The 72,089-nt window shown below is 42.0% G+C and overlaps 1 protein-coding gene and 1 pseudogene across 2 annotated transcripts; both read right to left on the bottom strand.

The window, feature by feature from the left end:
- Positions 1-18,015: 18,015 nt before the first annotated feature.
- On the bottom strand, positions 18,016-21,158 carry LOC147892116 (putative pentatricopeptide repeat-containing protein At3g01580 pseudogene; annotated as a pseudogene). Its single transcript, XR_015542466.1, has 2 exons — positions 18,465-21,158; positions 18,016-18,367 (listed from the first exon to the last, which is right to left on the bottom strand). The product of XR_015542466.1 is annotated as a putative pentatricopeptide repeat-containing protein At3g01580 pseudogene (transcript).
- A 12,057-nt stretch (positions 21,159-33,215) lies between these two features.
- On the bottom strand, positions 33,216-62,796 carry LOC147892115 (uncharacterized). The gene is made up of 7 exons (XM_087388840.1): positions 61,871-62,796; positions 37,595-37,705; positions 37,369-37,506; positions 37,231-37,278; positions 36,997-37,077; positions 33,645-33,804; positions 33,216-33,554 (listed from the first exon to the last, which is right to left on the bottom strand). The coding sequence occupies exons 1-7, from the start codon at positions 62,654-62,656 to the stop codon at positions 33,433-33,435; spliced, it is 1,446 nt and encodes a 481-aa protein (XP_087244966.1). The 5' UTR covers positions 62,657-62,796; the 3' UTR covers positions 33,216-33,432.
- Between the last annotated feature and the right edge of the window lie 9,293 nt (positions 62,797-72,089).

The raw sequence follows: 72,089 nt of genomic DNA, 5'->3' as shown, positions 1-72,089 counted from the left end.
CTCCCTCAACTAATAGCATTAAGCCCTAAGGTGAGACGTGAGTTGCAGCAAGGGCTCTCAACAAGGAGGAGCAAGAAAAAGGGAAAGGTACGAGAGGTCTCTTCTATCTCAGAAGAAATTGATCAGCACCCACATACAGTAGATGTCATCATAAATAATTGCCGTGTCAAAAGTGTGTGTGTTGATGGGGGAGCTACATGTAATATTATGGTGCCCCGGATCATGAAGAAATTGAATTTGAAATGTACAAGGTGTTCCTCCACTCGAATTAAGGTAGTAGATGGTCGACGACTCGCCACCCTGGGAGTCATTGAGGATTTGCCCATCACTGTCAATGGGTTGACCACCACCGTCAATTTCTATGTAGTGGACATTGAAGATATAGGTAGGAGTTACCCAGCCATACTCAGGAGACCATGGTTGAGAAGGAGTGATGCAGTCAGCTATTGGAAGATAGGACACATGTCTTTTGGTGCTTCTAAAGAGAAGATCCCAGTGCAACCAGGTGCCATGGAACCAGAAGAAGAAGAGGAGCAAGACAGTGATACTCTGTCATCCTCGGTGTCTGAATTAATGGAAGAATCAGACCAGGGGGAGAAGTTCTCAGAGGAGGAAGTTTACATGATGGGGGTGTCTCCGACCCCTCCACCTACAGAAAAGATAACACCTAGTCCTCAAGAGCTTAAATCTATGCTTTCCCCAGACCTCACTCCAAGTGAGAAAGATGAGTTCCTAGAAATGTTCAAAGATTTCCCTGACCTCTTCGCAACTAGCTACCGCCATCTTCACCATGTGACTGCCATAGAACACAAGATAGAGCTAAAGCTTGATGCGAAGCCTGTGGCTCAGAAGTATCAGAGATTAGGTTCCCTACAGACTGATTCTTTGTGCTCAGAGTTGCAAAAACTTGTAGAAGCTAGGTTTATTGTTCCCGTTCATAATACTGAATGGGTTTCACCAGTGGTAGTCACCCTAAAGAAAAACAACAAGTGGCGAGTCTACATCGACTATAAGAAACTCAATGCAGTCACCAAGAGGGACCATCATCCTCTTCCCTTTCAAGACCTCATTCTTGAGAAGGTAAGTGGTCATGAGATGTATACTTTCTATGATGGTTACTCCGAGTTTTATCAAATCAGAATTGCCGAAGAAGATGTGCTTAAAACCACATTTGCCACACCCTGGGGGACATTTGCATTCAAAGTAATGCCATTTGGCCTCACCAATGCTCCTGTTACCTTTCAGAGATTTATGCAGATGGTGTTTGCTCCTTATTCGGGGGATTTCTCGGAGGTGTTTTTAGATGATTTTTGTATATTCTCATCATGTAAGGAGCACGTCATGAAGGTTAGATTGGCCTTCCAAAGGGTCAATGATGCGAATGGCAGTCTCAACCCTGAGAAATGCACCATTGGAGCCACTTAAGGGAGGTTACTTGGACATATTGTCTCATCTAAGGGCATCAAGCTTGACCCCGAGAAGGTAGAAGCCATCCTCAAGCTCTCCCCACCAACAACCAGACATCAGGTACGCTCATTTGTCAATCTAGTAGGATACTATCACCGCTTCATTGATCAATATGCTGCTTTGACATGACCCATGACTATGCTATTAAAAGATGGGGTTGATTTCTCTTGGGATGAGGATTGTGATCATGCGTTTGCACAAATCAGGAATGCTCTGGCTTCAAAACCCAATCTACGCAATCCAAATTGGTCAAAGACTTTCTATATCAATCCTGGGTTTGGTGAGCACACTCTGGCAGGTATTCTTCTCTAGCAAGGGGAGGATCGGTTCATGTATCCCGTCCGATTTGCTTCTCGACAATTGCTCAACACTGAGTGATGCTATTCAGAGGCTGACAAGCATGCCTTGTCTTTAGTGCTCTGCATTGAGAAATTTAAGCATTATGTGGCTGGAAAGTCCTTCATTATACTCACTAGCACTGGTCTTGCAAAGCAGGTTCCTCAATCACCAAATCCCATGGGCCAGTTGGCCAAATGGTTGGCAATTTTACAAGAATATGATTTTTCTTTCAAAATTTTAAAAGGGGGTTGTTCCAACTTGAAGAATGCTTTGATTGATTTAGAGGAGTGCCTTGATGTAACCCTTGTAGCAGCCATAGAAGTTGGGGATCCATGGTATGGTGGTATCTATAGGTTTTTGACTACTTTCTCCTTTCCTCCAGAAAGTACTAGCTATGAGAGAAAGAAGATCCGCAGAGATAGTAGGCGCTACACCCTCTTTGATGGGGTGTTGTACCGTCAAGGCATGGATGGGGTACTAAGATGGGCCATTGATGCAGATGAAGTGCCTAAGGTATTGAAGCATTATCATGATGGATTTTGTGGAGGCCACTATGCCAATGACTATACAACTAAGAAGATTTTACATGCTAGATACTATTGGCCGACCTTGTTCAAGGATGTCACTTTGTATTGCAAAATCTGTGAACCATGCCAATTCTTTGGTAGGAAGGATTTGCATCCTGGGCAACATCACCCAGTGATGTCCATCGATCTGTTTCAGAAGTGGGGAATAGATTTTGTCGGGCCCTTGCCCATGATTGCCTGCAAAAAGAAGTATCTTTTGGTAGCCACTCAGTATGTCACTAAGTGGGCTGAAGCTATCGCCCTCCCTACTGCAAATGGTAAGGTAGTTTCAAATTTCATATTTGAACGTATCTGCACAAGGTTTGGGACACCCATAGAAATAGTCTCTGACCATGGGAGTCCATTCTTAAATGAAGCAGTGGAGTTACTCATGGATCGCATGGGTATTGATCATCGCACTTCTAGCATCTATTATTCAGCATCCATGGGTCAAACGGAGCGGACCAATGGCCTCCTTTGTAGAACCATGGGGAAAATGGCTGCAGGGAACAGGAGCCAGTGGGATCAGAAAGTCACTAAAGCCGTGTGGGCTTACAACATCACTCATAAAACGTCTACGGGTCACACTCCTTTTGAGTTGGTGTATGGTACTGAGGCAGTTTTACCACTAGAGATAGAGATTCCGGCCTTGATATTGGCACAAGAACAGAGGATGACAAAAGATGAACATGCAGAGGCCAGATTGGTACAACTTGAGAAGTTAGATGAAACCCGACGCCTTGTACCAAACAGAGATCCAAAAGAATCGACAAAAGGCCTGCTTGGATGCTAAGATTTGCAAGGGATGGGAAAGACACTTTGCTGAGGGGGATGTTGTGCTATGCTTTGATAACAGATTGGACCAACAAATGGATAAGAAGTTTCTGCCATAGTGGACCGGTCCATACAAAGTCATCAAGGAATGTAGCAATGGGTCTATACAAGTTTAGGAGCTGCATGAGCCATATGGCAAGAAGGTGATCAACAAGCGTTACCTCAAGCCCTTCTTTGTGCATGATGGACCCAGGCATGGAAATGCTGTGCATTCCTTGCCTGGGGGGGGAACTGTTATGGATAAATTTGTCTAAGGGAAAAAGGCATAAATATGAGTGTGTGTTTGTATGTGTGGCAATAGTATAACAAAATATGGTGTGCATAGGGCCCAGGGTTGAGGTGGCAAGGCATGACCATGTGCCACCCTTCCACGTAATAGGACCCATAAGGTGTGTTGTACATAATCCATGGTAGTAATATTATAAAATGTAAGGTGGCATGGCTCCTCCATGTGCCACCCCTCCACCTAGGCAGTCCCATGGCTGCATTTAGTGAGATATGGCTCAAAGTCCATGGGAGAAGTAATATAAAATAGGTGGAGATGGATATTATATTGGGTTATTCCCTCCATATAGGATAGGCCCATGTGGGGGAGGTATAGAAGGTCCAAGAATGCAAGTTAAATAATGGGGAAAGTAGGTTGAGGTGGCAAGATTCCTTCTGCCAACCCTCCACTTGTCCTCCTAGAGGTTTGAATGTATTATAAAATTGGGAAGAGACCAAGGGAGTATCATAGACTTGGGATATGGGAGTTGATATATGTGGAAAAATGTGGCCAAGCGTTATCACACAATTGAGAGTGTGTAACCGCCTAGCCCACATGGGAGACTCTTCCACACACACCATGCATGTGGGAGGATGCATTTATTAGGAGAGACCCCCTCTCTTGGCTATAAAAGGAGGGGGCTATTCCTTGATGAGACATGCTCATTCTTGTAAAGCCACCTAGCTAGTACTTTGATTTCCCCCTTCCCTTCCTTTCAAATAAAGCATGGTCCTCTTTCCTTGATGTCTCCATCTTTACATTCCTCCTCCCATCATGTACATGCTTCTCTTCTCCCTCTCCCTTTCCCCTTGTGCCATAGTCTCCCTCTTCATTCCCTCCCCTTCTAATCCCTTTTCCCCTCCCAGGATAATGTTTCGCCCTCACGTTCTCCTTTCCTCTATGGCCCTTGAGCGTCGCCATGCTTAGTGTCTAGCCTCTTGTCCTAATTTCTTTTCTGGCTAACAATACCTCTTGCAGGTAATAAGGCTGCCACCCATGGTTGAGCCATGTATATGATCATGGGCTTCAAGTTGTTGCCATGAAGAGGCAGGAAGGGCGTGATACTTACAGATGTTGAAGCCAAACCCAATATCAACGAATGCAATCAATGTATAAGGGGGTATGCCTGGTGGTTTGAGCTAGACTCATACAAGCCAATTCTTCATAGGATTTCTTATTGTTGGTGTGGGAGATGAGAAGAAATCTTGAAGGGATAATGCACCTCTAGTACGCTCAGTATAGAGTCGACATTGAGTTAAATGCTCACCAACCTTCTGATCAAGAGAATCTATAGATGTTTGGAGCTTGGTGCAGGTGTCTGTAATCATGCCCAAGTGAACTTGTAGGCCATCGATGCTAATGCCAAGACTTTCAAATTGCTCGAAGCAGGGAGGCCCTTGTGCTGTTGGTAGCCTGGACGGGAGGAGAAGAAATAGAGAGAGTGGTAACTGGAGTCTTCCAAAAGGGAGGAGGAAGAAGGCTAGGCGAGGAGTCATGTACATTATATGGTGGCCTGAAACAAAAGGACCAGAGTAGAAATCTGTAGGGGGCAATCTTCGACAGGGAGAAGAGGCAAAGGAGGAATCAAAAATCTCTTCAGATGTCTATAGATCAAAAGAGGGAAAACTGCGGTGAGAAAACCCGGGATGATGCCCTCGACCATGGCCTCTACCGTGATAGGTGCTATGGTTGAAGGTAGGAGCATAAACGTCAGGGAGAGGCGGTTCCTCAGGAGGCTCTCCATCTGAGCTATCTGATGAAATTTCAATATCAACATGGAAGGGCTGCCGAGGATGAGGGAAATTCATCATGCTATATACATTATCTTCATCAAAGGACTTGGATGCTCATAATTGACAATGGAGACATTCGGGAGAATCTGATTCAGAGCATTCCAACAGAGATTTGTCAGACTCACCTTGGGAAATAACTTCCCGTTGCTCAGGATGAGCTACCATGGCGAAGAAGCCTTTGAGTTGTTTCTACTGTGGGTTGCGAGGCTTTTTAGGACAATCTCGAGCATAATGGCCTTTCTTGCCACATATAAACCATCCAGTGGTTTTGCCCTGTCAAAAACATTGTTTGCGCAGAAAGCATTGAGGATGTCTGGAATATCTGCGTTGCCAGCGGAGATTTCTAATCTTTGGAAAACTTGAAGATCCACAGGAGCATTTTGAAGAGTGAGATTTTCATGAACGGGAGCGTCGGAGAGGTTGATCATAAGAAGAACCAGAAGGGCATAAATTTTGGTGGCCAACAAACTGTTCACATATGGCCGGAGAAACAATACCTTTTTTCTTTAGTTTGCAATAAAGAGTATACTCTGTACATTGCTGCCTGATATAAACCTGTACCATCTGAAAAATATTGGCAAAGGTATAATCTACAAGTGTCTTGTGTATCTCAGTAGGTCGATTCTCGATGTTGACAATCTTCATTTGAGCTTCTGTTACTGACATAACTACTTCTCGAAGATGGTGCGGTAAACTATACAAGTAATGATGCTTTGCGGTAGTGTTGGAGAAGATACCTGCTCGATAGACCAACTGCTACACATGTGCATTATAAGCTTCCAACTGAAAAAGATCACATAACTTACGAGCTAAAAATTCATTGGAGGCTTGCACGGTCATCAGCGAAAGTAGGAAGATACTGATTAGAGATAGTAGCGATGAGGGAGTCAGGGGCATTGGCTTGATGGTTAGCATCAACACTTGCAAAGATTTGTTCCTTGGACTCATCTGAAAGGAATTCCCACTAATTTGCAATTACTCCAGTGAAGCCTTTAGTTGTCTCTACTACTACATCGCGAGGGTTCCACCTATAAATGGTGACCAATGACATCATATACCCATAAAAAATCTTGAGAATATCCTTCATTTCTTGGGGGGAAATAACATCAATATTCAAGATATAACTAGGGAAGGATTTATGTTGGAGGCATCTGTGCAGATCAGACCTCATCCAGGTCACTGTTTGTAAAGTGAGTTTGGAACTCACCACGCATAAACTGTGAGCCTGGTGCATCGTGGAAGGCAATGTGCTTACTGTGCCATGGCTACTGAGGAGGCTGTTGTGAAGTAGATGGTTGGGCTAGAGCTTCGTCTATAAGTTCTGGTTTGACACTAGAGTTTATATAAATAACTAGACCAAAGGAGCTTATAGAAGAAGGCGGAGGAGAACCTGGAGGAGATGGGAATGGTGAATCTGGGAGTGGAGGCAAAGAAGGAGGAGGTGACAACAGAAGTGGAGGGGGAGCTTGGAGGAAGGGAGGAAGCTCTTCCTGAGCATCTTGCAATTCTTCGAGATGAAGGCGAAGAGCACGATTAACCAAATGGTCAAGATCAGCTCATTGCATCATTTCTGGAGGAGAATCAACTATCTCGTAGGGAGAATTAACCATCTCGACTGAAGAGGAGAATTGAGGCCAAAGCATGAGAGTTGGGGCCTAAGAGGGGTAACAGGGCTCGAAAAGAGGACTTGCTGAAGAAGGAGGTAAAGAGGAAGGAAACGACTTATATACAGACTGAGTAGAAGAGGATGCATGGCCCATTTGTAGTTGCTAGAGGTCTTCTAGAACTATGTGGATATTGCGATCCAGTTTGCCCACAGCAAGTTGTAAATCATAAAGGGTGGAATAGTAGACATCTAGACATACCTGAGTAGTAAGGTTGTGAGAGTTACACCAATTTAGCTGCTGCTGCTCAGCAGGCATGTTATCATGATTCATCCTTGTTCGTCAAAGCATAAGGATCGTGAATAGACTTCAATAAACCATCTTCAATCGTTGCCTGAAAACCTTTAGACTGTGGCCACTTGACGGGATGAAGCATCAACATGGGATGAATGCAATCAATTGATGCAGTAATGTTATCAAAGTTGGAATGAGACTGTATAGGAAGATTGACCACAGTAGAGCGACGGTACTACAAACTAGCATCGGAAGGATAGCATGATGATGCAGTAGATGCTACCCAATCACGAATAGAATCAATCTTCTCGAGGGGTAGTGTAGTCACTGTATCAGATGCACTGTGTGGAGCTTCATCGGGAATACCCGCAATAGAGACATGCGAGGATGATGGAAAAGATAAACGCATGACTTGCTTACCCTTGTCACTAAGAGCCCGAAGGCATATCACTAACTTGGTAGGAGTGTCCTCGATCTGGAAAGATGGCTGGCGTGAGGAGGAAGCTTCATTAAGGATCTGTTGGTAATCCATTTCCCATTCTTCCGAGATAGGAAGTGCATCAAACTTGAACCTGGTCACCTCAACGTTAGTTTTACCGTAAATGATACATTCTTCCTGATCATTGACATGACGAGGGATAGGGTTAATAGTGGACACTAAGTAGTTAACTGAGCGGACATGTATTGCATAGTGCTTAGATTTGGGCTTCATTGCTAGACCCTTAATTTGGACATATAAACATAAAGTAGTAGACAGATGAGGGTCAGCAAGGGACATCTTGAAATTAGGATACACCACTGTATATACAAGTTCTCTATTAAGACTGCCATGTACAAGACCTATGCGAGCATCATGAAGATGAAGGTGGCATGTATCAACTAATCTAGCCATGCACGTTGCATTTACGGCCATGCAAAAGAACAGCTCTATAGCTAGGATGAAGCAACCATAATGAATGTACTGGTATTCAGAATACTGCAAGGAATCAATCTCATGGGTAGTGAAAAGAGGGAGATAGACACCTGTAGAACCCTCATCAGCAATATTGATCACTACCTCGGACACCTTAACGTGCTTGAGAGCTTTGAAATGGAACACGAAGAACTTATAAATATCCTCAGGGCTAATCATTGGCATATTCCAAGTAGCCTTGCTATCCATAAGCTCAGTGGAAGAGGAAGCAAAAGAGATGGGGTGAGAAGTAGAGAAACGAGAAGAGAGGGATCAGATCACCTTGGCCATAATGGGATGTGAAGCTTTGTGATCTCGGGGTAAGGAATCCTCAAGTGGGGCAGCTCAACAACCTCAACACGGCTCTCTTGGCCTTCAACGGGGAGGTCGCAGTGCTCTCTTGGATCTACTTACACTCAGAAATATCAAGGCTCTGATACCAAAAGGGAAACAAGGTGGGCGGAGAGGACTAGAAGATGAAGAGAACATAGACCTGAAGGAAATGGCTAGACAAAATAAGCGTGGGAACCTCCTAGTGACAAGGGTAAGCACATCATATGTTTATCTTTTCCACCATCCTCGTATGTCTCTATTGCGGCTGGGCTCTAGTTCCATGATGTCGGATTTTGGGCTTGCAGGGGTTTTTTTGGCATAAAATTGATGGGCATGGTTGCTAGGGTCCCCCCTAATTGTTTACACAAATGGAGTGAGAGGGGCATGTGTCAGGGGCAAGTGGCAGGGGCAAGTGGCAGGGCAAGTGACAGTGGCAGAATGTCCTAGGTTTAAAATCATAACATTTGGTTGGGTTTTGTACCCTAAACCCTCAATCTTATTTTTCATTCCTTAAATCAAATTTGGGGGGCCACTGACACCCTAGCAACCATGTGCATCATTTTTAAGCCAAAAATCCCCTGGAAACCCTAAATCTGACATCATGCGAGCAAAGTCCTATTTTTTGCACATGGTTGCTAGGGTGTCAGTGGCCTCCCAAATTTGATTAGACCTTTTTTTTTCCTAAATTAGAAAACCATAACTCTAATTATTTCCAAAAATTTAGGGGCAAGTGTAGTGGCAAGTGGCAGTGGCACGATGTCTTGGGTTTAAAATCATAAAATTTGCTTGGGTTTTCTACTCTAAACCCTAAACCCTTTTTTTTATTCCCTACCAGTTGAAGAAAAAGCAATGAACCTAGAATTATGCTGATGATTTTGAATCACATGATGAAGCTGGCAAAGCTACATACCTTTTCTGCCTCATCGCGGAGTGCATCAATACAGTGTCCAACTGGACTCCCTTTTGTGGTTGGTCTTGAACTTCATGTTGGCGTGAGGTGCTAGCTTCTTCATCTTTATCCCCGAACAATTCCCTCTGCAAATTCACAAATGGATGTATTGGAGCAATGGAGTAAATGAGCTGCAATTAGGATGCTACACCCAATAGAGATCAGAACAATAAAAATTGGGATCCAATTTTAAACATTCCATTACAAAGAGTGCATTTCTATGTGTTACATGCAGAGATGCGGCTCATTGATAAATTGCTTTACTTGCACATTGTATATGCATGGAACATGAAACCGGAGGAGAGAGCGGCATCATGTATAGCAAGGGTCGAAGCTTTACTCTCGAGCATGGGTCTACCTGGGGGGAATGTAAAGCTAATCAAAGACGCACAATTGTCAAAAAAATCAAGAAATCTTCCAAATAAAGTTTCCATGGGAGGCTCTAAGGCACGAAGGTTTTTGTCCAATCATGGGAAACATTGATTAAATCTGCCGAAGTCTTTATCATTGAAATACTTCCCTTTGAATGAATTCGGAACATCCACAGATAATGTAGAGATTACCATAGCTGATGCTAGAGTTATTAGAAAAAGTTATGTGATTGCACCACTAATTTGGAAGCTGATCCTCATGTCAGAACCTTGAGAATACATGTTTGGAAAGAATTGGATAATTTGGTAAAGATCTTGAGGAAGCCTTCCATAGACGATGATGATGTGCAACTATATAAAGTCATCGTGAAAGAGTTCATTGAAGCCATGGTAGATGGATGGGGTGAATCACACATTACTCACTACATGGTGTGTTTGGTCTTTGCTTTTTTCAAAAGTATAACTGCAATCAATTATTCTTGTTTACCTCGTGTTTTTTCTATGTATGCAGCACATTCTTTATGCTCATGGTCCATGGTTTCTTCCCCAATATGGTTCCTTGAATGCTTGGAGTGCCCAAGGGATGGAAAAGTCTCATTGTAGAGCTCGAGGTTCTTATTTCAAGAGTACGCGACATGGAGGGGGATTAATGGAAGTAATGCTCTTCATGAGATGTTGGAGTGGTTCTATCATGGTCCTCCTATGCAAGGAATAAAGCTTTGCAAACATAGTCGAGTCCTCCTATGCAAGGAATAAAGCTTTGCAAACAGAGTTAGCCCAAGCACTTCATCGAACTCAAACGAGTAAAAGAAGGCATTCATGGATATCTTCACAAGCTTCCCAAAAACATAGAAGTTGGATAGCAACCAGAAGTCATGTTGGAAAGCGTTGGATCGCTAAACCAAATGTACTTTGATGTTAATTAAAATCACACTTCAATATTTCTTGCGGACATTTGATTAATTGGCTCTTTTTTTTAAACATGTTAAATTTTGTACTTGGGTCCAACAAGTGTTAAATTTTGTACTTGTGGATCCAACAAGGGTGAAGATGAGAAAAGGTTGGGGGAGCAACCTCACGAGAGTTCACGAGGAATTTCAAAAACCCCTTAAATACGTCTTTTTCCCCAAAACAAACACCCCTCCTTTTTACGTAATTTTTTCCTAAAGTTGAACGAAAAAACCCAATGTTTTAATGAACTAAGTAATTTTTTTGATAAATATCCCTTCTTTACAATGCACGTGGTACACTACAATTTTGTGAGGTTAACCCTCAAGGGGATGATGACAAATAGGGGGGGGGAGGAGGGGTTGAGGGGGGTAAAGGGGGAAGAGGGGGGGCTAACTAATAATGATGCACAAAATAAATATGCCCCTATATATATATGCAAATACCTTCATTTTCTTAGTACCGCTAGTACTCTTTCATACTAGTACATTCCTTCCTACCATCGCATCTCCCATAGCCCCACCATCACCGACATGGCAAGAACAAAGTAGACTAGAAGACCGATTGATTCCAAAACAAAGGCCTCTCTTCTAGGTAACCTAAGTTACTACTACTCTCCCAAGTGGAGAGTGCCCCCAGTACTTCATCTTCCCTCAATTTTTTAATATATTTAATGTCAATCAATAATAAATATTCTCTGTTTTCAATCAAATTATACGAAACGGTTTGCATCAAAACCTCATCCGTCATACCTTCTTCCTCCTCTTTTTGCTCTCCTTCCTCTTCCTCTTCTGGCTGTCGTATGGGGGATGATGTCCTGCTTGCTTTGGAAACCACAACCAACTCTATCGTCTACTCTATTTCTGTTGCATGCTTTCCCTTGTCCAAAGTTGCACCAGACTAATCTAGAGCAACAGTAGCTTCTGCAACCACATCAAGATTCTCCTCAACATCCACATCTTGCCCTGCTACTACTAGAAGAAGAGGTGGCTCTACATTAATGAATGGAGGTGCATCTGTGTCCTCCATTTCCAAAAGAATTACACAATAGGCTATTTCCAAGGATACAAAATGAGTTCCTATAGGACCCACTTGCATATCCAACTCTTTATCCTTGGAAATCCTTCTAAAATTTTTTGGACTAAGGGATTTGCAAATTCTTTGCAACCTAAACTTGAAAGTGCTATCAACCCTATGACAGTCAATGAGGAGATTCACAGGAACCCAATGTACTCTATCTATGTCTAGCCGAATCAAGAAAGGCTTGATTTTCTCTCTCATGTAATCTACCACATCTCTAAAGAGATCTAGATGCTTGTGGACTATGCCGATGACATCTATCTGACAATCAAAAATGTCATACAACTCTGCCTCTCTTCTCGAATGACAAGTAGAATCGATGAAGTCATGGTATGCCTCGCGGGGTGTGGCCATTGGAGGTTTGTGGAAGATGGCAAGAGTAGGCTGTCTAGGAGGTGAGGACAATAAAGGTTGTCATACCTAATGTCCCTTTATATAGTTGACTTCGATCTCGTTAAATACCTTAAAGGTCCAACTACAATTTAGGTAATAAAATATTCGACAATGTAATATACTAAGTAGAAAAATTCAAATTCGTGATTCAAAAATTTTGAGAAATTCAGACGAATAATTCGTTTGGGGAAAAAAAATGAGCAAAAATTCATTACCACTTCACGTTTTTTTCACAATTCGCCACATCATCCATCAATATTCGTACGAATAAAAAGTATTCATATGAATAGGTACAGGCATTATCCCTATGAATAATTTCACGAGTATGAAAGGATTGGTGAAATATGTACTCTACGTTCCGAAGCTTGGTAAGAACCTTTTATCAGTAGATCAAATGACGGAACACAACTACCGAGTCATCTTTGACAAAGATGAATGCACTATTAGAGACAAATCCAAAAACTTTTAGCTAGTAGGAAAAGGAGTCAAGGAAGGACGCTTGTATAAAATGCTAGCTACAGCACCAAAGAAGCATGCCATGTCAGCTCAACCGCAACAGATGCCACTATCTGCAAAATGGCATAAGAGATATGGTCATGTCAATTTCAAGAGCTTGCTAGATCTCATGAATCAGAATATGGCAATCGGGATTCCTAAGCTATAGTTTCTTGAAAAAGTTTGCGAAGCATGCTGCTTCGGCAAACAAAATCGAACTAACTTTGGCAGAAGCACCTCTTGAGCAAGAGGTATTCTTGATTTGATTCACACATATGTATGGGGTTATGACCAGACCCAAAGCATCAATGGTTCAATTTACTACTTGACTTTCATTTGATGACTACAGCAGATATTGTTGGGTCTACTTTTCTGAAAGAGAAATCTGAAGTGTTTTCCAGATTTCAAGAATTCAAAGCCATGGTAGAAGACCAGATAGGCAGAAAGATCAAAGTCATGAGATCAGACAGAGGAGGTGAATACATGTCTTCAGCATTCATGAACTTTTACAGAAGTCACGGCATTCGAAGACAATTCACATGTGCAGATACTCCGTCAACAGAATGCAAGAGCTAAAAGGAAGAATAATACTTTAGCAAACAGTGCTAGAGCAATGCTTAGTGAGAAGCATCTTTCGAATCAGTATTGGGCAGAAGCAATAGCCACTACAAACTATTTGCTTAATCAGCTTCCTACCAAACCGATTCAAGGTATGACACGTTATGAAGCATTTATTGGACACAAGCCACACATTGGGCATGTCCGCATATTTGGTTGCATAACATATGCCCACATACATGATGATCATCGTAGGAAATTGAATGTGAAGTCATATAAATGCATCATGGTTGGCTACAGTTAAGAAATCAAAGCATACACTTTGTATGATCCCATCAACCGCAAGGTCATTATCTCTAGAGATGTAATCTTTGATGAGGAATTAGAATGGAAAACCTCAAATACACAGGAGATAGACACACTGATCTTGCAGTCATCTATAAAAAAGGTTAATGAAGAAGAGCAAGAATTGCCAGAAACACCCCAAGCAGAGCCACAGCAGCTCAAACGGTCTACTAGGAAAAGCAAACTACCAGCCAGATTGACATATGCTCAGAAAGGCAAAGCAATTCAGGTTGAAACCACCAACTATGCTCTTATGACTACCATCATAGCTACAGAAGAGCCAGTGTACTTCGAAGATGTAGTAGACAAGCCAGGATGGCAAACTGCTATGAATGAAAAAATGGATGCTTTGTACAAGAATAATACTTGGGAATTATGCGACCTTCCACCAGTAAAGAAGGCCATAGCAAACAAATGGGTATACAAAGTGAAGTATAATCGAGATGGAAGTGTTCAAAGATACAAAGCCAGACTAGTTGCAAAAGGATTTGCACAGTAATATGGTCAAGATTATGATGAGACTGATGCTCCAGTAGCAAAGATGGATTCCATACGGTTCTTGATATCACTAGCAACACTCAACAGATGAAATGTGCATCAGCTCGATGTCAAGAATGCATTTCTCAATGGTTACCTAGACAAGGAAGTCTACATGCAACAACCAGTAGGTTATGTTGAACCAAGAAAGGAGAATAAGGTTTGCCATCTCAAGAAAAGTCTCTACGGCTTAAAGCAAGCACCCAAAAGTTGGTACAGTAGAATCGACAAGTATTTGTTGATCTGGGATACATGAAGTCCAATCCAGATCATACTTTCTACTATAGAGTTCAAGGGAAAGACATTACTATTGCACTTTTGTACGTAGATGATCTGATTGTGACCAGAAGCAAGGATAGCTTCATTAGAAATCTAAAACAAGACTTATCTGGCAGAGTTCGACATGAAAGATCTTAGACTTATGCACTATTATCTTGGTATTGAGTTCTAGAAAGATTCAAACAACACCTTCATGAGTCAGCTCAAGTATGTTGATAGTCTCTTGAAGAAGTTTGATATGGCAGATTGCAAGATTGCAGCCACTCCCATGGAACAAAGTTTGAAACTTACTAAAGATTAAGAAAAGCCTACAGTCAATGATGGGTACTACAGGCAGCTCATCAGATCTCTTATATATCTTACTATCACACAGCCAGATATTTGTTATGCAATAAGCATTAGGAAAGATTTGGAGTCTCAAAAGGGCCCCCAATTAGTGTTTCCTAATTTCAAGGGATTAGAGAGGGATTTGAGGTGTACCAATAAGAGTGCTAGAAGGTATGGGGCAATGGTATGTGGAGGTGGCATGTGGCATTTACTATGCTTAGGTCATAGGTGGTTTCAATTTGAAAAAAGTGGTTTTTATTTGAAAAAGGGAGAAGGAATACCATGCATTTGGGGAAGAAAACCACCAAGGAGAGGGAGGGAGAACCATGTGCTGCCATGTGTCCCCAAAATTCAAAATATGATGAGAGGATGCATTTATGGCTTGCCCACAAAGTCAAAAAGAGGGGGATGCAATTGGGCTTGCCTCCATGAGTGAGAAGGTGGTACAATGGACAAAGCAGGCCGCACCTCACCTGGGCTTGCCATATGGACAAGCAACCATGTAGTCGCCACCTTGGGCACCCACCAAACCCGCCACCTCTATCCAAAATTCAATGCACCTGACAAGATTTGAACCCGTGACCTCTTGTCCCCACCCTCAGGCCCTTGCCACCAAGCCAACCACCAATCATGTGTAACTATAGTCTGACTTCTTGTATATACTTATGTATACTTTAATGAGTTAAAGCCAACAACAATATACTGTGATAATCAATCGGCTCAAGCATTGGCCAAGAATCCAGTATATCACTCCAAGACAAAGCACATTGATGTCAGAGAGTACTTCATTAGAGAAAGAGTGTTACTTGGTGACATCACACTGCAGCATTGTGATAGCAAGGAGAATGTTGCAGACACCTTTACCAAACCACTCGGTAAAGAGCTTTTCGAGAAACACTGACAAGCTTTTGGTTTGATGCATAGGAAGGACATTCCCATTAAAGGGGTGTGATGAAATGTAATTTTCAGTCCTTCGATTCCCCAGAATCATCTTGAGGGAAGACCTACTTCATGATGTTGATCTTGAGGGAAGGTGTTGAGAGATCATGCTCAACATCATGTGATTTTATGTGCATAGCACTAACCCAATAGAGTGCTATAAAGGAAAGGGTTAGATGCCCTAACCCTAACCCTAAATGGGTTTGTATATATTCTACATTTTCAACTAAATCTAGTGTACACTTGGTCATTTGTGGTGTGCTTTCTAGCTGTGCCCTCTCCTCATCTCCACTCTTCTCCTCTCCTTTCTTCATATTTTGTCAACTGCTGCCACAACTGGCACTTTCAATGCTGACTGGATGATTGAATTAATTTGTATTTTGGGATTTATATAAGCTTCCATATTCCATGGAGCAACCAGGTTTTCTGGACTTACCGAGATTACTAGATCTATCGGATTTAGAAATATTTGTAAATAGAACCTGTTTATTGGATCTTTTTGCTTGTCCGGAGTGAATAAGTTCGCAACATTTGATGCTCCAAAAGTGAACTCCTAAAATGGATCCAATTCGGTACTGAGTGCTACTACGTCTTTAGGTACTGCGTATGCTTGCTTTTGTGCTAGCCTCTCCTTTTCGCCTTTGTTCGGCCCGATCCAACACTTCCCGAAGGGTGATAGTTTTGGTACCTCTTTGGGTTGACACTAGATTTGAATACCACGAAAAACTGCGGGTACTGCTAAACTGTTAATCGTTGTCGAATTCTTCTACTGCTTCTTCGGCTATGGGTTCCAATCCCTTTGCTACTAGCGTACGATCTTCCTCATCTTCAAATTCTATGGCTGGATTCTTTTGTCCACTCCCTCTGACTTGAAGTGGGTCGTACTATAATCAATGGTTGGTTTGCCACTGAGCCAATGCCATAGTTCCAATTACCAAAACCAGATCGCACTGCAAACATTCGTCCGACGAAGCCGTACCAACGTCATCTTGAGACGCCGTTGGGACGTTTCCGTCCACCCCGAAGGGTTCTGCTACTCTTACTAAGAATTTTGGTTATGTTAGGTTTGAAAACAAACTTCTAGAGATTTTCTAACTAGAATTTCCAAGACTAACTATTCTAATATGAAGCTTTTGTGTTTCAGAGTTTGAGAAACAAGTTGGTGCCCATGCAATGATTTTATAGATGTCAGCCCTGGTGTTTTGCTGAGATCAGGCTCTACTCTGCAGATTTTTGGGCCTTTGTGCACCCAAACATCTTCGAGGGCTGCTAGTGCCTACTTGACTATACTGTGGATTCTTATACCCCATTTTATTCTACTTGGTAGGGGGTGTACCTAATTCACACCCCATGGTGCCAGAGTCTTTCCTTTTTCACTTCCCTATCTCCCATGTGAAATTTTGAATTATATGTAAGTATTAAATTCTGATTAATGACAACTTGAATTGTAGTTTTATGAAGTTATTCGACAGGAAATTGCGCTTCCGCCTAAGCACGACTCTGACATGCTGACGGGTACTTTGGGTAAGTACTTAAATTGCTCCAATGGCAAGAAAAACAACGGATCAGGATATCTTTTCTCTCTTTGCATTAATGTGGGCGATCGTCACAATGTTTGTCTAGGTGGAGAGTGAAAGCCTTTCAGACTAAAAGAGGGGAATTCTCAAGGCAAAAACGTTTGGAGCTTTCTACCTGTCTTTTGAAGCTGTTGTGTTACGGACTCTATGGAGATGGTGATGCTGACAGGTGCAGGCGACAAGGAGGACTTAATCAAGGGCATGATGCTGAACAGGGAACATGAGGGATTGCAGATTATCTTGGTGAACGTGAAAAGGATGTTACGATTGGTGAAGGATGTGACTCGTCCTGTAGAAGAGGAGTGGAGAGCCTCCTTTACAACTAAAGAATACGGGGTCACTTCTTACCGTAGATTCCCACTTACGCTGTGAAGGCTTAAAGCTCTATTATAGGACTAAAGTGTAAGCTGAAAGTGCTGCGAATTGATGCTGAAAGAATGAGGGCAATGTCTCCTATTTATAGCCTGGAAGGCACCTGTAACTGCCAGTTCATAGATTAGTCTGTCCTTTACAGACTGGTCTGTACGCCATTTCCCATACTGGAGCAATTTGTAACTGCCACTCACAGCCACCAGACATTCAAGAGGAGAACAAGAACAATGAACAGACTTCCCAAGACAGCATCAACATGAGGTGACACTTTTTGGTGGCCTGTACTTCCTTCTTGGCCAATTTACAGCACTAGTTCTTACGACATACCCAAGAAAATGTTCCTTATGCTCCTGCAGATCATGAAGGACTAGCTTTGTCTCGAGCAAATACCCAGGCTAGATTTGGCATACACTTGTCTACCATTTTGTCCGTAGCTATCTGGCTCCTTGTAATTCCTAGCTGTGGCAAAAATGTTGGATAGGATAGCATCTGTGGATCCACGTTCAGCATCATACTCTCCTTGTTCCAAAACTCTGAGATTTTGCATGCACCAAGCAAAGTCATCCATCCTATGATTGTGGGAGGAGATGACAGTTTGCTGAGGAAAAAGCTTCTGCATCATCAAGCTGGCTGCTGCCCTGCCCGGCCAAGCAAGTCAATTATCCACCTGTAAGGTTCCACCATTAGTGATTTTGTAGTGAAGCTAAGAACTGAAAACCTTCCTCCACAAGACTTGCTGCATGCAGAGACCTGCCAACAAAGGTGACCTTGTCAGGACTATGAGCAAGTCAACCTCAAGCCACCACATATTCAAGAGGTGCAAAAGAATAATGAACAGAAGCCATACCTGTGCAAATGTTCAAGAGGAGCAAAAGAACAATGAACAGACTTCTGAAGACCCCTCCAACAAGAGATGGCACATTTTGGTCCATAGCTTTCCTTCTTGGCCAATCAACAAGACCCGTTCCAATGACATACCCAAGACACATCATTGAGGACTAGCTTTGTGTTGAGCAAGTACCCCACCTTCGTTTTAGTAATCGACATCTACTTCTGCATATATGTCCTCCATTTGTGGGTCTTCTCTATCTTGTACGTCCATATCATGGACCCTATTATAAATATCAGTAGAGCTTTGGCCTATCATGTATCTTACCCCCTTGTCCACCATTATTTCCCGTAGCTTATCTGCCTCCTCCCACTTCCCAACTGCAGCATAAATGTTAGATAGGACAACATAGCCTGCAGCATTTTGTGGGTCCAACTCTAGAACACGTTCAGCAGCATACTTTCCCTGTTCCACACTGCCATGGACTCTGCATGCACCAAGCAAAGTCATCCATCCTATAACAGTGGGAGAGGATGGCAGTTTGCTGAGGAAAGCTTCGGCATCATCAAGCCGCCCTGCCCGGCCAAGCAAGTCAATTATGCACCTGTAATGTTCCACCATTGGTGAAATATTGTAGTCTGCAGTCATGGAATAAAAGAACTGAAAGCCTTCATCAACAAGACCTGCATGGCTGCACGCAGAGAGTATGTTAACAAATGTTACCTTGTCAGGACTTATCCCTGCCCCATTCATCATCCAGAAAAGATGAAGGGCTTCCTTGCCTTTACCGTGGAGGGCATATGCTGCAATCATTGCAGTCCAAGAAATTATATCTCTGCCAGAAATTCCATGAAAAAGCTGCAATGCCTCATCCACTTTCCCACACTTTGCATACAAATTGATCAGGGCATTTCCCACCACCACCTCAGATTCTATTCCACACTGAGTAATTAAGGAATGAATTAGTTTGCCCTCTATTAAGGCTGCAATACTGGCACAAGCATCAAGGATGCTGACATAGGTGATCTTGTTTGGCTTCACGCCCACATCTTGCATTTGTCCAAAAAATGCCAAGGCCTCTTTGCCACAACCGTTCAGGGCACAAGCTGTGATCATGGTAGTCCATGAGACAACGTCAAGTCCAGGCATTGAAGCAAAAACTGCATGTGCATCATTCAGACTCCCACAGTTTCCATACATACTGATAAGGGCATTCCCGACTATTATATCAGAATCAAATCCCTTGTTTGTGATAAGGGCATGGATCAGTTTGCCCTCTGCTAGTTCACTGGGACTGTTACATGCTTTCAGAATCGTAATAAAGGTGACCTTGTTAGGCCTGACACCTTCCTGTTGCATATACTGGAATGCCTGAAGAGCCTGAATGCGGTGACCATTCTCAGCATGCAATTGAATAATTGTAGTCCAAGAGATCACATCTTTCTCAGGCATTGTTTCAAACACACGAAATGCATCACGTAGACTTGCACAATTGCCATACATGTTTACAAGGGCATTCCACACCACAGTTGACTTGACTCCATTGTCCAGGATGCAGCTATGAACCAGCTTGCCCTCTTTGAGATCTGCCAGGCTGGCACATGCATCAAGGGTACTGGCAAAGGTTACATTGTTTGGCTTGACACCTTGGTAATGCATCTGTTGGAAAAGCAGGACGGCCTCTTTACTACAGCCCTGACTGGCATAAACAGAAATCATTGAATTCCATATGACAACGTCATTTTTCACAGTTATGTCAAAGATCCACCGTGCATCCTCCACCCTTCCACACTTGCCATACATATTTACGAGTGCAGACCCTATAATTTCCTGGGAATCATATCCAACTTCAATCAAATGAGCATGGATCATCTTTCCTGGAACCAGGTCTGAAGGACTGGCACAAGCATAGAGAACGGTGACGAACGTTGTAATGTTTGGCTTCACACCCTCTGAGAGCATCTCTTTAAAAAAACGCAGAGCCTCCTTGCTGTGACCATGTTGCACATGTGCTGCAATCATTGTAGTCCATGAGATGACGTCTCGTTGTGGCATTTTGAAAAACATCTTCAAAGCCTCCTCCAAACTTCCACACTTACCATACATACTGACCAGCGCATTTCCCAAAACAATATCCAGATCAAAACAAGAGTCCATTATGCGTCCATGGACTAGCCTACCGTCTGCTAGGCTAGTGCATGCCTTGAGGGTATTGATGAAAGTGACTTTGCTTGGTTTTACGCCTTCCATGTGCATTTGTTCAAACAACTGAAGAGCTTCCCTGCATTGTCCATGCTGGCAGTACGCTGCAATCATCAGGTTCCACGAGACGACGTTTCGATCAAGCATTCTGTCAAAAATTCTAAGTGCATCCTCCGGACTGCCGCACTTGTCATACACCCTGACAAGGGAATTACCTAGAAAAATGTCACGATCCAAAGCACTTTTAGTGATGTTTGCATGCACCCACTTGGCGTCCGCTAGGGCTCTGGACTTGCTGCACTGCTGCAACAAACAGGAATAAATAGCGTGATCTGCCTGTCCTTCGAAACGATCCACATTGTTCAGCGTCTCTCTCAAATCTTGATTACAGGAAGCGCCCAATTCAAAGCGAGCAATTTCCCGTCGTTCTCTGCCAAAAGCAGTAGCAAGGGTGGAGATGTTAACTCTAACACTCTGTGTACTGCGCGACAGAGCTGCAAGGAATTGCATGAGCGTTCATCCAAATCCAAATGTATCGTCAAAATCGAACAAACTCATCGAGTCGTAAGGTAGCTACAGATCAGGATTCTCCTATCAAACCGTCGAACGTCAAACATTTGGTGTACATGTGCGTGCTTAGCACCGGATCTCGACTCACGCCCTCGCAAGCGCCTGTTTCCACGCAGCCCAGATGCGCGCATCTTGTGTCAGTGGCCAATATGCATGTCAGAGCTGTGGCGGTCGCTCTAAGAGCCGGTCCCCTTGCCCCATAGGAACAGGGGACCTCATTTCCAAAATTTAGTAAATACCCTCTAAATTGTATCTAGGCCCCATGGCAAGCCGGATTCTCCTCACCTCTGCTCAGGAACGAACTTGTTGTACTGGGTCAGCAAAACTTGTAAAAAGCAGTAAAACCAGTTGTGGACTGTTTTCACAGCCTATTGACCGAGGCGTTGCATTCAATGCAGGGCTTGAAACATCACGAAACTCTTGGAGTGGGAGTTTTCGGGTAGCCAGGAGTGCCCCTGGAGTGGAAGATTATTTTCGTTTGGCTGGCTCCATAGGGTTGGAAGATCAGCTCATGGGGAGCCACGATCAACTCAGGATATCCTGACCGGCGGCGTGTATTGACCCTAACCCACTGCTAGGTCTGATCCTGGATTGAGTCGTGGACGTGCGCCTGCATCATAGCGTAGCCCAAGGCCCAGCAGCAGATCCTAGGCTTCACAGCGCCAAAAGGGAAATTTTTGAGGCTTTGGCGGGTGGGGGTTGGGTGTATAAACACCCTAACAAAAAATGGCTAATTGAGGTCAGGTTCAAACTTGGCTGGGAGCCAAGTCCACTCAAAATCATAGAATATTTTGGAATTCCAAGATACCCCCACATGTCTTCCCTAAGAATGCTATGGATACATTTGATTCACATAAACTTCAATCTACCTTGAACATTTTTATGGTACCTTTAGCTTTTGCTACAATTTCTTGCATATCTATCAAGAAATCTTTAGCTATTTGCACATTCACATTCTTAAGGCATGTTAACCCTGTGGTAGCCAAGGGCCAGAAGCACAATACAAAGCAATCAAGATGAGATTATTGTGTGTATGTGGAATAGCGACAAAGTTCCACTTATGATATCTTAAGCCAAAAGTTCCACTTGTAATATCTTTTAAGATCAAGATGGGGATACATGCCATTGCCCTCAAGAAAAGTGTGGTGCCAAGCATGGCCCCATGCACCACCCATGCACCACCCAGTAGCCACCTCACGATTTGTGGCCCCACCTTGATCATTGCCTTGGGCACTTCAGTGCACCATCGTGACCCCCCAATCGCTGACCATTGTATACCCTACTCGCATGTCGCTAGCAACACACTTTCCATCACCACTCGATCCCAACCCCTCCTCTGCCTCGGGCACTATACTGCAATGTTGCCACTAGCTCAATATTGTGCCCACACCTTCGTAAACTACATGCGCACTATTCTAGTGCATCATGCCGTTTGTGTTGCCTGGTGATGCTTTTGTTCACTACTCCATTCTCTCAATCGCCCTCAAAGATGTCACTTTCCAGGTGTTATGCCAAAGTCCACCTTGAGAGCCATGCAGTCATAGCCTCCATTCCAAAACTTTGTTTTTCGTGCCACCTGACGCTGTGCCACTACAGAGCCACCATCTCCATCAACTAGCATTGGGCACTATACTATAGCCAAAGGAGAACTCTCTATCCAGAGGTTCTTATAGGAAAGATGAAGTTACTTCTATTCGTGGGTTACAGGGTCGTTGCCTTCGTTGGATGCACATTGGACACCTCACTAGATCTACCTAGACTCTCGTGTGGCCCTCCTTCATAGCGGTGCCTGCCCGTGCCTTCATCATCACACCTGCAACACCTCTTTGTCACCATTTTGTCCACTAACCCGTCGCTCCTACGCTACCACCCAACAATGGTTGCCAGAGAAGAAATGATACAAGCCATGGATCAAAAGCTTTGCATGTCTCAACCACCACATTTGACTTATCCAAGGCAAGAGTTATGTATGGTGCTCATATTGCATGGCCAATAATACGGCAAATGAGTGTCCCATCCTAAGGTCCAGGATCATGTGCAAGCAAATCAACCACCAAGGTTGTGGTGTCACATTTGTTTGGTCAATGGGCATGATGAAATTAATTGCAACTTTTTCTCAAGCATCACCAGCTCCAAGGTTGAATCTTGTTCTACTTAGAATCTAAGCTCCACAATAGCTCAAAAATCCAAACCCCATAGCAATACCCAAGAGCATGGAGTCCCCCTCCTCTAGCAACTCCAATACATCAACTTTACGCCGAGAAAGTGGACCCTCAATTTGAATATGATGCAAAAGTATCCAATGTAGTGTCTCATAGGGGCAAAAGTCTTTATCCCTAGTGGAATTGGCCATGCTTGTATGGATTGTCCCCTCAAACCCAAAACCCCACAACAAAATGTTGAACTTGAGGCATTATTGGGGTTACTGACAAGTTGTAGGGACCATAAGCATTCTGTTACAATCTTTGAATGTCATTATGTGGCAACAAAAAGAGGCACTTAAGCATCATCCATTTCTATTCAACCAAGAAACTCTTTATAAACAAAAATACAAGTGCCTATTCCTTCGCCAAGTGTATAGTAGCCGAGTCCATCAACTTCCAATCCAAATCCACATATCAAAGAAGACCTATTCCCTAATGTTGAATCAACGAAGGTAAGATTTCAAGAACTTTGGCATTGAATAGAAAAGAAACAAGCTCAATTTGAGACCGAAAAGCAATCACAATATCCAATCCCTGACTTGGCCTGTGACCCCATAATTGAGCCTCTATTCCATCAACAAGGGCCACCAACATAATGTGTTGTAAAGCCAACTAGAAGGCACAACACTCTCAAGCATTCTCAGCTGCCGTGTCTCCATTCCCATTGGTATCCTCTTAAAAAATTTCCCCAACCTTTGATTCTCGTGCAGTTATTATTACAACACTTTTTTTCGCTCTCAGAAAAAAATCTCTACCCTTATGTTTTAAAGGATAGATTGAATCATCAAATCTCCCTCCCTTTGTGGAAGAAATAGAAGATGTCCCTATAATTAGGTGAAAGAGATAACATATGCACTACCACTGTTCCTTTGATCCATAAAGCACATAAAGAGATCCAATCCATTGAGGATGGTGGTGCAGGTTTTAACATCGTCAAAAGACCTCTATGATGAATGGGGTCTCCTACCAATGAAAAAGTATCAATATAAATTTCATGATTCATGTACAAAACCCTTGGGCATAGTGGATATCCACTTTTCCCTCCAGTTCACAATCTTGGACCTACCCAAGACATCTATCAACTGCCATTGGTTACAAGAAGTGTCAGTACTCCATGATTGGAGTATAAATAGACTCACCATCCAAAATTGTGACAAGACAGTAAGAGTCAATGTGGGGATAGGAGCAGTAAAACCCATAGTGCCTAAACCACTGGATGATATCTCCTCAACCACAGTCTCCAGCAAGTCAGCCCTTCAAGCTTCCATAACAAAATGTTTTAACTGGTAATACATAAAGCAATATTAAGAATTGGATCCAAGTAGTGGCATCCATTGAAAACCACCATAAACTATATCCAGTCCTCTCAAAGATTGATGCAAAGGTCATAGAAGTAGAACCTCCACTCATGCATGAAGCCCAACGAATTTTAAATTCCAATGTTTATGGTTGGCCTTGAATGGGATAGTGATCCTGAGGAGGTTATCATAACTATGGCCCTAATTTTCCTTACAACCTCAAAATGGAGGCTAATAATGCTCAATTACAACACCAAGTCTTTGATAATAATTTAGCTATTCTCTATGTCCTGATGTCTGTCGAGCTTCCCAAATTCAAACCTCCCGATATGCATAATAGCAGAAGATCCAAGAACACTCCAACCAAGAACTCATCCTTCTGAACTTAAATGGGCAGCAAATTCCTTTAACGTATATGCATACTAATGAACCACCACTTGGGAATACTTTGCCAATGGAAAATCGACCACACAATTCCTACCGTAAGTGGGAAATTCAAGCCACATGTGAAGATGAAGACTGACAGCAATGATACTAAGCTACCCACTCATCATACCATATGTCTGGCTAGTTCAACACATTCTGAGGTTGAGATTCATGAAGTTCTAGACTACATCAAGAGCTACACAAGTGGAAATGTCCCCATAGCAATTCCAAGACCAGTGCAAGAGACTGAATTAGAAGAAACTGATAGGTTTGAAGAGACTCCAACGTATGAGGGACCAGACAAAACTAGGGCAACAAATCTTGACCTTGACGGAGAGGAAGAAATTTGGTATTCATTAAAAATAACTCACCCAAGAAGTAGAAACCAAGCTCCAAGCACTCTTAATAGAATATCGAGACTACCTAGCAAGGTCTTACAAGCAAATTAAATGAATCTCACTAGAATTGGTAGTGCACACCATACCTATTAGCGAAGGTGTTCAACCTAAGGTATGTGGAACATGTAAAACAAATCTAAAATATGGCACCATGGTCTATCAAGAATTGGAGAAATTCTTAGATGCACATTTTATCTACGAGATAGAGCACATCAATTGGGTTTACCCCATCATTGTTATTCCTAAACACAACAAGAAACTATAGAAATGTGTCAACTTAAAGAATGTGAATTCCACCACAATGAGGGATCACTAGCCCCTATCCCTAACAGAAATAAGGATGGCTACATCAAAGATATAAAGTTTCTTGGATGGATTCAGGTGTGGACACAACCAAGTGCAAATTGCTCCTAAAGATGAATCCAAAACTACATTTGCCACAAAGTGGGGAATCTTTTCCTATAGATCTTCATACCAATTGGACTATACAATGCCCTTGCTACAATCCAAAGACTCATCTTCAATGCTTTCAAGTCACTGGTCAATAAGCTCCTATAGGTATCCTTGGATGACTTGTGCATCCATTCCAACAAGCATGACCACCTCTCATGACCACCTAAAATGACTTGAAGTACTTCTAATCATATGTCAAGAGTATGGCATCTCCCTAAATGTAACAAAATGTCAACTCATGGTCAGCCATGTAGTTGTTTCGGGACACATCGTCTCTAAACATGGGATTGCAATAGCATGGAAAAAATAAAAATAATCATGGAATCGTGGAATTTCCCTTCATAAAATTTAAATGAGTGCATATTTTTATGGGACATGCTAGCTACTATAAAAGATTTATCTTGTAGTATGCCATGATATCCTACCATCTATACAAGTTTTTGGTGGGACTCTTTTGGATGGAAGAGTGTTACCAAGCCTTTGAACTTCTGAAGTGGTACCTATCCATAACATCGACCCTAATAGATCCTAATCGGGATATTGATTTTCATGCCCACACTAATGGTCTCAAGCATCCAATTGGGAAGTCTTCTTTGCCAACCTAGTGAACACAAGGACTACTTGATTTACTTCACCAATCAACAACTCAATGAGGCAAATTTTAACTACACTACCATAAAAAGAAAAGCCCTAGCAATGGTTTATAGTGTTAAGAAAATTTCACACTATTTATTGGCAAATGCTTTTTTCTTCTATGCTGACCATCAAGCATTGCTTATCTTATAAATCATACATTTAAGACAAGAAGAATAACTCATGGCTCCTCTTGCTCTTCAAGAATTCAACTTTAAAAGAATGGTTCGCAAAGGTTCCCAACACTACATTCTTGATCAGTTGTCCTATGTGAAGTCTAGCTAAGAATCCACTACATTCAAATATGACTTGCTTGATGCCACATTGTTCCAATAAAGGCTGTACCAAATTGGTGTACAAACATCATCGAATACTTAATGACAGGAAGAATCCCTCTACAGTTGCGACCAATGGATGCCAGAATACTCTCATCATCAAAGTTGCACCATATCAACTCATCGCAAGGCAACTCTACAAAGTAGGTAGAGATCAAATCTTGTGTAGATGCATCACACCACATTGAATCCCACTCACCATCCCTAAGTGCATGAAGGAATTCTAGGAGGACAATCTACTAGAGAATCCACTCCCTGAAATTTTATTTTGGCTAGCTATTGGTGGTGCACATTATGGCAAGATGCCTATGAATTTGTCAAACTTTGTGATGTATGCTAAAGAAATGCCAAATCCCAAGACAAAGACTTCAATCCCCTAGCAATAGTAATGGCACAACAACCCTTTGAAAATGGGGATTGACTTTGTGGGACCCATATGTCGTGCCACTAAAGGAACAAAATCCCAATGCATAATATAACCATGGACTATTTCACTAAATGGGCCAAGGAAAAAGTAGTTTGCAAAGACGATGCCCAAATTACTACCAAGTCCCTTGTAAAAATGTAACCATAAGATATGGATGCCCCTTTAAATAGTCTCTGGCTCAAGGCATGCATTTCATCAATGATGTGATCCAAGAACTTCTCTCAAGATTCATGGTCCTACATAAAAGATGTACTGCTTACTATCCCTAAGGCAATGGACAAGTAGAGTCTACCAATAATGTTCTATGTGATATTCTCACAAAGGTAGTTGAACCAGTGCCTAGTTGGGCTGAAAAACTAAAATTTGGCTCATGGTCCTATAGAACCACTTCTAAGGTCACCCCATTCCAAGTAGTGAATGGTTTGGAGGCCTTTAAATTCATCATCCTCATCTATAAGTAGTAGCACAATAGTGACTTGGTAATAAATAATACGCATGACACTTCCAACTTGAGAAGCACACAAAAAACTAATTAAGAAACTATCATGCGATGACAGCCAGAGAAAAGTCCACAAAAGGCATGGTTCGACAAGGATCTCAAGGATAAGGTGAAGGCAACCTCGTCTTGCTCTACAATGCCAAAGTTTTCAAGGTCAAATTAAAATAGCAAGGAAAAGGCCTTATAAAGTCAAGAAGATCACCTCAATCGGAACCCTATTATTAGAAATCTTGGATGGAGTGCAATTTACTTCAATTAGCAACGTAGACTCTAGTACTATTACAACAACTCGCAAGTCGTACACGACAACTCGCAAGCCATCCTCGATAAAAATGAAGACTTGGGGGACCAAATATTCACTAGTTAGATATTGTATCACAAGCACACATTTACATAATGTACGAAGGCACTATAGGTATATCTAAGGGAACTTGGGATACCGTAGTTATGAGTTCTGGCTGCCTTATGAACTTCCTATCAAAATACGCATGTAGGAGAAATTCCTACTGCACTAGTCATGCATAGAGCATTCATATGTTTTGAGAATTGTGAATAAAATTGCATGAATAGAACCCCTAAGAGAAACTTGATTCAACCCACACTCATGGAACCTCATCACAAAAAAGAGTAAAATCTGTCTACTACTCATAAAAGAAACATGCAATATTGGCACACTACACAATTGGCACAAGGCATTGTCAAAAAAGGAGCTAATTGATGTATTCAAATGCTAGGATAAAAGCCACATCTCGACATGAAAATTATGAGAGCTTTAGTAATCCAACAAAAGTGACTACATATTAGTAGGCCACATTGTCAACATCAACATCCATACTCATCAAGAGTCACCCCAAAGGTGGTCATCTGTAAAGCAAAGGCCTAGAATGGTGGTACTAGACATAGATAATGATGAGAAAATGCATTAAGCAAGCCAAGGAAGTGCTAGAAGAGCTACAAGTATACTCACCAACCTCCATCCAAAAATCCAAGGAGTGTTATCACATGCTCAAGAGGATCAAGCACTAGAAGAGCTACAAGTAAACTCACCAACCACCATTTACAATGCAAAGCAAGGTAGCTCTGACGTCCTAAGATAGGGAAGATCCAACAACCAAAAGAAAGACATTGCAATTTGTGTGTCCTAGAGTCTCCATGTTCAACATGTCAATAGATCCAACTTGATTCATCCCACACTCATGGCACCCTCATCATAGGAGGAGTAAAATTCATTTGCTACTCACAAAAGAGACATGCACTATTGGCACAATGCACTGTTGGCACAATGGGCACAAGGCACTATACAAAAGGGACCTAATTGACGTATTCAAATGAGGATAAAGGTCACATCTCGATGAAGTTTATCCATCTGTACTCACAAAAGAAACATGCACTATTGACACTTGGCACATGGCACAATTGGCACAAGGAACTATAAAAAAGGAAGCTAATTGATGTATTCAAATGCTAGGATAAAGCTCACATCTTAACATGACACGAATGAGAGCTTTAGTGCTCTAGCAAAAGTGACTATGTGTTATTGAGCCACCTCGTCAACATCGACATCCATCCCCATCAAGAGTCACCTCAAAGATGGACATTTGTAAAGAAGAGGCCTAGTGTTATCACATGATATAGAGGATCAAGATCTAGAAGAGTTGCAAGCAAAGTCACCAACCACCAACCAAAATGCAAATCAAGGTAGCTTTGACATCCAAGGTAGGGAAGAGACAGCAACAAAAGAAAGACATTGCAAATGACTGAGAGTCTCCATGTTCAACATGTCAGGAGATGCACACATTTTCTTAGTGTCCAAGGAACTAGGAGAATTTCTCAAGAAGCTGCAATACCTCTTACCAACATCTAATGTGATGGAATACATAACTTAATTCATAACGTCATATCAAAGAAAAGAGTAGAGGCACATAAGTATTGCACAGTACCACATAATCGAAAGCTAATACATATTTACCTAAGTGCAAAATGTTTTTGCATTCCTAGATCCAAAAGAAGAGTATCTAATGAAACATCTAGATGTCAAACTCTCAAAAATTCAAGATTGGCTCCATCTTGCATAAAGGCACTACGCCAGGGAATCCGTTATGAAATGATCCTAGACCTAGTGCGCACGGAAGTTGCCAAGTATGGCTGAAATTTTAAAAAGAAAGGGAGTGAGGAAAAAAATTTTAACAGCAAGGGAGTGAGAAAAAAATTCATATCCATAAAAACTCTTACACTCCTTATCAAGCCAAAAGTGCACAATTGGGCTAGGCACATATCCATGCTACTAACAAAATATGTATTAAGCACCCTTAATGGCAAGAGTTACATTGCCCATCTACTAGTGATCATCATTAGGGCAGAGATACAGAAATAGGATACCTCTCCACCAACCTTTCTATGTGGGATGTATTTTCTTTGTTATTATCTCATGTATGGGAGATGAAAATGAAATCAAGGGTGTTAAGCAGAACAACAACTACAAACTATTGAGCATGATAATGAGGAACTCCATAGAAAATTCTACTCAATTTAGAATTGTGGCCACAAGGGCCACCACAAAATGACATCAAATAGCAAATGCAAGAGGAAGTGGCACTTCACATGGACCTGATTGGTGGACTAGCCAATGCAACTAGTCATGCTACACAAGTCAAAAATGTCATTGACCCTACTATTCCATTGACAAATCTACACAACAACTCTAGTGGTGGTCAAAATAAAGGACAATATCCAACATGGATGCATGGTATCCTAGTTGTATAACCAATACAAGCAAGGCACTCCCATATTTTGGATCATACACCATCACGATCAACACTTTCAACAATTGTCAAAATTGTTTGTTAGTATGGCATTAGAAAGCAACATGTAGTGGAAAGGCAAATGAGTCCATAGCTCCAAAAAAGATTGAAGAACAGATAGAAATTCAAACTCTCAAAGAAAGCATGACATAGAAAACACAGCAACAAATTCTTATACAAAAGGTTCTAGAAGAATGTAGGCATGATACCATAAAAATCACAAAAACAACGATAGCTTTTAGATGGCTTGAATAACAATGAATGGGTGGAGGATTTAATCTACCAACTACAAGGCTCTTGTGATGAACTTAAAAGAAAAATAATGCAATTACAAGAAATTATAATTTAAAAAATGATGAAATAGATGCAACACAAGAAACATGCATTGAGTTGCAAAAAAGACTCAAAGACTCTAAACACCAAGTTCATCCCACTAAAGAAAGAATGTACAACCTCAAAGGAGAAATTTGTGAATGCCAATGTAGAAAGAAATGCTCAAGTCTAGGTGTTAATGCAACTACCAAGATTAGATGATCAATTGCTAGCACAAGCCAATGTAGCTCCAGAGTTGAAGAGTCTTAATCTTGCCTATGCCTCTACATTTGGTAAGTATAGGGAGAATAGCGCAGAGCTGCAATGATAGAAGGCAAGAAGTTCAAAACTAGAACTCCATTTACTAAATCAAAGCAATGAAAATCTAGAGGAGCCAATATAAGATATACTGCTTGAAAGCACCATAGCATTGTACCAAGATCTTATTTTAGTCTTAAAACAAGATGATCATCTTGAAGGAAGAACTTGGATTCAAAATTGGAGACACTTGTAACTCATAATATCAAATGCATTACCTCATATTGGGATGGTTCAGTGGATGAAAATGCTCTCTTGGATCTATGGCAAAAAGTGGTGAGGATGAGAGAAATGTTTTGTCTCGCAGTACATTTAGGCCTCTTGCAAATCATACAAGATGCAGTAATGATCTATGACTACCTAATGGGAAGCCCTTCTCTTTTGGGTAGTAGTTGGGACTATTACATTTGTTGCCTCAAGCATCATCATCATCCTTGGTATTTACTTCCAATTCAAATCCAATCTTGAAGTTGATAATGCCATCCAAAATTGGAAAAAGGATGTCTGAACAATATGTGGTCTACTTCAAATCCAACCTCACCACTCTCTTCTGTAATCTCCTCACATCCCTCCCTACCATACTCCTCACACCCCTCCCTGACGCAAGTACCATACTCCTTACCTAATCTCCTCACCATACTCTCGTCTCTAATCTCCTCACATCCCTCCCTAACTCAAGTACCATACTCCTTACCTTTCTTGAAATCCAAGCTAGCTAGTATTCCTTACCATATGCCTCTTTGGTCATGCCTCTTGCCACTTCCACTAATCCAAGAGTCTCAAACTATCACCTTGACATAATGCCTAATGTTTTTTCACCCCTTGAGAACCCTTTCTTATAGAACTATCAAGTAACTCGATCCATTTTCCTGATGGAACTCATAGCGAGAATTGGAGTTAGTGCGAGGGTATCGATCGAGGTGTCGCACAGCGCATTATATATGGCCAGAATCTCCTCTATGGCTATGCTAGTCTACAACTAGACTACACGTCTCTTAATAGCAATAGCCCAAAGAAGACCTTCACATAAAGCATTAATGCAAGGAGTGAGGGCCAAAAGCCCCTCATTGCCATTGTTAGCCAATGAGTGAGTCCGGTGCCGAGATGGGATAGGCCATTAACATCTCGAATGAAAGGCTGCCTCTTTCATTCAACCATGAAACTGCACCAAAAAGCGTTTGAAGCTGCTAGAAGACAAACTCCAAAAACAAAACAGAAACAAGCTATTGCAAGATGATCAAGTATGCAAATGGTAGATTGCAAAGGATAGAAACCGTAAGATAGGCAATTGAACAGTCAAATGCAGCCACGAAGGTGCAACTAGAAAAATAAAGAACTAGCTACCTAGGAGCCCTCATTGATTAGAGATGCCATCAACCACTTTACCAACTATGGCATCTACATGTAAGCAAGCAATAGGAGGAGATGAGCATAAGGGGAGGAGAGAGAGAGAGAGAGAGAGAGAGGGTCGGGGGAAGAGGGGGGATGATGTGCAAGAGATCGACACTATGTTGCCCTTTGCACCCTCCATAAATCTCTCTAATGGCAGCATGACCCTACGCCACCATATTTTTTAACAACTTCAACGCATCTACCGATACTTGTCGTCACATAGGTCTACCTTCTACACATAGTTACGCTACCTCCCTAGTTCAAAGCAAAGTGCAAGAAACTATCCACATGTGTTAAAACAAGCAAATAATACACTGTCCTTTCTCCTTTGGGGGGTTTCCATAGTGGTATATGCAAAGCTTTCATGAACATAACTTAACGAAATGAAACAAAACTAACTCAAATATTTCCAACACTTCGCATATCAATGGCTTTTTGCATCTTTGAATGCATCTCATAGGAAACCCATCAAAACAAAATATTAATAGCATTAGAGGAGGTAAAACAAACTCACCAACATTAGTTGGATAGATATAACGATCTAGCAATTAGAAACTTGTTCACCCAAAACATCATGACATCTCACTAGAATTCATGACAACCTTCAACCTACATATTGATGCTTCATGCAGAAAGGTGAATTCAAAACCCTTGCCGCATGGACTAGTTAACATACTTACTCATATTTGATGTCATGATGTTACCCCATCTATATGTATCAAACTTTCAAAATAAGGCCAACTGGACAATGGTCACTTCCACCCACATCAGGAACAACATATGAATCATATGCAAGTCCAGAAATGGCATCAGATGCCAAAAAATAGTCTAACCGCCATCCTGACCATGAAGACAAAAGGTGTGAGACCAGGAGTGAATTCCTATCCAACTACTGCATGATTGAACCACTCTCTGACTATTATGGCTCACCTCTGTTGGTTAACCGGGCAGCAGTTCGATAACCCCAATATGTATAAGCAACTGCATAGGGATGTTGTCTTCTGAAGGTGTCAACCATACCTCTCTTCAAAAAGTTCATATCAAAGGAGGCTCTTTCCTCATCTGTGAATCCTGCACTCCTTCGATTGCCCTGCACAAATTTCTGTCAGTCATATTCACTCCAGTTATTTATTACCACTTTCAAGTTGCATCTCGTTTACTGCTTTCTTCTAGTAGGGATAGACAACTCGTCCCAATTTTCTTTGTTTTACTTGGAGAATATACCTATTACATGGGATTTTATATGAATTTGACCCCCTACCATTCAGCAACCCAGCTATTGTGTAATAACATAATCTGCCATTGTCTAACCGGAAACCATTTAGAATTATTACAAAAATCATGTTGGCTCGAAAAGCTTGAGACACTATCGACTATATAAGCATGCCTGAAACTCATTAGGTGTCATGGGTATCTACCTCCCAAGAAAAACTGGACCTGTATGTCTCTACAGCCAGGCTTCAGCAAATGGACAGCCCAACAATATCGTGAGCACCAACTCTCAGGAATCACTCAAAGATTACCTAGGCATTGAGTAATTTTTAGGGCATTTAAGGCTGCCACCTCCATTCTCAGAGATTTGAACTGCCAGTATTTGTGATTCATATCACAACAAGTAGAGTGCACACTAATCAAAGTATTGGTAAGCCACAATTTATACATTGTCGTACTTCCTGATTTAAATGCTGTTTTAGTTCTCAAAATGTTTGTACCGACAATTCCTGGAAACAAAATTGTTTCAGTACTGATGATAATTGGGACCTATTTCATTCCTGATATGCTGTTACAAATTAAGGATGATTGGTGCTGAGTTTTGCCTCCCTCTGAGCAGGTTCAAACCTGTTTCAAGCTTTGGAGTGCCATTTTGGGCTTTCTTACTTCATGAGGAGAAAATTGGTTCTCCTCATCAGAAGTGAAGATATTGGTCAAACAATAAACAACTAAGCATCAGGATCCCCAAAGTAGAGCATCTATCCTTTCAACCGGTAAAAGGGAAAGGAGGAGAGCTCATGGTGGAGCATCAATTAACAACTGATACAAGAGGGACTAGTGAGAGACGATGTGTCCCTTCTATAGTCGCATAGCTTGCTTTTATAGCAATGTCAACATCAATAAAGAGGCATCCCACGTGCACAAGGTGAAGGGGCATCAATTTACTCCTTAAATGATACAAGAGAGGTTAATGGGAGAGTAAGTGTCCTCTGCTCGCATAGCTTCCTTTTATAGCCAATGTCAACATCAATAAAGAGGCCTCCCACATGCACAAGGTGGGGGTTCGCATAGCTTCCTTTTACAGCCAATGTCAACATCAATAAAGAGGCCTCCCACATGCACAAGGTGGGGGAGGCTATCTTTCGTATGAGCATAATGGCTAAACACCTTCAATGGTGTGCAACAAGTTCCGTCTCCATTTCCACAAAATCCATAGCCCAACTTCTAATGTCAAGATTGGGTATTTGATATGGATGAACCCTATCCTGATGCCAAAATGCACAAATGAAACCTATGGGGAGGGCTGCACAAATGACAAGTGAAGGGCTGGAACAATGATACTTGCTACCTCATTCTCATTCTACTTTCCCAATTCCATAATATTATCCCTCAACCAACCTATGCAATGCACATATGGGGCCATCCGCATGGAGAGGTTGGCACAAAGGAAAGCTTCAACCATGGGCCCTATTCCCTCTTATTGTACGATATTCTGACCACATCACCTTGCACACATGTTAATTACTACAGTATTTTTTTATCCCCCCCCTAGTTTGGGATGCACTTCATTACCAGGCCTAGATGAAGGGTTTGAGGTGTTGCTTGTTGTAAGTTTTCCTCCCAATTGGTTCTTGAATCTCCTGAACAAGGACCAAGACATTGCCACATTCCTTACCACTTTAAACGGTCTAATCCATGTTGGCAAGAGTTTATTGTCCAACTGATAATCTAGGCAGTCATCAAAACACAAGACCAGGTCTCTGCCTTTGAAAGTTCATTCCTACTCTTTTCTAATCAGCGCATCCAACATAGATTTTTATCGTTTTTGTTGCTTGATCTTGCACATACGCACAGAACATGTGCTATTAGGCACAGCCATTGGTAAACATGAACAATGCACAGGTGCAGCCAAAGGCCTGAGCAGTCGATTGGACAAAGTAGCACCACATAGTAGATGGGTACATGGTGTCAGCACCAGTGCTCACAACTTGTCAGAACCAACCTTAGCACAGAGCCTACAAAAGCAAGATCAAAGCAAAGTGTCTTCATCTCTGTACTATGGTGCATATTGGCAATCATAAGATCCCTCGATGAAGGCTTGACAGTAGGTTTTTAAAAAGGCCACAACACAAGGGTTACCATGATGTACTACTATGAAGTTTACTTTTAAATATAGGAATTGAAAGATATTGACCACATGGAAATCAATTCCTGTACCCTAGAGCCATGAAAAGAATTTATGGTAAAGTCTAAAACATAAATCTTATATATTCTTGGAACATGTTTTATGCAAAGAGTTGTGCTAAGACTAAAGCAATTGAGATTTAGCTGAGTTGAAATTAATACGAGCTTAACATTGACCCTAAGAATAGACCTGTATTCCTTACCTTAGGTCAGCTAAAAGATAAGATACTCAATCGGATACTAAGTGAGTTTAATCATATGAATATCAGAGTCTCTAGATACAAATGAAACCATTATGAAGAATTTCATCATGAAACTTGTTTTTGGAAATTTCAGTGAGCATAACCTTTTATTGACTTATGGATTGAGAGACATAATCTTTTATCAAGTTATGGATCGAGTGAGCATAATCTTTTATCGAGTTATGGATCGAGCGACATGGCAATGGGAATTTCCTAAAAGAACAGTATTAGACTCGGACTTTATAGTATCCCTACGAAGACCTCATAGCTAAGGAGAAGACCTTTGTGATAGATTTTTCCACCTAGATCGAAGACCTTTATAGTATTGATTCCACCTAGATTGATACTGATATAGACCTTTGCGATAGATTTTTCCCATAATTGGCTATGTATAGAAAACAAATTTGAAAGATTACATTTTTTGTGATCTACATTTAATGAACTGCAGTAGATGAGTCTTATGACAAAATGAGAGTTTCTAAGATAAGTTTTATCTTTGAATGGAATCATATGCATGTATGTATGTATGTATGTATGGATAGTGTGTGTTTTAAATATACATACATAACTATCAAACAGAGCTTAAGGACAAGGCAATAGACAAGGCATGAATCTAGAGAGAAGCCATGATCAAGAGAACGTACATCTGGGTTATATATATCCATTTCCTGATGTGCACAGTTCAAATCCCCGGTGACAACTACTGGTTTTCTTGTTTCCAACTCCTGCAAGTGAAGAATCTTGTAACTTTAACATAAGTGACAAACAGACAAATACAAAAAGGTGAAGGAAAGGTCAGAGTGAGCCTGGATCTGGACACCTAGATCTTATATTTCTGGAACTGACCAAAACTATTAAATTGGCATCGTAAAACATGCCTTCAAGAAGTTACTTAACGAAAGGTCCCACTCCTGTGTCCTGTATGCCTGAAATGACAAGGGACAAACAATGCATCAAGCCAACTGCCAGCATTCTAACTAAGAGGCCGACCTGTATTATACATAGAAAAGGCTCACCAATCTCTCTAATTTCTGCCCTGAATTAGGAACGTAGCCAGCTACCAGGTAAAATGTGTCAAACTCTATAGTTATCAGCCTGCCTTCCCTGTCATGATTTGGTATCCCGAGTCCGTAAATTACAGACAGCGGTTTAATCTGCTTCAAGTAACAAAAGAGAACATTGTGTCAGATCAAGTCGATTCAAGGCTCCATACTATTGCATACCTTTCAGAAAAATTTATACCCGTGATATAACAGCTGTCCCAGAGTAACCCAGCTTTGCTGTGCTACAATTCCAAAAGCTATTATCATATCCTGGCAAAAGGGATTGCTTAATAGCCAGAACGTCCTTTTCCTGCATTCAACCACATACATTTAAAGCACAAACAAAACACATAGACATAAATGTTGAACTATCTCAAATATACAAATCTCAGTAGGAATTTCAAGTGGTAGGGATTGAGATTATGCAAAGAAATATAAGTATTGTTATGCACGGCCCCAATAACTACCGCCTTACATTTGCATCTTTAAGGCAATTAAGGTCAACTTGAGTGAGTTAGTTCTTAGGAAGACTTCGAGCGTCAGCCTCTCATTTGGCACCCGGAGATCAACGATCAGGATGGACGTATGCTCGGACAGCGGACTCACATTGGAAGGGCACACTGGGACAGTGGCCCAGCCTATTCCTTTGGCAGATGGAGCAGATTACCCATGGAGGCAGAGGCGAGGCTTGGAGCCATAGCGCATATGCGAGGGGCAGGGCAGCGGATGAGGGAGATTGGCCTAGCCATCTTGGAGTCTTGGGGGAGGGACTCCGCATGTGGATGGACAGCAATTGGTTGGGTCAGTTTTCTCAGAATGGGGTCCCTTGATGATGATTCAGTGAGGCAGCAAGCAGCCTGGTTTCTTCCGTGTAGGGCCTCGAGGCCTACTTCAAACACTCATTGAAAGAGACCCAGAGATGAACGGTAGTATGGATGGTATTCATTGGCAGATGATCAAAGTTGTGGGCCGATTGAGGAATGAGAGGCCCCATTGATCCTCCCAGCATCCCAGAGCAGGATGCCCCTAGATGGGGAAGGTAAGCCCCTGAGGGAGGTCCAGTGGGATCTAGGAGAGTGGTTTTGGCCTTCCCAGATCGACCTCACTGAGTAGGTGGACGAGGTGTTCTTCTTTTCCTATACCTCTCGGATTGGCAGGAGGCTTTAGATGGACTCTTCAACGTGGACCCCTTTGAGGGAGAGGCATTGGGTGGCCCAGAGGCTGCCCCAAGAGGTCCGTTCCACGTATTGGACATGCCTATGGTCCAGTTTGCGAGGAAGATCTCCCACTTTTTCTAGCTGGCCACCCACGAAGGCTTGCCCATAGGACCGCAGTGTCAGTGTTGGTCTACTGGTGTTTCGAAGACGATCCCTCACTGTCTTTGGAGTTGTCATAGCGCAAAGAGAATCTGGATGGGAGCCCTTAGGATTATGACACACATGCAATGCCTTCAGAGGGACTACACCTGGGGGATGGTGGCCTGGTTGATTGAGGGAGGTCACGCGTTCCAAATTGATGAGGCTCTCCAGCTTACCTGATACAGGGGTCAAAGCATTCAGAGGATGGAGCTCCATGAGGCAATCCCTCTTGATAGCCGCGATCCTCATTACCCCCCTAAGGATAGCGTGTGGGAGGTAGTAGCCAGTATCATGACGTGGAATATTTGGGTTGCTCACTGTAGTCTGGTGATGGGTGAGCACCCGGTTCCACCCTCGGCTACCTTGGTCGCCATATGGCAGGATATCATCTACACCCTGCGCTCCACCTGGGAGTGTGGGACCCCGGGCTCTAGGCAACTGTAGCAAGGTGCGGACATTTTTGCAAGGCTTGGCCTATAGGAGTTTTCTACATATTCACTCCGCGAGGGATTCGCAGGTTGTACAGTCCCCTCACTTGGCTCTTAGCCCCTGTACCAGAGATTCCCTAGGCAGTGAGCTGGGTTTCTCTGGAACAGGCTGGTATTTTCTTCTTTCAGCCTTTATCGTTTTTTCCATACTCAGCACCTTCGAGGCTGCTGTTTTGTATGAAGTTTTTCAAGCATTAATAGAAGGTTCCTTTCTTTGCCAAAAAAAAAAAAGTAAGTTAGTTGTTGCATGTCACAATTTGTACTACTGGAAGGAAAAGACTTGTGAGCCTAGCATGACAAAATGGACCAAGTGAAGTTTATGCATACATCCCTCATCTTGAGGCATAAGGAAAGAAAAAAAACAAGGAGAAAATTAACTTCTACGTCTATATCGCTTTGCTAAATATGAGACCAGACTTGAGTGAGATAGACATTTGAGCGAGAAGGTTGACAAGCAACCCCTTAGGACTCCACTTGAATACAAACTCGGTCACAAAAGTTATGGTTGCATACTGGAACTCAAAACCCTTGAACATGGACCTTCAAATAGCTTAAGAGAATACAAATTCAGTCACAAAAGTTATGTTTGCATACTGGAACTCAAAAGCTTGAACATGGAGCTTCAGATACATTAAGAAAATAATATAAGACATGGTCAGAGTCCATCAGATGGGGGAATAAATTGAAATCCCAATGCACAAAGAGCATGTTTTAAAGATAGAAAGCATTTTGTGGCACCAGGAAAGAAAAAAAGACAAGGAGAAAGTAACTTCTATGTCTATATTGATTTGCTAAATATGAGACCAAACATGAGTGAGATAGATATTTCAGCAAGAAGGTTGACAAGAAGCCCCTTAGGACTTCCCTTGAATACAAACTCGGTCACAAAAGTTACGTTTGCATACTAGAACTCAAATGCCTCGAACATGGAACTTCAGATACATTAAGAAAATAATGTAAGACCTGGTCAGAATCCATCAGACGGGGGAATAAATTGAAAGCCCAATGCACAAAGATCATGTTTTAAAGCTGGGAAACATCTTGCAGTTGAGAAAGGCTGCATGCTCCCCTACTTTGTTGCTCTTCATAGATCATCCATAATTTTAAAAAAGGCCATGTTTGGAGCCCGCAAGGATGGCACTTCAGATTGGTCCTCAAGGTGATTATTCAACTCAAACGTAGAAATAGACTAGTCTTAAGAAAATCAAGGCACACGATCAACCCCCATGTGCTCTCTATGAAAGAGAACTCGTGGCACACATGCACGAAACAAAGTCAGTCTTGTGTGCTTCCTGACCATTTGCAACCAGACATACCAATAAGGTGATTTTTGCACAACATCAACTTTGCATGCCTATTTCTGAACTCGCAGCCTAGACAAATGGTCTATCCTTGTAATATGCCCAAAGGATGCTCACCATCACCTTGATGCCTAGCAATTTCATGCCCAATAGATGGAACATCCTCCCTAGCAAAGTGTTGCCAAAGACAAAGTCACCCCCCAAGTTCCCAACAAAAGTCTACAGGGGAGCTTTCCCATAGGCACAATCACCAAGCAAAAGCTATATGACCTGACCTAGTATTAAATCCTCCCCAATCAAATATATACCCTCATAAGACTAGAATATATCCAACCTTACAAATTAATTTTTTTATAAAACAAAGGAAAGAAGGGTGTTTGTAAGCAAAATCAGTAAGTAAAGCTACACTTTCGTTCTCATCAGTACCAAGCATAAGCTGCCATCTGGTTTCGAAAGATTCCATAATCTCTTGGGTAAACCCGATGCTTTCTACGCTTTCAAATCCCAACCCAAACAACAAAACTTCGATAGCAAAAAGGAAGAAACAAAGCAGAAAATCAGAAAAAAAAATTGGGGCGGGGGGGGAGAGAGCTTATTAAAAGTTTTCGAAAAACCAAAGGGTCTATGAGACTAAAAGAAGCCTGATACAATGAGCTGAAAGGGTAGAGCCTTTCATCGGGCGTCATCACCCACAATGGATACAACATAATCAAATTATATCAGCTCTAATATATGAGAGAAATCTGGACCTGTGGCCAGGATGGAGGCGGGCCCGGCGATGAATGAGGCTGTGATGACAAGAAACCTATGATAGAGAACTAGAAGTGGGCTCGGTCATGCCCTCGATCTAGTGAACATGGAGGGAAGATCCCTAAGCATAGTCCGTGCGTCAACCTATTGTCAAGTCAGTCGTGTCACTAGCTCTGGATCTCAGCCTCGCCAACTACCCATGATTTGCTGGTCCGTACTATCTGACTGGAAAAACTATGTGATCATGCTTTGGGTAGAGTCTAACGGTGTGCCCTTACCCTGCCTCTGTATCCTGAGCAAGTGATCTCTGTGTCTGACAATCTCACAGATGAAGGCAGCAAGGCATTTCTGACCTGGGTAAGAGATGAAGCTGAAGAGGGGTCCACCGAACTCTTAATAAACAATGCTACTGACCACGAATCTCATAGTATACATGGCACCTGAAAGTGAAATGTTGCTCCGACTCAATCTCATGGCAACCACACAGGATGCAGGTGCAGCTCTCCCAGGGCATACCCTCAGCCCGTCCACTCTCAATGTGGGAGGTGGACCTCGGTATATCTTGGTGGATCAATAGAGCCCTCCTCTGAAATCCATAAACAGTGGCCCCTGTAGAAGCTGAGCTTTCATTGGAAGCTCGCTGCGTGCCAACCAGGCCCTGAATGTGTGTAGTTGTAGGAGATTCTCTTGAATGATCTGGTTAACCTTGTGATACGTGAGCGGGACTGAAGGAGCATGAATGTTGTACTGGCAAGGGGGTAATCTATCCATGTGGAGCCCCAAAGTCTCAAACCACCTGCATGTATGTGCATACCGACATCTCCGATCACTGGATTAAGATAGGAATAGTCTATGTCATCTTCAGGTGCAAGAGCCATAGTCCCTGACTCGATAAAGGTGTGTGATGACCTGAAATTCCGCATCAAGCGACAATGGAGATGCACCGAACTCAGCCAAAACAATCTCATGTGGGATCGATGGCTTGATGCCGATCATTTGTGATAGCAAGAGAACCTGGAGTCACTATACCCGTCCCCAATCTGCCTCTAATCAATCAGGCCCCCAACCAGGACTGCCATACATACCTGTTGGGCAAACAAGGAATCAAAAAGAAGAGACTTGGTCTGGGGATCTTGGAAGTGGGAGTGCAAGCACTATCACTCTAGTCAAGCAAGTGTGGCATATCCTCTGCTCAATCGGGCCCGCATCACGATTCACCAATCGCATCGTGAAAATCGAGCCAATAAAGAGAACACCCAAGTATATGTATGATGAAACGACCTCCACTTGTAACCCATCTAGCGTGAACTCCTCTCTGTGCATGGTTGCTCAGGATGTGTTAAAGATCATAATCTTAGTCTTGCCAAGGTTAACCTTAAAGTCGTGTGATTTACAAAAGGTGTGCAACGCATCCAAATGTCTTTAAAGATCCTCCACTGAGGATGAGAACAAGACCATGTCATCTGCATATAAGAGGATCTCAATCAAAGTGCCAACGGGAGAACAGCCACCCCCCACTAGTGTCTCATGAAAGTCTCAAGCTCGTCTACATAGAGGCCAAACAAGGTAGGTGACAACGGACAAGCTTGTTTCACTCCAATAGTGCTTATGCTCCCCTTTTTCTATCCTGCACCAGTACGGACCCTTCCTGAAACCTTCCCGTAGAGTGTCATAACAACTCAAAGGATCTCTTGATCATAACCCAAATCTTGCAAGCATCTAATAAGCAAGGCTCTCAGCACTGTATCAAAAGCTTTGCGAAAGTCCACAAAGCAACAATATACCCTCTATCTCTATGCCCTAGCCTCCTCAATGACACCCTTGAGTGTGAGTATGTAATCTAGAGTCCCTGCCAAAATCCAACTTGTACCTCTGCCGTGAGCCCCTACATCTCTACAAATCAACTGACATCTGAATCGAGCACTCATGCATAAATCGTGGACATGACATGCCCAACCATATTTGCCCTGTAGTTTTCTAGGCTCATGGGGTCCCCTACCTTATGAAAAGGAGTGCTTGTGTAAATACTCCATGTGCGAGGAAAGCCTAACCAAAACGCTGCATTAAAAAGCTTTGCCAAGATCTGGCTAAAGTGTCTATTTCATATGCAATAATTTCAATGCATAAACCCTTGTGATCTTTCGCTCGATCTGACCAAACAGAATCTAACTTTCGAGACATACCTACAGAAATTCAGGGATCTACAAACTCGGGCTACAAAGACCATTCTTCTTATAGTTTCATGAATGAAATGACTGAATGAATGGCTAATTATGGTATTCTTGCTATGCATTACAGCTTGCTATTAGTAAGATATCATGGCTCCCGAGACATGAGGACGTAAAAGTGATGACAGTAGAAGATATGTCAAATGTAAGTGTAACTTTTGTCATGGTATATTTCATGGCTCAGGGACTAGGAGATGAGCACACCTCCTTGGTCAAAAGAGTGGAAATATTAGAAAATGTGATGGTCCTAATGTCCAATCAGCCATTGTTTCTCTTACTAGGAAAAAAGCCTTCCTTGCAATAGGAGAGAATTCAACATGTTAATCCATCCAACATTCCTTCAATGTCACAAGATCAATATAATGAGGAGGTATTTACAATTTCAAGGAGGCAGGGTCCATCCATTTTTTCTACTCATGAAACTGAAGATCCATCCTCTAATAACCTCATGGCTACACTTGAACTTCAAATAGTTGGCTGCTCACATAGAGGGCCTATGTATCAACAACCATCAATTGAGAAGTCATTTAAAGGTAAATTTATCGAGCAAGAAGTTATGGATGCAATATGCTGAATAGGATTTCCTTTAAGCATGGTAAATAGCCCACATTGGAAGAGAGCATTTGCTACAATTGCTAAAGTCGATCCAAGGTTTAAAACTCCATCTTACAAGTCAATGTGCACAAGTATTCTTGATAAAGTCTATGAGAAGTATCAAGGTCGTGTACAAGCTGTTGTGTATGAAGGCATAGAAAAAACTAGATGTACCATTGTGTGTGATGATTGGAAAAATGTTAATCATCGTTTGTTATTGAATTTTATGGTTGTTACTCCATGAGGTGAGGGATTCTTTAAATCAATTGATTGCATAGGGAAGAAGAAAATAGGTTGCTTCATTACATCTGGCTACCCTAGTTGCCATTTGGTAAGGATATCATTTACACTCTACGGTCCACCTGGAAGCGTGGGACTCCAAGCTCCATGGCGACTATCGAGAGGCGTGCTCGTTTCTGCAAGGCTTGGCCTGCAGGAGTTTTCTACATCTTCACCCCGCGAGAAATTTGCTGGTTGTATGGTCCCCCCCGCTTGGCTGTTAGCCCCAGTACCATAGATCCCCTAGACAGTGAGCTGGGTTTCTCTAGAACAGGCCGGTTCTTTCTTTTGGCCTTTTCCAATTTTTTACATACTCAGCACTTCTTGTGCTCAAGTTGCATCCTTATCCTTGGCTAGTGCCCTAAGTGTGTTTCACAGAAAAATTACTAATCAAAGTTTGGCCTTGGGTGTGAAGAACCAGCCTAGTCGAGAATGCAAATGTGTGCAATGAATGCAGAATTTGAATGCCGATTGGCCCTCCAATGGGGAAGAGCGCCCTCTTGAGAGTACTTGTTTCTGTTTCGACCTACATGCAAGGTGTGTGAGTGATGGCAGATGAATGCAAGGTGAATGAAGAATGCTACGTGAGATTCACAATGAAAGAGTGATACCCTTTAATTAATGTCCCTTGAGATCACTCAAGTTCCATCTTCCCATTTACACCCACCCTTAGCCTATGACCCATGCATCTACCATTCAATGCACCTTAATGCACCCTTCCCTTCCTATTGCCCCTAGGACCTAGACACGTGTGTGCACATTTTTAATAATAGAATAAGTGTCACATGTCCAAATTTGATGCCGTCTGAAGCAACGGCTCTAGCTCGACTAGTCCTATCTACTAAGATGAATATTTATTCTTTGCCCATACTCTACAATGAATATGCCTACTCTCTATTCAGTTCACACATCCATACACCAGTGTTGGCTGAATGGAGAGCATTTATTCTTGGTTCTATGTTCACCGTAGAGTCCTGGGATGAGGACATAGAAGCCTCACCCTCCTGCTTGGATGTTTTGCCTTTCCTTGTGCCCCGTCCTCCCGTACGACTCCCTTCCATGCACTCTATTTCCACGCTACGTAGTGTCATGTGCACGGATTGGTATCCGACGTGTACTTGGTACACAAGACTAGCTCAGGTAGCTTGGGGAGGCTTAGAGCTAGGCAGGCTTGATTCTCCGGTTGAGTGGCAAGGGTACGAACTAGTTAGAGGTCTTTGCTATTTTTGGCGCTTGGGGCCCGAGTCTATATAAGGGGCCCAAAGGTTCAATTCTCAGAGATAGCCGATGGGAGCAAGTTTCGTTCCCTTGGTGGGATGGGACACCAAGCTGGTTAGGATCTGGTTGGGAGTTCGTGCTAGTAGCTCAGCTCGTGGCTCGGAGGGGACATCTCCTGATTCGGGATCACATCCCGTAGATGTCATGGTTGGGTGGTGAGCAGAGCCTGCTCAGTTTCCTCACCTTGTGTGTGTTCTTGTGTTTGCTTGCAGATCAGAGGTTTCAGGAGTGCTGGGGACGTGTCAGTTGGTATCAGAGCCAACTCCTGAGGTAGGAACTTCAATTGCGAGAATTTTGGACGATTTCTCCTCAGGTATGTCCTAATTTCGAAATTCGTGCTGCAAGTGTCTGCTGGTTCATCGCTTAAGGGAAGTGGTATTAGATTGGGATAGAAGGAAGGAGAGAGAGAGAGTGCAGGGTGATTTCGTTGCAAGAAGTGAGGGGTTGAGAGAGAGGGAGAGAGGTGTAGTTAGGAGGAAGTAGTGGGGTCCAGGTAGAGGCGTCAGAAGGGAGTCAGGAGAGAGCGTAAAGTTGGGGCGAACCCAAGGGGATCCCGCATGTCGGCTGGCTGCTCAGGGGTTGTGATGGCAGGTAGAAGGGGAACGTAGGAAGGTGCGCAACTGGATAGGGATAGATCGCAATTTGGGTCAGCTGCTTTCCCGGGGGGGGCCTGGGGGCTTTAAAAAAGCACTACCCCTCCGTTTTTGGAGGGTGAGCTTTTGGAAAAGCAGGGCTTTACTAAAAGCCTGCTCTCCCGCTATAAGTTCGGTCAAATTGCCTTCTCCCATAGCCTACAGATTGCGCAGAATTCCAGCCCCTCTACACCTTCACGCCCGGGAGCCAGAATACTTGTACGGGCTGCTACAGTCCTTCGTATGGACAGCCAGGAGCGGAGTCCCAGGTTCCAGAATCTGAGCTAAATCGTTAGCTCAGCTCAGCCAGCTTACCTTCTTCATCGACCAGCTTTCCCTTCTTCCATCGCCTCCTTCTTGGCCAGCTTCCACTTCGTTTCTACCTCCTTGCTCCGAGGCCACCTGCTTATTTCTCTTCTCTAGCCTATCTTCTTTTCAGATCAGCTCAGCCAGCTTACCTTCTTCATCGACCAGCTTTCCCTTCTTCCATCGCCTCCTTCTTGGCCAGCTTCCACTTCGTTTCTACCTCCTTGCTCCGAGGCCACCTGCTTATTTCTCTTCTCTAGCCTATCTTCTTTTCAGATCAGATTTCAGTCATGGCTGATTCTGTAGACCCTGAGCTTGCGATGGGAGACTAGGATTTGAACTACCATGCGGATGATGACCAGGGTCTCTACGATGATCTGATTACGAAAAAGGCCTTCAATGAATTCACCACTGCTCTTGATGGAAAGTTTGAGCAAGTTAATACGAATCAAACGGGGTTGACACAGCAACTCCAAGGGATTCAAACTACACTCACACTTTTGACTAGCACTGTTCAGGCACTCACACATGTGGATGCCATGGCTTCAGTGTTAGGTCCGAACATCACTCCAAATCCTTTTCCTGGAGACCAGAAGTCTCGTACCAAGGAGGTTGTTGACACTTGGTTGCACAAGTGGCAAGTACACTTCCAGTTTCACCCTTATCCAAATGACAAGAAAATACAGCTTGCAGCGGGGTTTATGTCAGGAAAGGCTTTATTGTGGTGGAAGGAACTCCAACCCAAGCCTGCAACATGGAACGAATTCGAAGGGGTCTTCAGGAAAGAGTTTCTGAAGAAGGAGGAAGATTACAATATCGTAGGCAAGCTCAAAGCCCTTGATATGTCCAAGCTGAATTTGACTTTTGAGGTCTATCTTCAGAGGTTTCGGGATTTGCAAACCAGAGCTACAAAGATGGATCCAGTGACCTTGTTAGGTTTCTTTGTGGATGGTTTGCCTAACTTGTACAAGTTACAGATCAAGAACAACAAGTGTAGCACGTTGCAAGAGGCCATGAATTACACACGTATTTATGATGATACCATGGCCAGTGCACAGGGAACCACAGTTGCCGACACGGGTGGGAAGAACAAATGGAAGTTCTTTCAGTCTACCACTGGTACCGGGGAGATGAAGTCTATAGACAACGCCTCCAAGAAACATTTGACTCAGGCAAAGAATGGTCGTGCCCGTTTCCTTCGTACCTTGAAGCTCAAGAAGGAAGGACGTTGCTTCTTCTGCGAGGAGCGGGACCACACTAAGAATGATTGCCCTAAGCGCAAGAACCAGAAGTACGCGTCGGGACCGAAGCTCCAGACGGGTCCGGGTACCAAAGCTAAGGGAGCTAATTAAGTTGCGATGACAGGTATTTCTGTAAATGTCATTACCTGCCCACTTTCTTGTAATTGCACTTTTAATACTTCATTATTTGGTTCCCATGATCTTTTCCGAGTTTATGGAGAAGTTAGGGACCAAAGAGTTCACATTCTCTTTGACCCGGGCAGCTCTCACAACTTTGTTAATTACAAACTTGTGCAGAAGATGGGGCTGTCCACGATACCTAGCGATCACACCTATGAGGTGCAGCTTCCAGCTGGGAAGGGGATCGCAAGATTGAAGCCCTTTCTATCCGGATTCAAGAATACACAGCAGCTCTTACGTGCTATGTCATGCACTTGGAGCATGTGGACTTGTTAATCGGAATAGAGTGGTTTAAAACCCACGATATTCAGATTGGATGGAAGGACCATACTCTTTCTTTTTTGGATAAGGACAGCCAATTTTGTATTCCGTGTGATAATATTCCCTCTTCTCAGGGACCTATTATATCTGCGATGCAGCTTTGAAATATATTAAACACTTCTCATTATGATGTCTATCAGTGTGTTTTGATTCCACTTTCTTCATTTGTTGTCTCTGTTAATAACAAGAATGATTTAAGTGTGTTTGAACACCGTGAATTGAGAACGTTGTTAGATGATTTCATGGATGCATTCCCTACTCAACTGCGGAAGGTTTACCTCCAGAATGGGCAGTAGATCACCGCATAGACTTAGTACCTGGGGCTCAACCTATTAGTGTTCCACCTTATAGGATGAGCCAGCTTGAGGAGGATGAGTTAGCTTCACAGCTACAGGATTATTTGAATATGGGCTATATTCGCCCAAGTAAATCACCTTGGGGAGCACCTGTCCTCTTAAGAAAGAAGAAAGATTCTACATGGAGAATGTGTATAGATTATAAACGATTGAATAAAGTGACACTTAAGAATCGATACCCTCTACCTTGTTCCGATGATCTAATAGACCGTTTGGCCGGAGTGAAGTATTTCACTAAGATTGATTTGCGAACGGGTTATCACCAAATCCGTATCTATGCTAAACACATAGATAGAACCGCATTCTGAACTAGGTATGGCCACTACGAGTTTCTTGTATTACCTTTTGGTTTGACCAATGCTCCTGCCACCTTCCAGCAAATGATGAACGATTTGTTCCGAGATTTTCTGGGCAAATTCGTTGTAGTGTTCTTAGATGACATCTTGGTATATAGCCGAACGCTAGAGGATCACATAGGACACCTCCGGATTGTCTTAGTTATTCTAAGACAGCATAAGCTCTATGCCAAGATGAGTAAATGTGACTTCTTTATGAAGGAGATCATTTATTTAGGACACAAGATTTCTTCTGAAGGTATTAGCATTGAACTGGATCGTATCCATAAGGTTTTAGAATGGCCTATCCCTCAGACTATGAAACAACTTCGTTCTTTCCTAGGATTTACGGTATTTCTACGGAAGACTGTGCGTGATTATTCACATCACGGCACCCCTGACAAACATATTGAAAGGTCGTGGACGCAGGTCTACCCAACCGATCTCTTGGAATGACGCATTGAACAAGGCTTTTGAAACCTTGAAGTTAACTATCAAGGAAGCACCCATTCTTGCATTACCCGATCCTACCCGGCCTTATGTTTTAGAGGCCGATGCGAGTGATTTTGCGATTGAGGCAACTCTATTCCAAGAGGGCAGACCTGTAGCTTTTGAGAGTAAGAAGCTAGACGACACCCAATATCGTTGGCCCACACTAGAAAAAGAACTCTATGCAGTAGTGTATGCCCTTAAGGTTTGGAGACACTACTTGTATGGTTCGAACTTTCTTGTATTGACCGATCATCAGTCAATCAAGTATGTGTGTGATGGGTCTGAATTCAGGGGATGGAAAGCTAGATGGGCAGAATTAATGCAAGATTTTGATTTTGAAATACGTTATCGCAAGGGTTCATTGAATAGTGTGGCGGATGCCTTAAGTCGAGTCAAGTTTGTAAATGCTATGTCATTTACGGAAATATCCTCAGACCTATTTCAATCCTTGAGAGGGCTTTGCGCAACTGATAGTCATTTCAGTTCTTATTGGCAAAAAGTCCAGGATGGGAGCTTCATGGTTGACCAGGACTGAAGGATTGTGCCACCTACGATACAGGCGACGAGAGGTCACTGGATGATTAGGAATGGCTTGCTGTTCCGGAATGGAAAGATTTGTGTGCCAGATGTTCTGGAACTTTGATCCAAGATTCTCTGGGAGTGTCATGATGCTCCTAGTGCTGGACATCCAGGTATACATTGGACTCTGTCTCTTGTGACGCATTTCTTTTATTAGCCTAAAATGTGTGCATTTATTGAAAACTATGTTGTAGGTTGCCGGGTTTGTCAAGTTACTAAGGCATAACGCCTTAGAAGCGCAGGTTTATTTCAGCCATTACAGATTCCAGGGAATAAATGGAAAGTATTTCTATGGATTTTATTACTGGTTTGCCTCGAACGCGCAAGGGTCATGACTCCATTTGGGTCATAGTCGACCGTCTGACAAAAATGGCTAGATTCTTACCTACTAGAACAACTATTTCAGCTATTCAGCTGGCTCACGAGTTTGTGGACCACTTGTTTAAGCTGTATGGTTTGCCCTCTGACATAGTCAGTGACAGGGACTCAAAGTTTACAAGTAACTTTTGGACACTTGTTTTTGAGAAGTTAGAAACTACTCTAAGTATGAGTTCCTCAGATCATGCACAATCCGATGGCAGTACAGAGAAGTTCAACCAATTGGTTGAAGATATGCTTCGGGCATATGTTTCTAAGAGACAGTCTTCATGGGAAGATTATCTACCTATGATAGAATTTGCTTATAACAGTGCAAAGCATTCAAGTACTGGTTACATTCCTTTTATGCTTATGTACGGGTTTCAACCTAAGTCACCAGTTAAAGAAAATCCAAAATGATGCTGCAAAGACCTTCTTGCTAGACATGCAGGAAATGTTGCAGTTTGCCAAGGAGTCTATTAGAAGTGCCCAAGATCGGGATAGATTTTATGCTAATAGACATCGTTCACCTAGAGAGTTCTCTGAAGCAACGATGGTATATTTCAGAATTCCCAAGGAATCCAAGAGCCTAAGTACTGGTTTGGTTCCGAAATTATCCCCCAGATACTGTGGTCCGTTCAAGGTTATTAAAAGAATTGGACCAGTTGCATATCGACTAGAATTGCCTCCTGATGTTAAAGTACATCCAGTCTTTCATGTCAGTAGACTGAAAGAAGTATTGGGTGCGGATGATCAACTTGTTTCTCCTCAAGAAATAATAGAAGTTACAGATTTGACTTTTATTCCACACGAACCTGAGTGTATTCTTGAATTTCGTGAAAGACTGATTCGTAATCGAACTATCACGGAATACAAGATCAAGTGGAAGGATCGTGTTGAGGAGGATGCAACATGGGAGATATTACAGAACCTCCAGAGGACATTCCCGGGTTTTTTCGCGAACTCAGGAGTGAGTTCTCAGAGGAGGGGAAGTATGTCATGTGCATGGATTCGTATCCGACGTGTACTGGGTACACAAGACTAGCTTAGGTAGCCTGGGGAGGCTTAGAGCTAGGCAAGCTTGATTCTCGGGTTGAGTGGCAAGGGTACGAACCAGTTAGAGGTCTTCGCTATTTTTGGCGCTTGGGGCCCGAGTCTATGTATAAGGGGCCCAAAGGTTCAGTTCTCAGAGAGAGCCGATGGGAGCAAGTTTCGTTCCCAGGTGCTAGGTCTGATCCTAGATTGAGTCGCGGACGCGCGCCTGCATCATAGCGTAGCCCAAGGCCCAACAGTAGATCCTAGGCTTCACAGTGCCACCTGGTGGTATGGGACACCAGGTTGGTTAGGATCTGGTTAGTAGTTCGTGCCAGTAGCTCAGCTCGTGGCTCGCAGGTGACATCTCCTGATTCGGGATCACATCCCATAGATGTCATGGTTGGGTGGTGAGCAGCCTGCTCAGTTTCCTCACGTTGTGTGTGTTCTTGTGTTTGCTTGCAGATCAGAGGTTTCAGGAGTGCTGGGGACGTGTCACGTAGGCTGCTGTCCTACACGCTTGCACCCTCCCTCGTGCTTGCTCCTTCTCCTTCTCTTCCCATCCCGGTAGTGGATCGTCGCTGCTCTGATACCAAATGTGAAGAACCAGCCTAGTCGAGAATGCAAATGTGTGCAATGCATGCAAAATTTGAATGGCAATTGGCCCGGCAGATGAATGCAAGGTGAATGAAGAATGCTACGTGAGATTCACAATGAAAGGGTGATACCCTTTCATTAATGTCCCTTGAGATCACTCAAGTTCCATCTTCCCATTTACACCTACCCTTAGCCTATGACCCATGCATCTACCATTCAATGCACCTTAATGTACCCTTCCCTTCCTATTGCCCCTAGGACCTAGACACGTGTGCGCACATTTTTATTAATAGAATAAGTGTCACATGTCCAAATTTGATGCCGTCTAAAGCAGCGGCTCCAGCTCAACTAGTCCTATCTACTGAGATGATCCACCGCCATAACAAATCGGTCAGTGTCCATAAATACATATACATGTTACACCATTGGCGTATATATAATGTTTTAATGTCTACTAATCACGGATTAGTGATTTCTCTTGTCATGACATCGGGAGGCATCTTCCAACCATACACTCAGCTTGACAATCTAGCGTCCCTAACATTTCAAAAAGAGAAGCCTTCACTAGCTCTTAGAACGATCCTTTCTGACAAATATTTATAACTTGCAGCCTTTGGGCCCTCCTTGCTTGACAGCGTCAGCAGGTTCCAATTGGGGCTCCAATTGGGTTAACATAGATTCCACTAGTTGCAAGTCAAGGAAACTTCCTCTTCTTTTCCTGGTCTTCTATAAGCTTGCGTTACTCCTTATGTAATTCCACCTCTTTCTAACGTCAGCCATATTCCCGGAATATTCTGGTGTGGTTATGGTGAAGTGGAAAACCAGAGGGCTCGACAGTGTTTGGCTGATGGGAGCCTAGAGGATCGGGGACTAGGAACTATCCTAGGCCTAGACAAGAATGGGGAGTGCAATGTTAAGGCCTAAAGGGCAATAAGGTACTAAGGTCCTTTATGGACATGTGGCACTCAGGTGGGCTCCAAGTGGCAAGCACTGGGTTCAAGGGAGATTAGAGAGGCTCCACAAAAGGAAGAAAAGAGAGGGAGTACTCTGGGAATCGAGGCTGGGTGGATAATCAAAGAGAGACCTTTTTGTGGTCATGTTACATTGGTATCAGAGCGAAGGGGGCGAGAGTAAGGGTGTCAAGAAATACCATAAAGGACGTTTGTGGTGGATGATGATGGCATGTTTCACATGAAGAGACGAGGCAATGGAGAGCTTGGAACCTAGACTCTATAGTGCAGAATTGCAGAGTCGTGCGGCACAGCGGATTTCAAATCTGCTACAGTGGCACAACAGCAGCCAGGGACAATCGACTCAGGAGAACTGTGTGCACTATAATCTAGTACTAGTAGGCTACTAGTACTTAAAGAATCAGAGGACCGTTGCAACAAGAGCTGCTAGCCTGCTGTTAATTAAAGTGGCACAGCGGAAGCGCAGATAAAAGATGCGATTGATACATTCTTGCAAAAGTGGCAAGACTTCCATCGACTAAGGAACACTCCTCCTAAAAATCAAGTCGTGGAAGCAAGTCTTTCCCTTGGAAATAAAGCCTATAAATGGTGGATGAGCCTCCAAGGAAAATGATAGAATTCCTAGGTATTGGACTGAGATTGAACAAGCCTTCCTAAAAGGGTTTTTACCGGAAAATGAATTAGAAAGAGCGTGGAAGGCTTGGGATAATTGCACTATGGGTAAAAACACTCTAGTCTAGTACATAGCGAGCTATAGGGAGGCAGTCCTTAAGCTGAAGGGAATTGATGAATTCCAAAAGATAAGGGGTTTCGTGAGAGGTCTCAAAGACACTTATAAGGTTTGAGGTGAAAAGAAATTCTCCTAAAACCTTTGAGGAAGCCATTAAGTATGCCCAAATATATGATGATACGATGGGGAAATTCAAAGTTGGAACTTCAGAACAAACAAGTTTTGTTCCAAAGTTCAACAAATTTCCCAATTTGAAAAGGAAGGGACACTTTAAGAAGGAGGTTCCTCAAGCACCACCTAAGAGACCTCAAACACAAAATTATCCTCTCTTGAAGAAAAAGGATTATGAAAGGGCCAGGCAAGAAAATCTTTGCTTCAAATGTTTGGGCAAAGACCATGCTGCTTGGAACTGCCCTAAAAATAAACCAGCGGGAGCTAAAGCCCCAAATAGACCTCCACAAAAACAAGTACATGCGGTGCAAGTGTTGCCGCTTAATGGTACTAAAAAGTACACTGAGGTAGAGGTCTATCATGAGGATAGCACCCACATGTGCTATCGGCAATGTAACAGCCCACCTTTGGTCCTCATGATCTAATGAGGATGCATGGAAAAATTAAGGTGCAAAGAGTAAGAGTAATGGTCGATGATAGTGCAACACATAATTTCTTGAACTACTCATTAGTTAAGAAATTAAAATTGCCTGAGAGTCCCAATGTCCATAAATATGTGGTCTCTTTGGCAAAGGGCAGTGATAAAAAAGTTTGGGACACCATGATACATGGTGTGGAGGTGGATATTTGAGGTTATCAGGATGCTTTGGAATTCCAAATCATGCATCTCAACCGAACAGATATAGTGCTTGGTCGAGAATGGCTGTATAGTCTTGGGCACAGCTTATAGTGGAGTTATCTTAATAACTCCATTATGTTTCAAAAAGAGGGTAGAGTCTTCCAGATTCAAGGAGAACATGATGTGCCTACCTCTCCTCTTATTTGTTCGATGAAACTGGAACGCCTACTACACTAAGAAGAATGCGAGGTATATCTATGTGAACTTACTTTTATTGGTGATTTTATGTCTTCTGCATCGGAAAGAAGTAATGTTGTTTTTATAATAATAAAAAGTATAAATCTTCTTTCAATGATTTAATGTTTAAATTTAAAGATGTTTTTCCGTCTAATTTACCTGATGGTTTACCTTCTGAGAGAGAAGTAGATCATAAAATAGATTTAATTCCTAGATCTACCCCTGTTTGTAAACCCCCATATAGGCTTAGTCAAATGGAGGAACGTGAGGTCGAAAGACAACTAACGGACTATCTTAGGAAGGGCCAAATCCAACCAAGTAGCTCACCTTGGTCTACACCAGTTTTACTGGTAAAGAAAAAGGATGGTACTATGCGTTTATGCAAAGATCACCGCGCACTAAATAAAATCACCATAAAAAATAAGTATCCTATGCCTCGCATTGATGAGCTCTTTGATTCTTTGATCAATTGCAAGGGACAAAATACTTTACTAAAATTGATTTAAGATTAAGATATCACCAAGTACGAATTAGGGAAGAGGATGTCCCGAAGACATTAATTCGTACTAGGTATGGGCATTATCAATTTAAAGTAATGCCATTTGGATTAACAAATGCTCCAGCAACTTTCAAAACACTTATGAATAGTGTCTTAAGGCCATATCTAGGAGAATTTGCGTTAGTATTTTTAGACAATATCCTTATTTATAGTAAAACCAGGAAAAAGCATTTAGAACATTTGCGAAAAGTGTTCCAACTGCTTAGAGATAATTCACTCTTTGCTAAAGAATCCAAATGTGAATTCTTTGCAAAAGAAGTGAAATACTTGGGACATATAATATCCCAAGAAGGGGTTCGTATGGACCCTGACAAAGTAAGGGCCATATTGGAATGGCCACATCCTACAAATCTAAAAGAATTACAGATATTCTTAGGTTTGTCAAGATTCTATAGGAGATTCATCCAGGATTACGCTAGGATTGTTGTTCCGATGACGGACCAACTTAAGGGGAAGGGAAGCACCTTCATATGGGATGAACCTCAAAAGAGAAGTTTTGAAAAATTAAAAGTAGCTATAGCAGCAGCTCCTGTCTTAAAAGTAGTAAATCCCAATGAACCATTCGTGGTTGAGACAGATGCCAATCATTTTGTTGTTGGGGCGGTACTTGTACAAAAAGGTCGACCAGTGGCTTGCCCAACAGAATTACTCAGCATATGAGAAGGAACTATATGCTATAGTCTATGCTTTAAAAAAGTGGAGGCACTACTTATATGGTGCAACATTTGAGATCATATTTAATCAGGAGAACATTAAGTGCATTTATAATCAGCCAAAGCTTAAAGGTAGAAAAGCTAGATGGGTTGAGTTAATGCAAGAATTTGATATACAATTGACATATAGAAAAGGGAAGTTCAATGTGGTAGCAGACTCTCTTAGCCGAATGCCAATTGTTAATGGATTGAGTTTTACTCAATTTCAGAATGATTTCCTAGAGTTCTTAAAGTAGAAATGTCAGTTTGATCCTCACTTCTCTGAAATATGGAAAGCAATTAGAAATAGGGATCCAACTAATCGAGAGGCTTTCACTGAGGAGTTGCATGGAAATGGCGACACACCACAAGTTGGTGATAAAGGACTGAAGTGGAAAAAATATACTATTGAAGATGGCTACCTGCTCTACAAGGGTAGAGTATGTGTCCCGGATAATAATGACATTAGGCGCCAAATCCTTTTTGAATGTCATGATAGTCCAAGTGCTGGACACCCCTGAATTCAAAAGACATATGTGCTTCTGAAAAGACAATTCTTTTGACATGGAATAGGTAAGGACGTCCAAGATTATGTATTGAAGTGCCAAAAATGCCAAGTCAATAAGACTGAACACCTTAAGGTAGGAGATCTCCTACACCCATTGGAGATTCCATCTGGCAAATGAGAAAGTATCTCCATGGATTTCATTGTGGGATTACCTAGGACATAAAGGGGGCACAACTCAGTGTGGGTGATTGTGGATCAGTTGACCAAGATGACTCATTGTATTCCTGTCAGTGAAGATGTTAAAACTCTAGAATTAGCTAGGCTATTTGTGGAGCATATCTATAACTGTATGGGCTACCAGCCGGTATTGTTAGTGACCGGGATAGCAAATTTAACAGCCATTTTTTAAGGGCTGTGTTTAAGAGGTTAAAAACTTCATTGAATATGAGCACCGCGGATCATCAACAGAGTGATGGTCAAACTGAAAGGGTCAATCAGATCATTGAGGATATACTTCGAGCATATGTAAGTAAACGGAAAACTAATTGGAAATAATATCTGCTCATATTAGAATTTGCATATAACAGTGCCAAACATTCAGGTACGGGTTTTTATCCATTCATGATTATGTATGGATTTCAGCCAAGAGCCCCAATGACAATGGGACTCGAAAAAGAGAAGGTTTAAGCCGCCAAAGACTTTCTTGAAGATATGAATCAAACACTTAAGTTAGCTAAAGATAGCATAAGAAGATAGAGCACGAAGTTATGCAAACCCCCACCGTAGAAAGTTGGAGTTTGAAGTAAATGAGAAAAGTCTACCTTAAGGGTACCTGAATCTTCAGAATCTCTAAGATAAGTATATGTCCGAAGTTGTCTTCTAGGTATTGTGAACCATTCACAATTCTAAGAGGATTGGAGAACTTGCTTACAAATTAGCCTTACCTGAGGGCTGTAGAGTACATCCAGTTTTTCATGTCAGTAGGCTAAAAAGAAAATTAGGAGATGATGATAATCTCATTGGAATTTGGAAACGAAGTCCTAGTTAAACTCATTGAACCTACATCTTTACCACACGAACCAGAAAGAATTTTAGATAAACAATAAAAAGAACACGACATACTATATGGCAAGAATGTTTGGTTAAGTGGAAAGATAGATCTGAAGAGAGTTCAACATGGGAAAGGGCAAGCAGTCTCCAAAGGAGGTTTCCCAATTGTTTTGGAGGACATAAACCATTCTTAAGGGGAAGGGAATGTTACGTCAGCCATATTCCCGAAATATTCTGGTGTGGTTATGGTGAAGCGGGAAACCAAAGGGCTCGACAGTGTTTGGTTGATGGGAGCCTAGAGATCGGGGACTAGGAACCTAGGCCTAGGCAAGAATGGGAAGTGCAATGTTAAGGCCTAAAGGGCAGTAAAGTACTAAGGTCCTTTATGGACATGCGGCACTCAGGTGGGCTCCAAGTGGCAAGCACTAGGTTCAGGGGAGATTCTATAAAGAGGCTCCACAAAAGGAAGAAAAGAGAGGGAACTCAAGGAGAGTTCACGTACGGTTGGAAGAGGGAGTACTCTGGGAATCGAGGCTGGGTGGAGAATCAAAGAGAGCCCTTTTTGTGGTCATGTTACACTCTTCTAGTTCAAGGGTCCCTATCTATTACCAGAGTCGCATAAGACCGCATTTTGATTTTTCAATGTCTGATAGTTTTTGTATTTACTTTTTGTATACCATCTTCCAAAAAATGGAACTCCTTCATGGCCTGAATCAACCCAGTGTTTCTTGTGAGTCAATTTACATGTGTCACATTCCTTTCCTGATGAGTGTCAATCACATTTTATAATCATCCACCTCCCAATGCATGTATCTTGTGAGTCAATCTAAAATGTGCCACATTCCTTTCCTAACTTGTTATCTTCTATGAGTGGCCAATCACATCTTCTAGTCATCCAAATCCCCATGTATGTTCTATACCTTTTCTTGGTAACTAAAAGATCTTGTGCATTTTATTCACAAGCACAAATATGTCTCCCTGAAGAATTACACCAACATCAAGTTGACCAGTATTGGGCTGTACAGGATCATCCAGAAGGTTGGGGAAATAGTATATCAATTGGAGTTTCCACCTACATCTGCAATTCTCGATGTGTTTCAAATGTCATTAGTACAACCACATGTGGATCAGAATGGACAAAAGTTTTCCACCTATGGGCCAAGAGGGACACACCCTCTACATTCTCGAGAAGATAGTGGATTTAAAAGACCTGTAATAATCCCACTGTGTTATAGAATATACAATCATGTGTCCACTACCATACCATCTTAACACAAGAGAGCTTGCTTGCTACAGCAGGAGTGGAAGATTTCTCCAAGGTCACACGTGTGCATGCATGTACACTTTATGACTGGAAGAAGTACACTCAGATGTACAGCCAAAAGAATATAGATAGACATGTAAATCCAGTGCAAAACCTGTCCAAAATCGTACCAGCACCTGCAGCATACTATGGCTGAGGTAAGCCCTCATATGCCGCACCACTGATATAGCCTCTTCCTCTTCTGCATGTCCCTTCCTGTAGGCTTCAATAGCTACAAGGTGAGCCCTCCTGCGCACCCTCTTCTGCACCACAATAGGCTCTTATAGCGCTGTGTAGATCTCTTCCTTTGTGTGCTCCTAGAAGGCCTTCGCTTGAATAGACTCCAACTACTAGTAGAACTTCTCAACTGCCCATACGTGGTGACTTGGGCTACCCCCATGGCTGCCTACAATCCAATGCAATAAGGATACGAACATGCAGCCCATGTGGCAGCCAGATTGCTGCCACCTCACAAGTGCGGAGGTGACCAGTCTAGCAGATTCAGCCCTCCAAACAACATCCCGAGTTCTCTTTGGAGGACTGCGTCTGGGAGACCATTGCTAGCATCACAGCTTGGAACATCTTGGGGGTACAATGCAACCTTGTGATGCAAGGCCAGCAGGTTTGTCCTACCGCCACTCACAGCAACGTACAGTTGGACATTATTTACACCTTGTGTGCAATATAGGAGCAAGATAAAAACGGTCACACAAAAACCGGTGAGTGTTGTGAGTGTTTTTGCAAAGCCTAGACTGCACATATTTTCTATGTTCTCATGTACCTTAGGGCAGATGAGGAATAGAAAGAGGAAGGTAATGTTTCCCAACCTCAATCACCCAAAAAAGTGACCAGACTGAGGATAGATAATATTGAATCCTAGGATTTTCTTTTCACCGTTGAAAGGCCTTTAGGCTGTTATATCAGTCCAGGCATACACACAGCTTGTGATCAGATCTAGCAAGGATTGGCTTGAGACCAGACCTAGCAAGATGGGATATAGACACCTCTGGCATAACTGTTTCATTTGAAAGAGACAAAATTCCACAATATCGCTTTAAAACATCAACCTAGAATATAGGACATTAATTTAGGTGCTAGGAACCTAAAATATAAATCCTAGTTGGGCACCAGGGCACCTCATTTGGTGTGTGTCATGCACGCCTCTGCCTTAGTGTAGGTTGGTGAGCAGCATTCAACTGTAGTGTTTCCCTCTGGGAGTGAGGGATGCAGGTTCATGTATTCCTGATTCTGAATCCAAATTGTCTCGATCATAGGCTATGGGGTGGTATAACTATGGAGTCAATAGCTGGGTGATGATAACGTTAGCTCTTCTTTTAGGGTCGTCTTCAATTATAGTGCTTAACTGTAGATGTCATATGCGACAGATTCAGACCAGATGCTTCAGTTGGGTATGCACTCGCACTCCTGGATAGTAATGGAAAACCTCCAGAATTCGACAGAAGCATGGCAGTTGACAAGCATTGGCAGATGCAGATGACTTACAAATTCTCTGATTTTCCCTGGAGAGTGAATCTCTTGAATATTCTGTCGAGATTGCACCACAATCACATTCCATTGAAAAATACACAGTTGTAGCGAAATTGCAAATGTGCATTACTTGCCGTGTGATATTCTGCTTTTTGGTCCACAATAGGTGAAGGGACAGTGCATTCTGCCCACAACCAGAAACTCCTTCATCCTGCCTCTTCCAACTTCCTCCCTTCCTGTGAAAACAGCTACTTCCTTTAGTGTTCATACTTAGTTTATTTCCTTTTGTCTGTTTGTCCTATGACATGCAATGCAGATATAGGTCCCTGCACTTCCCCATTGGTGCATGTAACTGTTTGTAGACACCTATTTCTGTTGTTCTATAACTGCACAGTTCCATACAATGGTGCTATCCCATTCGAAAGACAATGCACAGGCCCTCCTGTAAATCGCAAAATGTAAAAATTTTGAAGGCTGAAATTTCGATTGAATGAGTGCAGGCTGTGTCCTGCAGTGGACAGCCATGACTAACCTTTATCATGCAGAATAGATTGCAATTTCCAGTAATGCCACTTTAAGCCCTTGCAAGAGATGAAAAAGAGAGGGAAGAGAGACTTCAGAATTCATTATACAGTAAAGACCATAAAAAGTCATATCTATTCTATAGCTGATTTGATATTATATGCCCAGCCTACCCAATAAGCCTGAGAATCCAAAGCCTTTTGCTACCCAGAAACAAGGTAGTTCAGGAACAGATATCCTTTCTTATTTCCTAAGAAGCACAATAGTGAGAAACTATATCAAAATTCTTATTGTAGACTATCGCATTTCAGAATTTCCGGTTCTAAAAAGTATCAATACATAAAGCTCGAAAAATGGCCTGGTGACCCCTCTTTCCTATGTCAAGTCTCCAGGCAAAAATATAAAGAGGTAAAAAGCATGTAATTGTACTGGATAATGCATGTTTCAAGCATTAGCATATCAGCTTCATAGGCACTGGATCTCAACAATCTACTTGCTTTTATCAATTCGGCATTTGCCCATAACATATTTCTCTGCTACTGCAGACAAACATATGCAACTCTTAACATTCAAAATGGCCCATGTTTCCTTATACACATACATTTTAATCTTCATGTTCAGTGTATTTGGGGTTACTGAACCTTAAAATAGCATAATGTGAGATTATTGGTAGTTCTAAGGAATGCAAAACTCGTCCTTGACGTTGAAGATATGCTTTAAAAGACAAGAACTAACAGTGACGCATGCATGACTAGAGATCTCTGTGCATGAGTGTTATTACTTTCCTTCTTAGCTGGACAACGTTCACCTTCTCCCTCCAACGTTTGCAAATGATCACAAATGAGAGAACATAAAAAGGAGAACACATCTTTGCAACTCACAAAGCACTGTCAATCCCATCTGATCAGATTTGTTACCGACCTGAAGTTTGGTCTCTTGTAGGCACAATACGTCAAAGTTCTCTCTCCGAGCAAGCTGCGAGATGGGATTTTCATGGTTCTGCCCCTTCTCTTTCAGAAGTGCTCTGAGGCCATTAACGTTCCATGAGAGAAGCTTCATAGAGGGTGTAGAATTGTCCAGAGGAGTTGGCCGCATAATTTCTGGATTGTATGCACTCCACTCAGGCTGTACCTTCTTATGGACAAGCATTGTCCATGGGTCCTCTCGCTTGACTAAAACTTGAACTTCCTGGCTCTTCGAGGCCACTTTCACTTCTGTTTCAGGGGGTCGAGGTCCTTTCACAACTAGTTTCCTCTTCTTTTGGGATGTAACAATCTCAGAAACTGCATCTTCACGAAGCTCATTTTGCCTTGGCAATGACAAGTTTTCTAAACTTGTTAAAGACGCTTCATAAGAAACTTCCAGGGAGCAGTCTTTTGCGTGATTAACGTTCTTCACCACAGTCGGTATCTGCTTTGCCACCAATTTTCTCTGAGACCTTCTTGTATAGACTATATAGCCGGTGTTTGTTCTGTCAATATTTGCTTCAAGCATCTCACTTGGCAAACCTTCAAGGTGAGATTTTGACATCTTTCTTGCATTCACATAGGTATTTGTGTCACGAACAAGTCGTCTCAGTAGCTTTGTTTGGTGTTGGCATTGATAAAGAAACTTGGAAGAAAACACTACATCGCCTTTCCTACGTAATTGTTCACCCTCTGCACAGATTATCTGGGCTAGTCTATTTACCCCTTTGATCATGCTCATTTATTTCTATTTGGTTAGTCATAGTAAGGTCCACCAAATCTCCCTTATTTCAATGATGGTACGTAGACTATCTGGGTAATCCGTGATTGTTGCCTTGCTGAATCTTCTGTTACACAGTATCTTGCCAGAAATTCTGGACTCCCACCCTCAGTTTTTGCTTGCATCCGGTAGATACCAATAATCTTTCTGGCGTTCTAACAGAACTTCCACTGAAAACAGACTACAAGTTCAAATTAATATATCGGGCAACTTCACTAGAATTATATTCAGAATCTTACATCAGCCAACAACTCTAAACGTGGCATATGCAGAAAGCCATACAAGTTCTCATCCGACGAGCAGGTGCGAGTCCTGTACAAAAACTCAGTCTCAGTCCAACGTATTGGGTATACTTGTTTTTAAAAACCACCACAATGTATCGTAATACAGTCCATAGATCGATCTCTCTCTCTCTCTCTCACACAGATCCTTAAGGGTCTCAAGAGGACTTCCATACAACCATCTCTCTCTCTCTCTCTCTCTCTCTCTCTCTCTCTCTCTCTCTCTCACACACACATCCTGAAGGGTCTCAAGAGGACTTCAATACAACCATCTCTCCCTCTCTCTCTCTCTCTCTCTCTCTCTCAGATCCTGAAGGGTCCCAAGAGGAGTTTAATACAACCATATCATCTCTCTCTCTCTCTCTCGATCAAAAACATGTGGCACTGGAGCTTTCTCTCTCGCTTTGAATCAAAAACATGTGGCACTTGAGCTTTGTGGACAGATGAAATTACTGCTCCAGGCTAAGAAACGTACAGAGGGAGCAAATGATTGCAGGCCAACAAGAAGCGTCTGGGGCATCTATTAAGAGAATAAGCAAGCTGAGACCCGGATTTCCCTGCACTGAGCTACTTCCACCAATATGTTCGAAATGACAGCATGTCTATTCATGTATGCATGCATGCATGCACATACTTGAGACATACATTTTCCCTCTTGTCTTTCGGCACTTCAGCTTCGCTTATGTATTCGGTAGCACACACCAAGGTACAAAAGGGATGGGCGGTGTGTGTCGTTACACACTGGGTGGACACCAGAAGAGTTGGAGATTGCCAACGTGGTTTATAGTGGGAGTCTTGCAATTGGCTGGCAAAGTTTCAAGTCTTGGTGTAAGAAAGCTCTGTCAAGCGTTGGGTAGACTGTGGCGCATCCTGTGATTTGTCGACACGTGGTGGTTTCGCATCGTATGATTTGTGCACACCGCGAGCCCATGCCCCTGCCTAGACTATCAATTGTGGAGAAGAGAAGAGGGGTGCCAAGGACGAGCACAAGTGCACAATGGAAGGTGGAATAGGTTTGGGAGGTAATCCCACATTGCAATTCATTCTTATTTCTTAGCAATGCTTGTAATATAAGAGCAACTTTTCAACATTCTCATCAAGACTTTTTTAATTCAATGAAATTTAAAAATTAAAATGAGGGGACCTTAAGATAAAAGGTGTGGAGGCAATTCAAGGGTGTTCTTGTGTGCATGCGTGCGTGCGTGTGTGTGTGTGGGCGCGTGCGTGCATGAGGGTTGCAATTTGAATGTAAGGGGGTTAGAGTACGTATGTAATCTTTCATCTAAAGTGTATTGTGCATGCCCTTCCTTGCAAGTCTTTGTCCATTGCCTTCCCAGTTCTAGCTTTTGTGTTCCGTTTGCCTAACTCCCAATTTTGGCACACCATGAAATTTTTGTGCAAACTAGATCCGGGCAAGTAGTTGTATTGACAGAAAATATGTTTTATTTGATTTTGTAATTTTAACCACATGTTTTGTTTTAGAGAATTGAATTACCACATAGCAATTGGAATTTGGTATACAGCGCTTTGCATTCAACACATAGCACTTTACGCTTTACACGTAGTACTTTGCATTTAGCACATGACCACACATTTATGTGGGGGGAGAGTTACCACACTTCCTCTCCAAAATTATAAGACCAAGGAATGTGCCCTTCTTTGGGTTCATTTCAATTTGAATTTGCCATAAAGCATTTTTAACTTTGCGCATAGCATTTTGAATCTGGCATATAGCACTTTGCATTTGGCTTATAGTACTTTGCATTTAGCACATAACCACATGTGGGGGCACAATTGGCACACCTCCTCTCCAAAAATTATAAGACCAAGGAACGTGCCCTTCCTTGGGTTCATATCGATTTGTATCTAGCACATAGCAATTTGCATATAGCACATAACAATTTGAGTCTAGCACATAGCACTTTGCATTTGATACATAGCATTTTGCGCTTGTCGAATACCTCAGTAGAATTTGTCTTCTTATGGAAAAGAAGAATTTGTATTATTTTCTTCAAAGTTCACATTAATAAATGGGTCTTTTCTTTGGAAAAAAAGATCTTGTCTCAATTGGGAATTAAATTTCTTTAGAAGACCGATGTGTACTTACTCTGTGTCGATTGACAGGATGGAAGAGTTCTAAGATATATATTTGGGGGATCATTGATCCTAGAGCCACGCGCGCACTGCCTCCCTTAACAAAATGAAAGACGAGTTGTATGTGGGCGATTTCAATTTTCTATGACCACTTCTACATCTACAATTTGCAATGCTATGAGACTGGCTCATTATGTTGTAAAAAGATACGTCAAAACAACTTGATGGGAAGTAGAAGAGACCTATGAGAGTTACACTAGATACAGACATTGATTACGGAAGACTCAACAAGGATTGAAGACACAAGATATAACTCACATCCATGGCTATTAGTATTGTAGTTAATTGAGCTCCATTTGAACTCGCACCTTGCTCTCTATTCAAGAAAGCGTGCACACACAGTTTTGTATCCTTCTCATCCATAACAATTGCTTTGTCAAAAAGCCCTCCAAGAGACAGCGACATCTACTTTCTTTCGAATGACCCCACACAAAGAGTAAAATCATAATAATTGATTGTTGAATAGCAACAATCACATTTGCATGGCATGAGAAACCTACATGTTATGATAGAAACACAAATCTATCATTTTCCAATAGAATCTAGATGTTCTGTCAGTATTCACTTGGGAAAAGATGTCGACCCAAACTTGTCTCAAGAAATTATATGTTCTAGCTTCATCTCCAAGGGCGACATCTTCATCCTCATGGTCAATTGAGACACCGATCGCATTCTGTATGCCCAAAAAATAAGCACTAGCTTCAATTATTGACTACTATGCTTTTCCAAAGCTGCTTTCCATAATGTAAGGGCTTAGAATGCTGAGATTCTTGACATCAAAACACTTTCCTAGATATTTGTTTCCTTTGTATTAAGTAGACAACTAAATTGTCCATTACCTAAGTATTTCAAATTCAATGAGCTATTCTTATATTGCAAGTTTGAGGAACAAAAACAAACGTAGATGCATTGGAAATTTTTTAAGGAATGGGATAAATACCTCATTTAGAGGAGACACATTTTCCAAATTATAGACACCTTTGGGACTGAGAGACAACAACTCTACGAGACCACCTATAAAATAAGAGGCCTCTCTTGTGCCAACATCCATGTAGACAAGCGCATCTTTTACATCCTTTGTTACCTAAAATAGGAATTTTGATCGCTTTCCATTGTACTTGGGGTCATGTGGATGCATAGAAGCATAATTGCATTCAACAAAGTGAATGAACAATGCAGACAAAGGAGGCAACAAATTTTGGCTCAATTTTGGCAACAGGTACACTTGCAAATAAGAATTCACTCTAAGGAAAGGTAAGAAGGAAGACCTAGGAGAGGGCATCGAGGTAGGCCTTGCACAGATTGAAAGTTGGAAGGGTATGAAGATAACAAGAAGACGACGATGGAAGAAGAAGAAGAAGAAGAAGAAAGACATGTGCATGGTGTGCAATGATGGATCAGACGGTTTGATGAAGATAGGCATTTCCATTCATTTTAAAAAATTAGAATATTTAGAATTGAAAAATGATGACAAGTGGCTCAAGGAGAGCTCACCTTTTTATCTCATTCCTTGATGCTGCCTGCCTAAACATACTAAGCTTTGTTGACACATATGTCCCATATCATTATGAAGTCTTAAAACAAGGTCACTAAGTTGGCAATCATTATCTTTGTAGTTGACTTAAGAAAGACAAGTGTCCTCAAGGGATTGCACTCAATCACATGAGAACGCTTGTGCATATCATTATGAAGTTAGCAAACAAGGTCCCCAAGCTAGAGATCATCATCTTTCTAGTGACTTAAGACACACAAGTGTTCTCATTGGATTGTGCACAATCAAACTTTTTTTTTTTTGCATGCACCAAGCTTGCACGATGCTAAGGATTGTTGATGGTTACCTAAAATGATTACTTTCTTTTCTTGATATTTGTAAAGGAAATATCAAGGTATGATTACTAGCTAAGATATGCAGAGTCATCCACAATTGTACTACCTAGTAGCAAAAAGCATAAGGGATAAACCCTAGACTTATGAGACCCTATCTCTCAAGTGCTCAATGAATAACAAAGAGCTAGGGAATCTAATTTGCATTCAAAATTAAGGTGTGCTATAAATTGGCCCTTCCATCATCTCCTTCCTTGTCTACTTCTCAGGTATCTTGACTTACTCTTGACTTTTGTGATTGATTTCCTAAAGGAAATCCTCATAATTACACCACAACTTATTAGTTCATTGCATCCTCAAAGATATGTCCTTTTTAAGATTTAACATTGTGGCAAGATTCATAATTTCTATGATTTTCTCATCGGATGTGAAAATAAATTGTCAAGCATTTGTGAAATGTATTCTACCATGTAGCTTCATGTTCACATAGCATAATGTATTGTTGCAAAAATTCTCATGCTAAATATTAGAATTGATATGTAGCAAATTCAAAAAGGTAGATACTAGTGTCTTTTAATGGCTCGAGTCCTAATAGATTAGCACAAATCTAATTCTGCATGCATAAACAAAGAACAAATAAATGCAAACCAATTTCCTAAATGTAGCTAGCAATGGCATGCTTAGCTTAAGCATAAATCTAATTCTATATGGATAAACAAAGAACAAACATCACATAGTTGTAAATGATACACCTGTTGGAGCAAGCATGGAGACATGATGGAGGTAGACAAGAGGTAGAGATAATGGCACAAGTATGAAGGCGATGAGCAATTGATTCATTCATAGAATGGAGTACATATAAGCAACTACCCATGAGTAGGTGGAATCTAGATCCACAATTATCTCAATCAAGAAGACCATCAATGTCTCCTAGAATCTCTCAATCACACACCACACTCCTATATTCACTCAATCAAACCTATTGACTGACACATCATCAGTCACACCTAACTCAGGCACACCTACACATGTTCACACACTCAATCACATGATCACTCACAACCATAAACCTTAGTATGATCCGTTACATCAATTTGTCCTTCATACCTCCCACAAATTGATGACCTCAACCCTAGTAGTAGTCCATGGGAAACTTCATGGCTTGCCCACCACTAGTGGCAACATACATGATCCACAACCTAGTACTCACTCTAGTTGCATTCGCACTAGACTCATTCATCCCACTCTGACTTTGGTTTGTTGGTTTACAATTGGGAGATAGACCATGACTATGCATGGGAAGTCCCCATAGGTCTAGCAAGGTAAAAACTCACATAAGACTAACAATCATTTGAGGCGGACATCCCAGGGCAGAGAACCTTATTGACCACACACAAAAATTCTAAGTTGAAGATGTGGGGAAATTGACCCCTTGATGGCAATCTTTTTTTGGCATCGTTTCCAAGCCACCATTGTATGAGACTCCTTAACTTGCTTGTCCATTGCATTGTACTTGGTGTCAAAGAAGAAAAGCTTTCCTTCTTTGTGTATCTTCTTGGTATACCAAAACATAATCTTTTTGTCCATGTGAAGCAAAGTATCCAATTCTAGGCAAGGTGTTACCACATGGGAAGTGTCTAATGCCTTACAAGTTTTGACAAATAGACTCAAGCAAGTGGAAGTTGAGAAGTTATTCTTTGAGAGCACAATCATCATGTCATCCCCATCATAAGATATATTGCATAGACCACGAAGTCATCTCCAAACATCATGTATGCTACATCCTTGTTGTCAATGTAGCCCTTCATCCAAACATATGACTCAAAGACCATGGTTTTCATAGTGATAATCAAATTTTTGGCCATAAAATACTTCATCCATCCACTTATATGACAAACAACTATCAATGCAAAGTGAAAGTGGCAAAGTAACCAAAGTTTTGAGCACATAACCATCAGGATTGCATGTAACATGAGGAAGTAATGCAGAAAACCCCCAAATCGAACAGTTAAGAACTGGAGGATCAAATTTACACTGTTGGAGTTGGCTTTCAAAGGGCTTTTAGCATGGAAAGGAAGCTCTATTACCAAAGAACTTCCACCAAAGAGCAAAAGCAATTCATCATAAAGCTACTACTATGGGTCTTGTAGATTGTGAATCATCTCAGAACTAGTCGATCGATCTGTCACATGGAGAGATTAATTTCTAGCTCGAGTGCATTGGTTGAAACTTTTGGAAGGACACTATGAACAGTGAGTGATTTTCACTAAGCCTCCATGAGTCACCTTAGTTTTGCCATGCTAGATGCTAGCAAAAACATGCATTGGTCCCTTGTTCGGATAAGTGAGTTCGTTAGCATCATTGTTTTTGAATAGGCAAATGGGTCACCCATCCACAAAGCAAATGATCCGCTCATGATTCCATAAAATATAGTATTTATGAAAATTATTGACCATGGGGTTGAACCATAATTTTATTTGTTGTTCCTTTCCTCCCGCTAACACCATATTAGGGAATTTGGGAATTTTCAAATAGTTTGGGACTTCTCAATATGGTCACATGGTCAAATCTGAACCTACTACTTGAGAGTGGAATCCATCCTAAACACCATATTAGGGAATACTCCCAAGTCCCACTTTCAAATAATGGTTCAAGTTTTGGCCACATGGTCAAATCTTAACCCTTTACTTGAAAGTGGGACTTGGGAGATTCCCAAGTTCTCCAATATAGTGTTCGCTCCATTACCATACATGTTTGTTGAAAAAAGGTAAGGCCATCCTAAAAAACTCCAAGTCGACCTCATCAAGATTGTTCGTGAATGGAGAAGCCATGTAAATTGATGTTGCAATTCCCACATAATCACATAGGATAAGCTCAGTGTAGCCACAACCTTCACAGCTTCTTCTAAACATATACTCTGCCAGCAAGCCATAAGAAAACTACCACATGGCAAATAGGGTTTCAAATAAAATAGACATATCATTAGCTACACCTTAGCATCGCCACGCCAACTGCTAGCTCAACATCCATGTGCACATACTTGCTACCTTAGCACACTATGCTACACATACATATTTTATGCAGTAGATGCACACACAATGCCACATGACTTATGCATGCCATATCGTCAATTTGTAGCACTCTCTTGGAAAATTTTTGCAAACTCTTCAAACTTCAATAGCTTTTGATCCATGAGGAATTTGGAGGTACTGTAGAAAGAAAAATGATTGATAGCTCATGCTCAACAATCATCATCTCACATCTACTTTCTAACGTCCACACAGTGTAGATCCTTACTAACTCCAGCTTCGGTGGGCGAGGTGATGATTAAGTTATATATCTTTCTACAAACCTTTTTCATTGCACTCTAGTGCATCTCTTTTTATCTTTACTTCTATTATTTCCATGCAATGTTTGAAAAATCCAAAAGTTTCTTTTTGGAAAGCACCTCGCCCTTATCCAGTGCAGTTTAAGAGGGGATCTTGAGAATGATGTAAATTTCCCATTGAGATAGGGCTCATGGGACAAACCCTAACCTATTCCATAATCACCGTAATCAATATCCTCCATTTCCACATTATCCTCTTGAGCTTCAGTTTGTACCTCCTCATGTGTTTCCTCTCCAAATATTGCTTTCCCCTTTCTAGCCCTTTCCTCAGCCTCCCTAATCATACCATCCCTTTTTGGAGTTGTCATTTGAAAGATATATTTTTTCCAAAAATTATAAAGCAGAGTTCTTTATGTCAGAGAGAAAAATGTGATGCCCACTTCCCTGGTCTTTGTGCAAGGCATTGGACTTGTCTTCAAAGTCGTCTCGCTTTCTTTGATTCATGGACTCGCCTTCGCTTTCCTCGAACTCGATCCCCAAAATCTTCTTTTAGCTCTGGCCTCTTCCGCTTTTTTTGGTCTCAAAGTCTGCACTTCGGTCTTCTTCTTTGAGTTTGGCGAGGCTAAGGAGATTGGAAAGAAGAAGGGGGTGAAAAGGCTTTGAAAAGAGAGGGGGAGTTTTAGACTTTAGAGAGGGGTATAAAAGAAGGAAAGTAAGCTGGCGTTTTCTAAGGTTTTGAAAACCTTAGACTATGTGGCTTTTTTTTCTCTCTTTTTATTTTATAAAAAGGTTTTTTAACCTTAGGATGATGTGACAGCGACTTCCCTTTCTTCTCTATGTCTCTGTCACTTGTGTACACAAACCAATGCATCAGAATTCTCTATGAAGCCGCTGCACACATACCGTGACTCTGACAAAACATCAAGCCTAGAGTCACGACTCCTGTAGAAATATACTATAATGCGGCTTCGAACAAGCTGTGTAAACTCTATGTGATAGTCTGCAATTGTCAAACTTGAGCCAAGACAGCGTTCTAACTTTCAAAGCTTTCGAGATCCTTCTGGAGTCTAGACCCATTTCCTGATCTCTGCACCATCACTTAGGGCATTGGCAAAAACACAGACTAAGTATTGTGTCAGCATAGGCAGATGAAGCGAGCATTTGTCAATTCCTCCTAGCCATAGGTTTGCCCTGTTGAGATATCGAGCTCCACTCGTGATATGCCAGGGTGACCGTTGTGCATTTATGTCACCGACTTGTTAGTTGCAGATGCAGTTGGTACACTGCCCATGAATAATAGCTATCTTTATGTACTCTAGTTAGTGGCTCAGTTAGTATGCCACCTAGGTTAGTTGAGTTTGGTTTGAGACCCACATATAGGGTTCATATATTCCTTTTGTACTTAGAGAGAGTACTTTTAGCTTTCACAACTAAGAAGAGGAAAACTGTTTTCAGCCTCCACCTTTGTGTGTATTCCCCCATTGTGTATGTGAGAAAGCTGCAAGTGAGACTCCTTACTTCTCTCCCACTCTCTTCACATGCCCTAGCATGGAGATGCTTCAGCTCAGAGGACATGTGAAATGCATGAGAGAATGGAGAGAACAAGCACTTGGAAATTCTACTCAAAAGAGGAAAAAATGGAGGAGAAGAGAGTGTGAGGAAGATGATGATGACATGGCACTGAATGTAAGGCTCAAGGAGGACGTGGTGGCTATGATGCCACATGTTGAAGCAAGCATGGAGATATGATGGAGTTAGACAAGAGGTAGAGACAATGGCACAAGTATGAAGGCAATGAGCAACTGAT

Source organism: Dipteris shenzhenensis, chromosome 17, assembly GCF_047967505.1.
Source record: "Dipteris shenzhenensis isolate YYH24624 ecotype China chromosome 17, Dip_SZ_1.0, whole genome shotgun sequence".
Classification (NCBI taxonomy): domain Eukaryota; kingdom Viridiplantae; phylum Streptophyta; class Polypodiopsida; order Gleicheniales; family Dipteridaceae; genus Dipteris; species Dipteris shenzhenensis.
This window is presented reverse-complemented; position numbering and strand designations above follow the sequence as displayed.

What these genes read in the sequence shown, in the direction of transcription:
- LOC147892115 (XM_087388840.1), bottom strand. Translation starts at nt 62,656, where the DNA reads ATGAGCATGATCAAAGGGGTAAATAGACTAGCCCAGATAATCTGTGCA. An exon ending in TGGATATATATAACCCAGAT is followed by an intron (nt 33,805 to 36,996) that starts GTACGTTCTCTT and finishes AAATTTGTGCAG; the next exon opens with GGCAATCGAAGGAGTGCAGG. An exon ending in TGCCCGGTTAACCAACAGAG is followed by an intron (nt 33,555 to 33,644) that starts GTGAGCCATAAT and finishes CTTCATGGTCAG; the next exon opens with GATGGCGGTTAGACTATTTT.